Source organism: Somniosus microcephalus, unplaced genomic scaffold (genome assembly GCF_052327205.1).
Source record: "Somniosus microcephalus isolate GS21.2 unplaced genomic scaffold, FLI_Smic_1.0 unresolved_chr1, whole genome shotgun sequence".
NCBI lineage: Eukaryota > Metazoa > Chordata > Chondrichthyes > Squaliformes > Somniosidae > Somniosus > Somniosus microcephalus.
Genome location: NW_028225179.1, coordinates 29,657,406 through 29,728,985, shown reverse-complemented (window position 1 = coordinate 29,728,985; position 71,580 = coordinate 29,657,406). Strand labels below are relative to the sequence as shown.

Here is a 71,580-nt window from a genome sequence, read left to right as displayed (position 1 = left end):
TTCACTGTAGATCAGTATGAGGTGGCGTGTTAATGAATTTCACTATAGGTCAGTGTGAGGTGGTTTGTTAATTAATTTCACTATAAGTCAGTGTGAGGTGGTGTGTTAATGAATTTCACTGTAGGTCAGTGTGAGGTGGCGTGTTGATGAATTTCACTGTAGGTCAGTGTGAGGTGGCGTGTTGATGAATTTCACTATAGATCAGTGTGAGGTGGTGTGTTGATGAATTTCACAATAGATCAGTGTGAGGTGGTGTGTTAATGAATTTCACTAGATCAGTTTGAGGGGGTGTGTTGATGAATTTCACTATAGATCAGTGTGAGGCGGTGTGTTAATGAATTTCACTATAAGTCAGTGTGAGGTGGTGTGTTTTGGTGGGAAGAATAAGGAGGCCACACTCTACTTGGACAAGGGGGTGAAATTGGGTTGTTTTGCGCCTCCCGCGATATTCAGTGTGAGGTTAGCGGCGGCGGTAACCGGTAGCACCCCGCGGCACTGCACCGCCGGCAATGACGTCATCGCCACACGCAGCACCCCGGCTGCAACCTTGGGTTGTGACCCCTGACCTATCAACAGACGATATGTCCAATGGTCAGGGGTCGTTCTTGCAGCTGCGGCGACGCCACTTAAAGAGCAGGTGTCAGGCGGCAACTTTTTATTTTGGCTGACTGCCAGCACCTGCCCCCTTCCCCATTCTTCAGGGTGCCGGCCACGATCGCTCAGCCCGGCGCTCCTCTTGATCCGACACCCCGCTCCCCGGTGGACCAGCAGGGCCCCGGTGTGCACAGTGCTAGGCCCCTCCCCTTTAATCAGGGAGGGAGGTCTGCTATGACACGGTGCTATGTGCCGACGGGCGTGGCGCTGTTACATGAAGCACTGTGAAATTCACTGGTAGCGCCTCAAGAGGGAGGGGAGCGCTTCCAGTAGCACCCCGCCTCCTGCTTGGGGCGCTACCACTGAATTTAATGCGCAGGGTCGCTAACTTTTTCAGGGGGCTAAAATTAGCCCCGGTGACGTTAGCGACCCAAAGGAGGCGCCACCGAATTTCTCCCTAAGAATCTAAATGGGCTGGAGGAGCAGAGGGATCCAGGGATACAGATACACAAATCACTAAAAGTAACAACACAGGTTAATAAGGCCATTAAAAAAAAAGCACTGGGCTACATTCCTAAAGGAGCCTTCTGTACCGTGCCTCGGAGCTCTGAACCATGGCAGAGAGCGGCTGGGACATGTTTCTCACACGCCTCGAGATTAACCTGCACGGCAACTTTGCTGTCAGTGAAGAGAGACGAGAAAGACCAAAGTGCCGTTTGCCCCTCTCAGTGTGGCCCTGAAGGACTGTGTCCAGGCTGGAGTTCTGTTCCCGCCGTACGATCCTCCCCCAGATTGTCCTTTCTGAGCTCCAGCCAGGTGATGCTAAACACTCAGGTGGGAAAGACAAAAATCTACAACAATGTGTTTAAAACAAAGTTGATTTATTTGACATAGATCCAGAATATTAAACTCCAGCCCAGTTCCTGGAGTTATTAACATCAGCAGAAACAATCCCCACCTGTCAGAATGAACATGGTTCAGTCCTGGATGTGATTAACAGCAGCAACAACAACAGAATCCGACCCCTGCAGTCACTTGTGAACTCGTTGGTGTGTCAGGAGGTGGGATGACTGAGTGAATCCCTTCCCACACTCAGGGCAGGTGAACGGCCTCTCCCCAGTGTGAACTCGCTGGTGTGTCAGCAGGTTGGATGACTGAGTGAATCCCTTCCCACACTCAGGGCAGGTGAACGGCCTCTCCCCAGTGTGAACACGCTGGTGTCTCAGCAGGTGGGATGACTGAGTGAATCCCTTCCCACACTCAGGGCAGGTGAACGGCCTCTCCCCACTGTGACTGCGCAGGTGTACAGTGAGGTCAGATGACTGCCTAAACCCAGTCCCGCAGTGAGAGCACCTGAACGGTCTCTCATCAGTGTGAACACGTTGATGGTGTATTAGTTCCCCGGAACCTTTAAAGCACTTCCCACAGTCCGAGCATTTAAAAGGTCTCTCATCAGAGTGAACTCGCTGGTGTGTCAGCAGGGTGGATGAGCGAGTGAATCCCTTCCCACACACGGAGCAGGTGAACGCTCTCTCCCCAGTGTGAGTGCGCTGGTGGACAGTGAGGTCAGATGATTGCCTGAACCCAGTCCCGCAGTGAGAGCACCTGAACGGTCTCTCGTCAGTGTGAACACGTTGATGGTGTATTAGTTCCCCGGAACCTTTAAAGCACTTCCCACAGTCCGAGCATTTAAAAGGTCTCTCATCAGAGTGAACTCGCTGGTGTGTCAGCAGGGTGGATGAGCGAGTGAATCCCTTCCCACACATGGAACAGGTGAACGGTCTCTCTCCAATGTGAGTGCACTGGTGTACAGTGAGCTCAGATGACCGCCTGAACCCATTCCCGCAGTGAGAGCACCTGAACGGTCTCTCCCCAGTGTGAAAACGTTGATGGCGTATCATTTCCCCAGAACTTTTAAAGCACTTCCCACAGTCCGAGCAGTTAAAAGGTCTCTCATCAGTGTGAACTCGCCGGTGTGTCAGCAGGGTGGATGAGCGAGTGAATCCCTTCCCACACACGGAGCAGGTGAACGGTCTCTCCCCAGTGTGAATGCGCTGGTGGACAGTGAGGTCAGATGACTGCCTGAACCCAGTCGCACAGTGAGAGCACCTGAACGGTCTCTCATCAGTGTGAACACGTTGATGGTGTATCAGTTCCCCGGAACTTTTAAAGCACTTCCCACAGTCCGAGCAGTTAAAAGGTTTCTCATCAGTGTGAACTCGCTGGTGATTCAGCAGGTGGGATGAATGAGTGAATCCCTTCCCACACTCAGAGCAGGTGAACGGCCTCTCCCCAGAGTGAACTCGCTGGTGTGTCAGCAGGGTGGATGACTGAGTGAATCCCTTCCCACACTCAGAGCAGGTGAACGGCCTCTCCCCGGTGTGAACGGTGCTTTTTGCTTCCATATTCAAAGGCCGATGATATTCAGTTCCTGATGAATCGAGTGACTGTCAGATCTTGACGTGATGTGTGGTTTGAGTTTCCCGTCTGCAAATCCTTCCCTTCTAATACCCTGTAAAATGAATTTAAAACAGGGAGCGTGAGAGAGAACCCACTAAAGAGGCAGGTTGTGAAATTGAGCTCAATGAATCTGGTTATTTGTGGGGCCGGCACTAGAAAAAAGTGACCATGAAAGCTGCCGGATTGTCATAAAATCCCACTGGTTCACTAATGTCCCTCAGTGAAGGGAATCTGCCACCTGGTCTGGGCCTCTGGCCCCTATGGGAGGAGAGAGAGAGAGAGAGAGAGAGGTGGGAGTGGGAGGGGGCGAAGGAGATGGACTTTATACATCTGCAACTCGACCAGAACTTTGACAGAACCTCCAAAACCCGCAACCTCCAGCACCTAGAAGGACAAAGGCAGAAGGTGCATGGGAGCACCATCACCTCCAAGTTCCCCTCCCAGTCACACACCATCCTGACTTGGACATATATCGCCGTTGCTACATCATCACTGGGTGAAAATCCTGGAACTCCTTACACAACAGCATTGTGGGAGTACCTTCACCACACGGACTGCAGCAGTTCAAGAAGGTGACTCACCACCACCTTCTCAACGGGCAACTGGGGATTGGCAATATTTGCTGCTCTTGCGAGCGACGCCCACATCCCAAGAATGAATTAAAACAAATCTGTATATGTAAACTGGATTAAAAGCCTGTACAGAAATATTTGTTCCTAAAACAATACTCTTTTACATTGTAGGGACAGTGTCTAACAACCTAATCTCCCCTAGAATCCACCTCCCTTGACAGTCTCACATTGGAAATTGTTGGGTCCTCCTGGGCTCAGAAGTACTGGGGGTTAAACCCAGCAGCTTCTCCTCCATCTCCACTCCAGCTCAAACTGAAGCAACAAAAAGACCTACACAGGCGGCCAGGGACTGACTTCTGCATTCAGCGCCCGCCCTGATACAAGCCGGCTCTGGATTGGCGGCTCTGCTGTGTCGATCCAGTTGTGGTTTCTCCTGTCTGGGGGAGGCGCTGCACCCTGGGTTTCCTGGTGCTGGGACCCTGGCCGCACGTCCGCCGGGCCCAGCCGCTCTGATTCTGATTGAGTTTTTTGATGAGGTAACAGAGAGGGTTGATGAGGGCAATGCGGTTAACGTGGTGTACATGGATTTCCAAAAGGCGTTCAACAAAGTGCCACATAATAGGCTTGCCAGCAAAGTTGAAGCTCGTGGAATAAAAGGGACAGTGGCAGCATGGATACAAAATTGGCTAAGTGACAGAAAACAGAGAGTAGTGGTGAACGGTTGTTTTTTGGACTGGAGGAAGGTGCACAGTGGTGTTCCCCAGGGGTCGGTACTAGGACCACTGCTTTACTTGATATATATATATATTTTAATGACTTGGACTTGTGTGTACAGGGCACAGTTTCAAAATATGCAGATGACAAAAAACTTGGAAGTATAGTGAACAGTGAGGAGGATAGTGACAGACTTCAAGAGGACATAGACAGGCTGGTGGAATGGGCGGACACGTGGGAGATGAAATTTAATGCAGAAAAGTGCGAACTGATACATTTTGGTAGGAAGAATGAGGAGAGGCAATATAAACTAAAGGGTACAATTCTAAAATGTGTGCATGAACAGAGAGACCTGGGGGTATGTGTACACAAATCATTGAAGGTGGCAGGGCAGGTTGAGAAAGTGGTTAAAAAAGCTTACGGGAACCTGGGCTTTAGAGGCATAGAGTCCAAAAGCAAGGAGGTTATGATGAACCTTTATAAAACACTGGTTTGGCCACAACTGGTGAATTGTGTCCAATTCTGGGCACCGCACTTTATGAAGGATGTGAAGGCCTTAGAGAGGGTGCAGAAAAGATTTACAAGAATAGTTCCAGGGATAAGGGATGAGGGACTTCAGTTATGTGGATAGACTGGAGAAACTGGGGTGGTTCTCCTCAGAGCAGAGAAGGTTGAGAGGAGATTTGATAGAGGTGTTCAAAATCATGAGGGGACTGGACAGAGTAGAGAGAGAGAAACTGTTCCCATTGACAGAAGAGTCGAGAACCAGAGGACACAGATTTAAGGTGATTGGCAGAAGAACCAAAGGCGACATGAGGAAAAACTTTTTTATGCAGCGAGTGGTTAGGATCTGGAATGCACTGCCTGAAAGGGTGGTGGAGGCAGATTCAATCGCCGCTTTCAATTAGAAATTGGATAAGTACCTGAAGGAAAGAAATGTGCAGGGTTACGGGGAAAGGGCGGGGAGTGGGACTCGCTGAAGTGGTCTTGCAGAGAGCTGGCACGGGCTCGACGGGCCGAATGGCCTCCTTCTGTGCTGTAACCATTCTATGATTCTATAAAATATTAGAAAGTTTGTTCCACAGAAGCACGACGTTTATCTGCTTTTATTGATGAATTTAAAAAGTCTCTATTAAAACCTGAGCCAGTGTGTTGTGAGACAAAGAGCCTTGTGTCCAATGGGGGAATAAAGGCCCACAGCCTCCCCGGGCCCCGGGCCCTGAACAAAGGACTGGAGAAACTCGCTGCCCCGCGGATCAGACAATCAGCCGCCGCTGGCCCCGCCCCTCAGGCTTCCCGATTGGTTGGAGGACCCGCCGCCGGCTCGCTCCTCCAGCGCCACCCACTGGGTGCCGCTAGTCCCGCCCCTCGGGCTCCCCGATTGATTGGAGGACCCGCCGCCGGCTCGCTCCTCTAGCCCCGCCAACTGGGTGCCGCTAGTCCCACCCCTCGGGCTCCCCGATTGGTTGGAGGACCCGCCGCCGGCCCGCTCCTCCAGCCCCGCCCACTGGGTGCCGCTAGTCCCGCCCCACGGGCTCTCCGATTGGTTGGAGGACCCGCCGCCGGCTCGCTCCTGCAGCCCCGCCCCGCTCGCTCCCTATTGGTGGGAAGCTGCCGTCAATCAGGCCGCGGGCCCGGGTGACGTGTCCCCGAGGATATCACGTGCACCGTCCAAGTGCCGCCGCTCGGTCCGGGGCCTCGCGGACTCTGAGGTTTTTCTCTTTCTCTCGATTCTCTCCCGATCCACCCCGCGCCATTCTCCACCCAATCGGAGCGGAGAAAACTTACTTCCCGTCACCGATTACGACTCTGGAACCGACACCAAGGCCTTTCCCCGGAATGGCCCCGCGCCGACTCCGTCCGGCAGGATCCGAGTGCGCATGCGCAGCTCCGAGTGGGGGAGGGGGGTTGGTCTCCTCTGGGCATGCGCGGTCATTACTCTTGGTGACCGGGAGGGGTCGCTGTGCCGGACTCGGCCCTAACCGCCGCTGCCTGTGCGCATGCGCGGACTCTCGGCTGTCAATCAACCAACCGCCAGAAGAGGTCGCTGGTGAGACCAGTGAAGGAAGAAAGACTTGCATTTATATAGCGCCTTTCACCACCACCGGACGTCCTGCGCATGCGCACCTCCCTGGCGGCTGAGGCGAAACACCGACTCGCCCCCACCTGAGCCACGCACGCGTACCAGATGTTGCAGCTCCGCATGCACGCCCGATGTTCCAACCGCGGCGTTTTGTGTGCTGAGCATGGGTGTTGCGGACTGATCGGGACGGGCGATTGCAGAGCAGGAGGGAGAGCGCGGGGCCCATGAGCACATGCATGGGACTCAGAGTCAACAGAGCACTTTCTGCAGAGCCGGGGGCTTGTTGGTATTACAGCCGCCATTACTGCTGATCCTTTCAACCAACCTGTGCAGCAGCTGGGGCCTGAAAATCAGCTTCACTGCCCCTAGGTTCGGAAAGGGGAAAATTAAACAACAGTTTGCCTCTGATCCTTTTCTGATCTCAATTTACAGGGTTATAGAAGTGGAGCAGTTACAGGCGAGAAGCTCAGACCAAACATCACGTCAAGATCTGACAGAGTCGCTGGATTCATCAGGACCTGAATATCATCGGCCTTTGCACATGGAAGGAGAGAGCAGTGATCGCAGCGCAGACAAACCGCACACGTGTTCGGTGTGTGGACTCGGATTCAGCCGATCGCCTGACCTGGTGAGACACGTGCACCGTCACACCGAGGAGAAACCGGGTAAAGGTGGGGACGGCGGGAAGGGCTTCAGTTCCCCGTCTGCATTGAAAGTTCAACGGCGCTGTCACACCAGGGACAGTCTGTTCACCTGCTCCGTGTGTGGAAAGGGATTTGTTTGTTCATCCCACCTGCAAACACACCAGGGAGTTCACACTGGGGAGAGACCATTTCAATGTTCTGACTGTGGGAAGAGCTTTAAAAGCCCCAGGGAACTAAAGCAACACCAACTTGTCCACACTGATGAGAGACCATTTCAATGTTCTGACTGTGGGAAGAGCTTTAAAAGCGCTCAGTATCTGAAGGGACACCAGCTTGTTCACACTGATGAGAGACCATTTCAATGTTCTGACTGTGGTAAGAGCTTTAAAAGCCCCCGGGAGCTGAAGGGACACTGGCTCCTACACACTGGGGAGAGGCCGTTCATCTGCTCCGTGTGTGAGAAGGGATTCGCTCAGTCATCCTACCTGCTGGTACACCAGCGAGTTCACACTGACGAGAGGCCCTTTAAATGTCCTGACTGTGGGAAGAGCTTTAAAAGCTCCGGGGAGCTGAAGGGACACCAATACCTACACACTGGGGAGACGCTGTTCACCTGCTCCGTGTGTGGGAAGGGATTCGCTCGGACCTCCAACCTGCTGGTACATCAGCGAGTTCACACTGGGGAGAGACAGTTCACCTGCTCCGTGTGTGGGAAGGGATTCGCTCAGTCATCCAACCTGCTGACACATCAGCGAGTTCACACTGACGAGAGGCCCTTTAAATGTTCTGACTGTGGGAAGAGCTTTAAAAGCTCCGGGGTGCTGAAGGGACACCAATACCTACACAGTGGGGAGAGGCTGTTCACCTGCTCCGTGTGTGGGAAGGGATTCGCTCGGCCCTCCAACCTGCTGGTACACCAGCGAGTTCACACTGACGAGAGGCCCTTTAAATGTTCTGACTGTGGGAAGAGCTTTAAAAGCTCCCAGGAGCTCAAGAGACACCAACACCTACACACTGGGGAGAGACCGTTCACCTGCTCCGTGTGTGGGAAGGGATTCACTCAGTCATCCGACCTGCTGGTACATCAGCGAGTTCACACTGGGGAGTGACTGTTCACCTGCTCCGTGTGTGGGAAGGGCTTCACTCAGTCATCCCGCCTGTTGGTACATCAGCGAGTTCACACTGGGGAGAGGCCGTTCACCTGCTCCGTGTGTGGGAAGGGATTCACTCAGTCATCCCGCCTGCTGGTACATCAGCGAGTTCACACTGGGGAGGGTCCGTTCACCTGCTCCGTGTGTGGGAAGGGATTCACACAGTCATCCAACTTGCTGACACACCAGCGACTTCACACTGATCATAGAATCTAACAGCACAGAAGGAGGTGATTCGGCCCATCGTGTCTGTGCCCATCGTGTCTTTGAAAGAGCTGTCCAATTTAGTCCCAAACCCCAGCTTTATCCCCAGAACTCTGCAAACTAGTCCCCTTCAAGGACTCGTCCAATTACTGTTTGAAAGTTCCTGTGGAACCTGATTCCAGCATCCCTTCAGATGGTGCGTTCCAGATCTGAACAACCCTCTGTATGAAAACAATTCTCCTCACCTATAGTTCTTTTAGTAACTATTTTAAATCTGTGACCTTTGGTTACCAACCCACTTGCCAGAGTGAACAGTTTCTCCCTACTTGCTCGATCAAAACCCCTCATCATTTTGAACACCTCTATTAGGTCTCCTCTTAACCTTCTCTGCTCTAAGGGGAACAATCCCAGCTTCTCCAGTCTCTCCACATAACTGAAGTCCCTCATCCCTGGTACCATCCTGGTCAACCTCCTCTGCACCCTCTCCAAGGCCTTGACATCCTTCCTAAAGTGTGGTGCCCAGAACTGTACACAAGACTCCAGCTGAGGCCAAAACACTGCAGCTGTACAAAACCCTGGTTAGACCACACCTGGAGCACTGTGAGCAGTTCTGGGCACCACACCTTAGGAAGGATATATTGGCCTTGGAGGGAGTGCAGCGTAGGTTTACCAGAATGATACCTGGACTTCAAGGGTTAAGTTACGAGGAGGGATTACACAAATTAGGGTTGTATTCCCTGGAATTTAGAAAGTTAAGGGGCGGTCTGATCGAAGTTTTCAGGATATTAAGGGGAACAGATAGGGTAGATAGAGAGAAACTATTTCCGCTGGTTGGGGATTCTAGGACTGGGGGCATAGTCTAAAAATTAGAGCCAGACCTTTCAGGAGTGAAATTAGGAAACACTTCTACACACAAAGGGTGGTAGAAGTTTGGAACTCTCTTCCGCAAACAGCAATTGATGCTCGATCAATTGTTAATTTTCAATCTGAGATTGATAGGTTTTTGTTAACCAAAGGTATTAAGGGATTTGGGCCAAAGGCGGGTGTATGGAGTTAGGTCGCAGATCAGCCATGATCTCATTGAATGGCGGAACAGGCTCGAGGGGCTGAATGGCCTCCTTCTGTCCTATGTTACTAACTAGTGATTTGTAAAGGTTTAGTGTAACTTCCATGTTTTTGTATTCAATGGCACTATTTACAAAGCCAAGTATCCCATACGCTTTCTGAACCGCCTCACCAACTTGCCGTGGCACTTTCAAAGACTTGTGAATATGGACCCCAGGTCCCTCTGCTCTTGCACCCCCTCAAAATAGTCCCATTTAGATTATACGGCCTCTCCCTGTTGTTTCTCCCAAAGTGCATCACTTCACACTTATCCTCATTTAATTTCATCTGCCTTGTGTCTGCTCATTTCACAGTCTGTCTCTGTCCTTCTGAAGTCTGCTACTACTACACTCACAAAACTTGGCAACACAGTAAATAGTATCATCCGTAAACTTTGAAATTGTTCACCTATACCCAAGTCCAGGTCATTTATATATAACAAGAAAAGCAATGGTCCTAATTCTGACCCCTGGGGGAGCCCACTGCATACCTCCCTCCAGTCAGAAAAACATCCCTCAGCACTGCTCACTGCCTCCTCTCCCTTAGCCAATTATATAACTAAATTACCATCAGCCCTTTAATTCCCTCTGCTTCTATTTTCAGAGTAAGTCTCTTATGTGGTACTTTATCAAATGCCTTTTGAAAGTCCATATATACAACATCTGCTGCACTACCTTCATCAACCCTCTGTTACTTCATCAGAGAACTCAATCAGTTTAATCAGACACGATTTACCTTTAACAAATCCATACTGGCTGCCCCTTATTAATCCATGCTTCTCCAAGTGAGAATTAATTTTGTCCTTGACAATGGTCTCCAGTCGTTCACCCACCACTGTAGGGGTCGCAAAATCCCCTCAGCCCCCGAAGATCGGGAAATATTAATCCACATCGTAGACGAAGACTTGTATGATTTAAATTGTCTCTGGGTTGGACAATGTTTTAAAACATACCCAGAACCGCAAAAGGCTGCGTTAAAAAGCTCGTAAGCTAGGCAGCACTTGGACACTGGAATCAAAGAACTTTGTGAAAATCGCACACTTCAAGATTGTACATTTTATTAAAATATGTACTCTTGAGTTTTGGACTGTTTCAATTGCCCAGGGCATAAAAATGGCTGAACAGACCTCATGGAAACAGAATTTTAAAAGGCAGCAGAAAAGGACAGACAGGCTGTTAGCATATGAAAAGCTCAGCGCTGCCCTGTGGTAAGTTTGAATGGAGCCCGAGCTGTCAGTCACCCTGTGGTATTGGGTAGGTCCGGTAACCTACAAGCTGCTTGTTTACACTGGGGAGTAGCCCGTTTGAATCAGCCAATCATCGGACAGCAAGCACAATGGGTTGTTTACACACATCCATTCACTGAAATTGACTCTACTACGTGATGTCTCCATGTATGAATGGAGGAAGTTAAAAGCCCTTCTCTTGTGTATTGGACTTTTCGGCGCGAAATTGCGCATGGACCTTTTCGGCGTGAGAACAGCAGGGACTCCCAGGGTATAAAGATTAAGCCCAGGAAGTCCTCTGCCCCCTTTTTTGTCTCTTTTACTCTTTGGACTGCAGGTGAGCAAGGCTTCTGACCCACTAGCAAGACAATCTAGGGAGAAGTAAAGGGGTGGTAATTTAAGGGAAATGTTGCTTAGATTGTAAGGTTAACATTGTAGCCATTTATCCCTCATTTTTGCCATCTGCCTTCCCCTGTTAAGCAATTTTACCATGATTACTTTGATTGTGTGGTGTAGTTTCTTTAGTTTTAATAAAATTTGACTTCCTTGCATCCAGACTATTTGTCCGTTTTTAATATATCATTAATTATAAGTTCCTCCAGTCAGAACTGGAGTTTTTTTTTTAGCAATTTGAAACCGCTGATTGAAATTGGTCACAGTGCAGTGGCAAAGGCTGCCTGACCAGGTAAATTACCGTAAACCAGGTAAAGGATGCCCACCTACAAATTGGTGACCGCGGCAGGACTGGAGGAAGTTTTTGATAGGATAAGTGGTCTGGATCTGGAGAAAGCATCAGCTCTTGCTTTTCTTTCTTTCAGTCTGTGGGTAGCCCTGCAGAAGTTAGCGGCAGCGTGTAAGCTGACCTATTATAGTATAGGTGGCTGGGTTAAGAAGGGTGAGATGAGGGTGCGGGAGGAGGTTACAGAGGCCAAGAATCGGGAGTCAGAGTTTGAAAAATGCCAGGCGGAGGTAGAATGCCTCATAAGAGAGGTGAATGAGGCTAGAGATAGTGGGATGAGGGTGTGGGAACAAAATGCACGCCTCACACTAGAGGTCACAAAATGCCAGGCAGAGATAGAGCGCCTTGTGCAGGAACTCACAGAGGCTAGGGACAGTGAGATGAGGCTACAGGAGGAAAACGCACATCTCACCCAAGAAGCTAGTGAGGGCAAAAGCCACACAAGGCACAAGATAGAGTTCCTAAAGTGCCAAATTACAGAAGCAAAGAGTAACGAGATGAGACTGCGGGAAGAGAATGCCCGCCTCACCTCAGAAGTAACAGAGCAGGAGGAAAAGGTTAGGGAGGTAAAGGCAGCTTATAAGCTGGCCTGCGACCAAGGATTTAGTGGAGCAGATCATACCCCATGTAACAGACAGATATAGAGTTTGGGTATGCAGTTATTAGGGACGAAAGGGATGGTATGTCACATAAGTCCGAAGGGAAGTCCGTCGGACAGTACCAGCAGCCCAAATCAAACCACCCCACAGGCAGCACCCAGAACAGAGCTGGCTAGGGAATTAGAGATCCCAAGACCGCAGCCCACAGCTCCGAGTTTCCAGGAGCTCTGGCAGCAAGAAGGGGTGGACAATGGGGTGGTAGGAGAACGCAAGCAAGTCCCACTAGGCAGGCGGGGACCAGGACCAGTGTACCCCCTCCGACAACGGAGGTACGGTCCGCCCGTGAACGATAATGACCATGGGGCTGTTCAGCATATCTATCTGGTACCCTATGATACCCAACAGCTCAGAGGCCTGGTGAAACATATTCCCCTGCTCTCCGAAAAGGGAAACCCTCAATGCACTTCCAAGAGATAGAACAGGCAGCCTGTGTTAACGGCTGTGATGATGAGGAGAAAGCCAAAATGTTGCTTTTCTCTGTAGATAGTAAGCTCTATCAGACCCTTTCAGATGAGGCTAAGAGAGGGCAGAAGGGTTTTGAGGACCTAAAGGAGGAAACACTGGAGGCCATGGGTGCAAACGACGGCAGTCCGTTCGATCGCATAGGGAAAACTCTGCAGAAGGAAGGGGAGACCCCACAGGCATTTGCAGACAGGCTGTGGCCAGCCTACAACAGTGCGTGTACAGGGGGACAAGATAGGGCACACCTGAACCCGCAGCAGCGGACCCAATGGCTTTGTTGCCTGGTGTCCAATTGCCTGCCCCAGATAAAAGCAAAGGCTGATACTTGGTTTGACCACCGAGACCCCCGAGCAACTGAAGAGACTGTAATCCGGCAGCTCACAGTAGCATATAGGAATGGTAGGAATAGTGGGACCCCCCAGCAAAAGGGTAAGGTCCACGAGGTTAAACGTGGGGCTCAATACAAGAAAGAGTGGCACCAGGAGGGGAGCCGTCCCTCCCAGAACAAGGTCACTTGTTACAGGTGCGGGGAGGATGGCCACTGGCGCAGGGATTGTGAAAAGCCTGGGAGAGATGATAAAGCCAGGACCCCCGAGGCCCAACTCAGAAGGCAGAGACAGAAACTTCTCCCGATACAGTTGAGTCCGTCATGGAGTCGATAAAATCTTTCCTCAGGGCCAATCAGGGAATGGTAGCAGCCATCAGTGGTGCTGCAGCCCCTTCGCCCACCTCTGCCTCCCCACAATCACTGGAGCCCGCGCAGCCTGTCCGGCTGTGTAATCTCCGGTACGACGAATGGAAGAGACCGCTCGTACAGATGGAGGTAGAGAAGGTTACAGGGACTTATCTACTGGATACGGGGGCATCATGCACCGTGATCCATACGGATAATCCCACCACCTCACCTCTGTCTAACGGGGTTCCATACATACTATCAGAATTCACTGGTCAGGAGCAGGCGGGGGTAATTTATGGGCAGGCAGCAGACAGCATGGGGAAGCAGCATCGGAATAACCTGCTGCTGCTTGAGCCTAGCAAGAGCCACCAGTGGGAGATAGGAGACCTAGTGATGGTAAGAAACTGTGCCCAGGTGGGAAGTTTGGAGCCACTCTACATGGGACCCCATAGTATAGTTGATAGGGCAGCCCCATGGTCTGTGCAGTAAAACTACCCCGGTGCACAAAGTGGTTCCACGCCAACCAATGTAAATTGTATAAATCTGACCATACAAGTTCAAGTTCACAGGCTGTAAAGACAGGCGCTGTGGCTTGTTTCAAGGGAAAAGTTGTCCGGCCCACCAATTGGGACACTTCCCCGCCCCAGTGGGACCTAAGTTTTGGCCAAAGTTTAAATTTGAACCAGTTATTTAGTTCAGAAACAGAGAAACCGCAGCCTGAGAGTAGAAATCTGCAGGCTGCTGTGAGTTCATTCACAGAAAATCGCTTGGCGGGCTCCAGGGAGGAGCCGCCTTTTGAAGAGACTGCCTGCTCATGCGTAGTCGCCGGTCTGGAGACAGGAATTCCCCAGTCTTTTGAATGGCCTGTTCACACAGGTGCAGTTCCCCAGCCCGTGACCACAGCAGCTCCTCTTCAGTTTTCTCACGCAGGCGCAGTCGCCTGTTTAAAGGGACAAGCTTCCCAGCCCGCTTCTAGAGTGGTTCCCCCTATGGTGTGGGACTCTGGGAGGAAGGGATAGCAATTCCTCTTGCAGGGGACATATGGAAGGAGCTGGTAACATGTTTTGGACCTGGAGAGGAAGATTTTCAGCCACCAGCAGCGGGTTGTGAGGGGATACCTGCCCCCAGTACAGGAGTGGGTAGGGAAAAGGAGACAAACCCGGATTACTGGCAGGCTGCCAGGTATATTAAACAGTGCGGGCTGTTTGCATCAGGGGGAGAAGTTTCCCAGCCAGCTAGGGCTGTGACCCAGGCTCAGGGTCCGTCAGCCAAAGTTTCCCCCACAGAGACGCCCCTCAGAAGGTCTCAGCGGGTCCACAAGCCCAAGATAAGATGGTCAGCAGAGTACCCACCACAAAGAGCAATCTCCCGAGCCGGGGAGGAAACATCACAGAGGTCCCCAACTAGCAGCCATAAGCTGCCAGGGACACGAAGCAGGAGGCAGTCCAGCTTTGCTGCAGGCAGCAGTAATCTGCGACAGTGACACCAGAGATTAACCTGGCCATCCGGAGATGGGCGGCATTTGTATTATAGCTTTGTGTTAAGTTACCAATGTTTATAGCTTGCTTTTAAGGTGTTTAAATTTTAAGTTTAGAATGTAACTAGTAGTTTTAAGTTTAAGTTCAAGGTTTAAGTATATTAGTGTGCCAAATGCTTGTGTTTTGGTCCGAAGTTGAGGGACCTGACCATGTCTCCACCTAAGACAGCAGGTCAGTGAGAGACCTGGCTGCATGTCCTTTTAAGTTCTTTTGCAGGAGAGTGGACAAAGGAGCAGCCCTGTTCGCCCAGCCCGAGCTGAGCATTGAATGAAGATATGGTTATGCAGAATGTTGGGGATCACCTCGCCACTGGACGAATCCAGGAGGAGACCCCGCAGCGACCTTCGGGAGAAACCGGACAGGGTCCGGAGGAACCTGCCTATTCATCCTACGTGGAAGAGATGGCCCCAGCTGGGTGGGGCACGGCCCCAACCCAGCACTATCCTGACCGAATTTCACTTGCGGGAGTCATCGCTATTGAGGAGTCATGGTGGGGAAGTGCAGGCGCCTTGTCAGATAGGGACGCGTTCCCCGGGAGTGGGTGGTGGTGGCCAGGGAAAGATTGTAAAGGGGAGGGGTAGACCCAAGAATCGCGTGGGTGCGTTCGGGGAAAGGAGGAGCTCACCCGGGGCCAACGGGTAAAGTTAGAGTGTAAGTGTGGCTGGGAAGGATGAGTGGGTGGCCGGATCTGGGATCCAAGTTTGAGTGTGGGGCCAGTGAGAGCCGCCACACAGGCACCCATCATTTTCTGCAGCCAGTCGAGGGAAGATGGGAGGGGGAGGGACTGGGAGTCACAATCCCATACTCCCCGGTCTCGGTCTGTGAAACATGAGGGTTACCCAGCCTCCACAAAGGGACAAGGGAACGGCTCGGGGCTGGCGGCTCAGACTGTTCTGTAAAATCAATTCTGTATGTTTTAAAAGTTTAAGACCATTAAAGGGGGGGTGGAAGGAACATTTACTGCCCAGGTGGGAGGAGCAATACCCACTCGAATTTCGTGACCCATCATTGGCACGTGATGGTTGGGGTTTATTTCAGCGTTTTGTTTCAAATGTTTAATGAAGATATTTGTATTTTGTTTTACAGTTCCAAGTGGTGCAGAGGCATAGGACCCTCCCCATGCTTGGGGTCATTTTGATTACATTGTATAGCCAAGATTGCAACATTTTGTAATATGTTATAATATAACAAGTGGTGCAGGGGTATGACACCCCTTATTGTAACATTTTGTAATTGATGTATCTGTAGATGCCTACTGTACCATGGTTTTTCTCGGATTTGAGGGGAATAGATGGGTCGGGGAATCAGTGATAGGTAGCTATAGGTAAATACAGGGGATGATTGTTTGTGGGTGGTCAGAAAATTTTGCTCACTTCTTCAAGAGGATACTACAAGCAAGTTGGAAGTATCCAACGGGGGAATGTAGGGGTCACAAAATCCCCGCAGCCCCCGAAGATTGGGAAATATTAATCCACATCGTGGACGAAGACTTGTGTGATTTAAATTGTCTCTGGGTTGGACAATGTTTTAAAACATACCCAGAACCGCAAAAGGCTGCGTTAAAAAGCTCGTAAGCTAGGCAGCACTTGGACACTGGAATCAAAGAACTTTGTGAAAATCGCACACTTTAAGATTGTACATTTTATTAAAAGATGTACTCTTGAGTTTTGGACTGTTTAAATTGCCCAGGGCATAAAAATGGCTGAACAGACCTCATGGAAACAGAATTTTAAAAGGCAGCAGAAAAGGACAGACAGGCTGTTAGCATATGAAAAGCTCAGTGCTGCCCTGTAGTAAGTTTGAATGGAGCCCGAGCTGTCAGTCACCCTGTGGTATTGGGCGGGTCCGGTAACCTACAAGCTGCTTGTTTACACTGGGGAATGGCCCATTTGAATCAGCCAATCATCGGACGGCAAGCACAATGGGTTGTTTACACACATCCATTCACTGAAATTGACTCTACTACGTGATGTCTCCATGTATGAATGGAGGAAGTTAAAAGCCCTTCTCTTGTGCATTTGGACTTTTCGGTCTGAAATTGCGCACGGACCTTTTCGGCGTGAAAACAGCAGGGCCTCCCAGGGTATAAAGATTAAGCCCAGGAAGTCCTCTGCCCCCTTTTTTGTCTCTTTTACTCTTTGGACTGCAGGTGAGCAAGGCTTCTGACCCACTAGCAAGACAATCTAGGGAGAAGTAAAGGGGTGGTAATTTAAGGGAAATGTTGCTAAGATTGTAAGGTTAACATTGTAGCCATTTATCCCTCGTTTTTGCTGTCTGCCTTCCCCTGTTAAGCAATTTTACCATGATTACTTTGATCGTGTGGTGTAGTTTCTTTAGTTTCAATTAAATTTGACTTTCTTGCATCCAGACCATTTGTCCGTTTTTAATATATCATTAATTATAAGTTCCTCCAGTCAGAACTGGAGGGGGGGGGGGGTTAGCGATTCGAAACTGTTGATTGGAATTGGCCACAGTGCAGTGGCAAAGGCTGCCTGACCAGGTAAATTACCGTAAACCAGGTAAAGGATGCTCACCTACACCACTGACATTAGACTGATTGGCCTGTAGTTACCAGGTTTATCCCTCTTCCCCTTTTTTTAAACAGGGTGTAACATTTGCAATCCTCCAGTCCTCTGGCACCACTCCCATATATCTGAGGGAGATTGAAAGATTGTGGTCGGAGCTTCTGCTATCTCCACCCTAGCTTCCCTCTGGAATCTAGGATGCATCCACCTGGACTGGATGACTTGCTAACTTTGAGTGATGACAACCTATTTAGCACCTCCTTTCTATCCAGTTTTATCCAATTTCTCTACTCCCCTCGCCTCTAATGCGACATTAACTTCATCCTCTTCTTTTGTGAAGACAGATGCTAAGTACTCATTCAGTACCTCAGCCAAGCCCTCTGCCTCCGTATGATGAGCTCTTATTTGGTCCCTAATCGGCCCCACCATTCCTTTAACTATCCTTTTACTATTCATACGTTTGTAAAAGATTTTTGGGTTCCCTTTTACATTACCCACTAATCATTTCTTGTACTCTCTCCCTTGTGCCAGCTGTGGCTCAGTGGGTAGCACACTTGCTCTCTGCGTCAGAAGGTAGTGGGTTTTAGTCCCACTCCAGGGACTTGAGCACATAAAGCAAGGTTAACACTCCAGTGCAGTGCTGAGGGAGTACTCCACTGTTTCTGATGAGACTTTAAACTGAGGCCCCGTCTGCTCCCTCAGGTGGATGTAAAAGATCCCATGGCACTCTTTTGAAGAAGAGTAGGGGAGTTATCCCCAGTGTCCTGGCCAGTATTTATCCCTCAACCAACATAACAAAAACAGATTACCTGGTTATTATCACAATGCTGTTTGTGGGAGCTTGCTGTGCACAAACTGGCTGCTGTGTTCCCCACATTACAACAATGACTCCACTTCAAAAGTACTTCATTGGCTGTAAAGAGCTTTGAGATGTCTGGTGGTCGTGAAAGGCGCTATATCAATGCAAGTCTTTCTTTCATATATCCTTTTTCAATTTCCCCCCACTCTCTGTATTCTCCTGGTTTTTGACTGTATTCTGTACCTCACATTTGTCGTAAACCTCCTTTTTCTGTTTTATTCTAACGTCTACATCCTTTGTCATCCAGGGAGCTTGAGCTTTGGTCGCCCCACCTTTCCTCCTTATGGGAATATGCTTGGTTTGTACCTGGTGTCAAATTTTGTTTTATAATGCTCCCGTGAAGCACGTTGGGACATTTTACTACATTAAATACGTTCTATAAATACAAGTTGTTGTTATTGTCTGAAACTAACACATTCCACAGAGGAAAAATAACAGTATTTTTACTCCCAAATATTAAATATTTTGTTCCACGAGATTTATTTGCTTTTATTGATGAATTTAAAAAGTCTCTATTAAAACCTGAGTCAGTGTGTTGTGAGACAAAGAGCCTTGTGTCCAATGCGGGGAATAAAGGCCCACAGCCTCCCCGGGCCCTGAACAAGGGACTGGAGAAACTTGCTGCCCTGCGGATCAGACAATCAGCCGGCGCTAGTGCCGCCCCTCGGGCTCCTCGATTGGTTGGAGGACCCGCCGCCGGCTCGCTCCTCCAGCCCCGCCCCACTCACTCCCTATTGTTTGGAAGCTCCCGTCAATCACCCGGGCAGTGCGAGCTGAGCATGCGCGGACCTTGGCAGCTGCCGCTGACACATCAGGTGAGAGAGCTCAGGGAGCGGGTTAATGAACCCCAGGGGAGGCTGCGAGATTCTCAGCAGCTCAGCTCTGCTAGGTGCTGTGTGAACGGGCTGCTCCACACCCCGGCTGCTCACGGGGAATGTCAGTGCGGAGGGCCCAGTACAGAAGACCCAGGGTGGAAGACCCAGAGGAGAGCGTCCTAGGCGGGGGGCCCAGCACGGAGGACCCCAGGCAGGGGGCCCAGCACGGAGGACCCCAGGTGGGGGGCCCAGCACGGAGGACCCCAGGCAGGAGGCCCAGCACGGAGGACCCCAGGCGGGGGGCCCAGCATGGAGGACCCCAGGCGGGGGGCCCAGGGCGGAGTGGCTGGTCAACAGAAGCGGAGTCGGGAGATGCTGTGGGTGAGCATGCTGCACGGTTTGTAAAGTTGAAGAACGGTCTCCGGCCCGATTGAGTTCCAGCGGCCCCGCCTGTGCATCGTCTGGTGGCAGCTGTGAGGCTTTGTTTCGGTGATGGGATCGGGTTTGTGCGCTGCCATTTTGGTGGAGGAAAGACAGACTGGTCCTATCTATAGTCTGGTGCTTGAACAGCCATAAGATGGGAAAAGAGAACGGGATACAAGTGAAAAAGGAAAATAAAAGACAAAACAAGGTGTATCGGCAAGGAATAACCAATGTCTTGATGGCTGGGTCCTGTGAGTGACAACAGCAAGAAGAAGGAAATTTGAGTACTCGTTTTCCTCTTTTACGGGAGTTGAGAAAGTGGTCGGCTTCTTTTCTGTGGAAAGGTTGAAGACTGTGGATAAGGATTATGACATTATATGGTTGGATAACATCAAGTGAAGACTAGGAGTTATTAGAGTGCCAATAGGACTGGCGTTGAACTGGTATTACTTGTTTTTTGAAGAAGTTTCGGGTTCTGGTTAAAAGTAGTTTACTTGAAGTCTTAAGTGATTTTTTGATATGGTTGTAGGACTTTGTATATTGTGGTGTTATTTAGTGTTAAAGCCTTCCTTAATCGAACGAACGCTCTAGTGAACGCACGCATGCGGATACAAATATATGCACACACGCACGCACACACAATGGAACTTACGTTCGACCGAATGAAGGGCCCTCACTCCCCAGGATGAAGGCCCACTTGGTGAGCGTGAAGCCTGCCGGATGGATGAATGAACGCACGCAAGCATGCAGATAGAAATGGCACACATGTACACAGTCATGCACAATGGAACGTACACTTGAGCGAACGAACGGACGAATGGAGGAATGAATGATTGAACGATGCCAGTTGGACTGGTGTGTATGGATTCTTGGTTTATTAAATAGTTGTAGTTTGTACTGTAAATATTATTGATTTACCTGTAAAATTTATTGTTGTGTTTATATTGTTGACCACAATTGGTCAATGAATGTAATGGATTTACTATGTAACTGATGAGTTGTATAAGTACTGTTGTACTTGAATGTTAAAATTTTAAAAAGGACAACAGGTTATACCAAGCAAAAATAACGAGTTACTAGATTGCCAGTAGGACTGGGATGTATTGTTTTTTACTATGGGTACCTGTATTGTTGACATTGTTTTTGTCTGGAAAAATGTATTATTGTATTTGTACTGTTAATCTTAAAGCTGTTTTTTTTAAGGCTTAGCCTTATTGTGGTTAATGAATGTAATGGATTTATCATGTAATTGATGAGTTGTAACAAGTACTACCAGATTTAAATAAAAGAGAAAAAATAAACCCCGGGATCCCTGATAGCCAGCCAGGAATCTTGTGCTCAATGGACAATTAATGGATATGAGGTGCCTCTTTAGAGAGAGACAAAGAGAGAGAGAAAGGGGGGTGGGAAGGAGGGAGGCCGCAGGGGCTGGGTCTCCACTCAAGATGGTGGGTGGGTGCTCGCAGGGGTGCACTCTGTGAAAAATAAGTCTCTTTTGATGGTCTTCTTGTGGGGGGAGTAGATGTCTTCACCTGGGAAAATAAAGCTGGAGATGCCCAGGCTCAGTCCACTACCAGGTCTTAATGATGTGATAATTAAATGATGACTTCACCTGGGCAGCTCCAGCTGTCCCAGGTCAAGCAATAGGGAGGGGTGTTTGCTGGTGGTGTGTGTGGCCTAGTTTTTACAAGAGCCACACACTCACACACACCCCTAGATGTTTTCTTCTCCTTCTTCTTTCCTCCTCCCCACTTAAATACAAAGGCCTAGAATTTCACTATCGCCGCACCAGGTGTTTAGCGCCCGAAATTTAGCGCTCGCCCGGATTCCCGTAGCGCCCGCCTGAAATTCAGTTGCAGCGCCCCAAGAGGGAGGCGGGCGCTATTGCAGGGTTTGGCCGCCTCACTTGGGGCGCTGAAAGTCAGTTTCAGGCGTCCAGCTGCCGCTGCGCCACCCGATGCGGTGCGGCAGGCTGGGGTACTGCAGGCCTCCTCCTTCTCTTAAGGAGGAGCTGCCTGCAGCCGTGAGATCACCGCTGGATTCCCCCGGCAAATGAGCCCGGCACCACGGAGAAGTGCCGGGCTCGCGGGGGTCAGACACCAATGCCGCGGGGGGGGTGGCGTGGGAGTCCGGGGAGGAAGGAGCGGCCAAGCGGCCGCCGGTAAAGCGGACGGCCGCACCTCCACCTTTATGCCCCGGCCTCTCAGAGCTGCAAGGCCCCGTTTTACAAACGCTCCTTGCGCCCGCTACGGGTGAGGCGGCGGCAAGTGAATTTGGGCGTTGGGCCGGCATCGCGTTGAAACCGGGGCGCTGCGCACACCGATGACGTCATCGGTGCCGGCGCAGCGCTACCGGCTAATGCCACCATTTGCGCTACACTGAATTCCAGGCTACCAACAGCGCCGGCGCTAAAGACCTCTTTAGGCGCTAAGTGGGTGCTAACACCACTGAATTTCTAGGCCAATGTCTTTATGAGAGTGCACCATGAAACACCCACCTGTAGAAGTTTTCCAACGGCTCTCCCTCCTTCTGAACAGATGTAGGATGTTCGTTTTTCTCACCTCTCTCCCTCTCCTGTAATGGAGACCAGTTGGGGAAACAGTGATGGAATGGCTTCCCTTTGTTGTTAGCTCTGATCTGGTCTCCTGGTCTCTCCTCTCCTCTGGCACCCCAATAGTAGCTGCAGCAGCAACAGATATGGTCTCTCCTCCTGGACACAGAGTGAGAGACCTCACCTGTCCTGTCCTGTCCTCTCCTCTCTCCTCTCTTCTGGCACAGCAGCAGCACAAGATTCCTGGCTGGCTATCAGGGATCCCAAGGTTCATTTTTTCTCTTTTATTTAAATCTGGTAGTACTTGTTACAACTCATCAATTACATAATAAATCCATTACATTCATTAACCACAATAAGGCTAAGCCTTAAAAAAACAGCTTTAAGATTAACAGTACGAATACAATAATAAATTTTTCCAGACAAAACCAATGTCAACAATACAGGTACCCGTAGTTAAAAACAATACATACCAGTCCTACTGGCAATCTAGTAACTCGTCATTTTTGCTTGGTATAACCTGTTGTCCTTTTTAAAATTTTAACATTCAAGTACAACAGTACTTATACAACTCATCAGCTACACAGTCAATCCATTACATTCATTGACCAATTATGGTCAACAATATAAATACAACAATAAATTTTACAGGTAAATCAATAATGTTTACAGTACAAACTGCAACTATTTAATAAACCAAGAATCCGTACACACCAGTCCAACTGGCATCGTTCAATCATTCATTCCTCCATTCGTCCGTTCGTTCGCTCAAGCGTAAGTTCCATTGTGCATGACTTTGTACATGTGTACCATTTCTATCTGCGTGCATGCGTGCGTTTGTTCATCTGTCTGGCAGGCTTCACGCTCACGAAGCGGGCCTTCATCCTGGGGAGTGAGGGCCCTTCATTCGATCGAACGTAAGTTCCATTGTGTATGTGTGCGTATCATTTGTCTACCTGTGTGCATGCGTGCGTTCGTTTATCCGTCCGGCAGGCCTCACACTCACCGAGTGACTCCCGTCCTGGGAAGCGGGCCCTTCATTCAGTCGAATGTAAGTTCCATTGTGTATGCGTGCGTATCATTTGTCTACCTGTGTGCATGCGTGTGTTCGTTCATCCGTCCGGCAGGCCTCACACTCACCGAGTGACTCCCGTCCTGGGGAGCGGGCCCTTCATTCGTTCGAACGTAAGTTCCATTGTGTATGCGTGCATGTGTGCATATATTTGTATCCGCATGCGTGCGTTCACTAGAGCATTCATTCATTCGATTAAGGAAGGCTTTAACACTAAATAACACCACAATATACAAAGTCCTACAACCATATCAAAAAATCACTTAAGACTTCAAGTAAACTACTTTTAACCAGAACCCGAAGCTTCTTCAAAAAACAAGTAATACCAGTTCAACGCCAGTCCTATTGGCACTCTAATAACTCCTCGCCTTCACTTGATGTTATCCAACCATATAATGTCATAATCCTTATCCACAGTCTTCAACCTTTCCACAGAAAAGAAGCCGACCACTTTCTCAAATCCCGTAAAAGAGGAAAACGAGTACTCAAATTTCCTTCTTCTTGCTGTTGTCACTCACAGGACCCAGCCATCAAGACATTGGTTATTCCTTGCCGATATACCTTGTTTTGTCTTTTATTTTCCTTTTTTCCTTTCACTTGTATCCCGTTCTCTTTTCCCATCTTATGGCTGTTCAAGCACCAGACTATAGATAGGAACAGTCTGTCTTTCCTCCACCAAAATGGCAGCGCACAAACCCGATCCCATCACCGAAACAAAGCCTCACAGCTGCCACCAGACGAAGCACAGGCGGGGCCGCTGGAACTCATTCGGGCCGGAGACCATTCTTCAACTTTAGAAACCGTGCAGCATGCTCACCCACAGCATCTCCCGACTCCGCTTCTGTCGACCAGCCGCTCAGCCCTGGGCCCCCGCCTGGGGTCCTCCGCCCTGGGCCCCCCGCCTGGGGTCCTCCGTGCTGGGCCCCCCGCCTGGGGTCCTCCGTGCTGGGCCTCCCACCTGGGGTCCTCCGCCCTGGGCCCCCCGCCTGGGGCCCTCCATGCTGGGCCTCCCACCTGGGGTCCTCCGCCCTGGGCCTCTCGCCTGGGACACTCTCCTCTGGGTCCTCCGTACTGGGCCCCCCGCCTGGGGTCCTCCGTGCTGGGCCCCCCGCCTGGGGTCCTCCGTGCTGGGCCTCCCACCTGGGGTCCTCCGCCCTGGGCCTCTCGCCTGGGACACTCTCCTCTGGGTCCTCCGTACTGGGCCTCCTGCCTGGGGTCCTCCATGCTGGGCCTCCCGCCTAGGGTCCTCCGTGCTGGGCCCCCCACCTAGGGTCCTCCGTGCTGGGCCTGCCGCCTAGGACACTCTCCTCTGGTCCTTCCACCCTGGGCCTTCTACACTGGGCCCTCCGCACTGACATTCCCCGTGAGCAGCCGGGGTGTGGAGCAGCCCATTCACACAGCACCGAGCAGAGCTGAGCTGCTGAGAATCTTGCAGCCTCCCCTGGGGTTCATTAACCCGCTCCCTGAGCTCTCTCACCTGATGTGTCAGCGGCAGCTGCCAAGGTCCGCGCATGCTCAGCTCACACTGCCCGGGTGATTGACGGGAGCTTCCGACCAATAGGGAGTTAGCGGGGCAGGGCTGGAGGAATGAGCCAGCGGCGGGTCCTCCAAATAATCGGGGAGCCCGAGGGGCGGGACTAGCGGCACCCAGTGGGCGGGGCTGGAGGAGCGAGCCAGTGGCGGGCCCTCCAACCAATCGGGGAGCCTGAGGGGCGGGACTAGCGCCGGCTGATTGTCTTATCTGCAGAGCAGCGAGTTTCTCCAGTCCCTTGTTCAGGGCTCGGGGCCAGGGGAAGCTGTGGGCCTTTATTCCTCGCATTGGACACAAGTCTCTTTGTCTCACAACACACTGACTCAGGTTTTAGTGGAGACTTTTTAAATTCATCAATAAAAGCAGATAAATCTCGTGGAACAAAATATTTTATATTTGGGAGTAAAAAAACTGTTATTTTTCCTCTGTGGAATTTGTTAGTCTCAGACAATAACAACAACTTGTATTTATATAACGTATTTAAGGTAGTAAAATGTCCCAACATGCTTCACGGGAGTGTTATAAAACAAAATTTGACACCAGGTACAAACCAAGCATATTCCCATAAGGAGGAAAGATGGGGCGTCCAAAGCTCAAGCTCCCTGGATGACAACGGATATCGAGGTTAAAATAAAACAGAAAAAGGAGGTTTACGACAAATGTCAGGTACAGAATGCAGTCAAAAACCAGGAGAATACAGAGAGTGGGGGGAAATTGAAAAAGGATATATGAAAGAAAGACTTGCATTGATATAGCGCCTTTCATGACCACCAGACATCTCAAAGCTCTTTACAGCCAATGAAGTACTTTTGAAGTGGAGTCATTGTTGTAATGTGGGAAACACGGCAGCCAATTTGTGCTCAGCAAGCTCCCACAAACAGCATTGTGATAATAACCAGGTAATCTGTTTTTGTTATGTTGGTTGAGGAATAAATATTGGCCAGGACACCGGGGATAACTCCCCTACTCTTCTTCAAAAGAGTGCCGTGGGATCTTTTACATCCACCTGAGAGAGCAGACGGGGCCTCAGTTTAAAGTCTCATCAGAAACAGTGCAGCACTCCCTCAGCACTGCACTGTCAGCCTAGCTTTGATGGGCTCAATTCCCTGGAGTGGGACTAGAACTCACAACCTTCTGACTCAAGAGAGCAAGTGTGCTACCCACTGAGCCACAGCTGGCACAAGGGAGAGAATACAAGAAAAGATTAGTGGGTAATGTAAAAGGGAAACCAAAAATCTTTTATAAACATATGAAAAGTAAAAGGTAGTTAAAGGAATGGTGGGGCCGATTAGGGACCAAATAGGAGCTCATCATACGGAGGCAGAGGGCGTGGCTGAGGTACTGAATGAGTACTTAGCATCTGCCTTCACAAAAGAAGAGGATGAAGTTAATGTCGCAGTAGAGGATGGGGGAGTAGAGAAATTGGATAAAAATGGATAGAAAGGAGGTGCTAAATAGGTTGTCATCACTCAAAGTTAACAAGTCACCCAGTCCAGGTGGATGCATCCTAGATTGCAGAGGGAAGCTAGGGTGGAGATAGCAGAAGCTCCGACCACAATCTTTCAATCTCCCTCAGATATATGGGAGTGGTGCCAGAGGACTGGAGGATTGCAAATGTTACATCCTGTTTAAAAAAAGGGGAAGAGGGATAAACCTGGTAACTACAGGCCAATCAGTCTAATGTCAGTGGTGTAGGTGGGCATCCTTTACCTGGTTTACGGTAATTTACCTGGTCAGGCAGCCTTTGCCACTGCACTGTGGCCAATTCCAATCAGCGGTTTCAAATCGCTAAACCCCCCCCCCTCCAGTTCTGACTGGAGGAACTTATAATTAATGATATATTAAAAATGGACAAATGGTCTGGATGCAAGAAAGTCAAATTTAATTGAAACTAAAGAAACTACACCACACGATCAAAGTAACCATGGTAAAATTGCTTAACGGGGAAGGCAGACGGCAAAAACTAGGGATAAATGGCTACAATGTTAACCGCACAATCTTAGCAACATTTCCCTTAAATTACCACCCCTTTACTTCTCCCTAGATTATCTTGCTAGTGGGTCAGAAGCCTTGCTCACCTGCAGTCCAAAGAGTAAAAGAGACAAAAAAGGGGCAGAGTACTTCCTGGGCTTAATCTTTATACCCTGGGAGTCCCTGCTGTTTTCACGCCGAAAAGGTCCGTGCGCAATTTCGCGCCGAAAAGTCCGAATACACAAGAGAAGGGCTTTTAAGTTCCTCCATTCATACATGGAGACATCACGTAGTAGAGTCAACTTCAGTGAATGGATGTGTGTAAACAACCCATTGTGCTTGCTGTCCGATGATTGGCTGATTCAAACGAGCTACTCCCCAGTGTAGACAAGCAGCTTGTAGGTTACCGGACCCGCCCAATACCACAGGGTGACTGACAGCTCGGGCTCCATTCAAACTTACTACAGGGCAGCGCTGAGCTTTTCATATGCTAACAGCCTGTCTGTCCTTTTCTGCTGCCTTTTAAAATTCTGTTTCCATGAGGTCTTTCAGCCGTTTTTATGCCCTGGGCAATTTAAACAGTCCAAAACTCAAGAGTACATCTTTTAATAAAATGTACAATCTTAAAGTGTGCGATTTTCACAAAGTTCTTTGATTCCAGTGTCCAAGTGCTGCCTAGCTTACGAGCTTTTTAACGCAGCCTTTTGCGGTTCTGGGTATGTTTTAAAACATTGTCCAACCCAGAGACAATTTAAATCACACAAGTCTTCGTCCACGATGTGGATTAATATTTCCCAATCTTCGGGGGCTGAGGGGATTTTGTGACCCCTACATTCCTCCCTTGGATACTTACAACTTGCTTGTAGTATTCTCTTGAAGAAGTGAGCAAAATTTTCTGACCCCCCACAAACAGTCATCCCCTGTATTTACCTATAGCTAGCTATCACTTATTCCCCGACCCGTCTATTCCCCTCAAATCCGAGAAAAACCATGGTACGGTAGGCATCTACAGATACATCAATTACAAAATGTTACAATAAGGGGTGTCATACCCCTGCACCACTTGGTACATTATAACATATTACAAAATGTTGCATTCTTAGTTATACAATGTAATCAAAATGATCCCAAGCACGGAGAGGGTCCTACGCCTCTGCACCACTTGCAACTGTAAAACAAAATACAAAAATCTTCATTAAACATTTGAAACAAAACGCTGAAATAAACCCCAACCATCACGTGCCAATGATGGGTCGTGAAATTCGAGTGGGTATTGCTCCTCCCACCCGGGCAGTAAATGTTCCTTCCACCCCCCCTTTAATGGTCTTAAACTTTTAAAACATACAGAATGGATTTTACAGAACAGTCTGATCCACCAGCCCCGAGCCGTTCCCTTGTCCCTTTGTGGAGGCGGGGTACCCCTCATGTTTCACAGACCGAGACCGGGGAGTATAGGATTGTGACTCCCAGTCCCTCTCCCTCCCGTCTTCCCTCGACTGGCTGCAGAAAATGATGGGTGCCTGTGTGGCGGCTCTCACTGGCCCCACACTCAAACTTGGATCCCAGATCCGGCCACCCACTCATCCTTCCCAGCCACACTTACACTCCAACTTTACCCATGGGCCCTGGGTGAGTTCCTCCCTTCCCCGAACGCACCCACGTGACTCTTGGGTCTACCCCTCCCCTTTACAATCTTTCCCGGGCCACCACCACCCACTCCCGGGGAATGCGTCCCTATCTGACAAGGCGCCCGCACTTCCCCACCATGACTCCTCAATAGCGAGGTCTCCCGCAAGTGAAATTCGGTCAGGATAGTGCTGGGTTGGGGCCATGCCCCACCCAGCTGGGGCCATCTCTTCCACGTAGGATGAATAGGCAGGTTCCTCCGGACCCTGTCCGGTTTCTCCCAAAGGTCACTGCGGGATCTCCTCCTGGATTCGTCCAGTGGCGAGGTGATCCCTAACATGTATAACCACACCTTCATTCGATGCCCAGCTCGGGCTGAGCGAACAGGGCTGCTCCTTTGTCCACTCTCCTCCAAAAGAACTTAAAAGGACATGCAGCCAGTGTAGTGTATGTACTTTGAAGAAGGAACTATATTCTGCAGCCTTTATACTGCAGTACCAGTAGTGACCACCCCTGTATATAAGCCTTTGTAGTAACTTTGCATAGTTAGTTCCCATTTGTCTCCACTCAGTAAAGACCTGTTATAACCAACTCCTGCAGTCCGTGTCTCAATTACACACGGACATAATACTGGTGAGGAGCAGATCCGAACTTACCTACAGTCTGCACCACCTCATGGGGATCCATCCCTGAAGCGAAGTTGCCAGAGGTCGAGGCCAGAAGGAAGAAAGAGAAAAAAAACAAAGAGAAGAAACGGGCGTCGACCGTGGGCAACCGCCTCTGACAGGCTTGGTTATCCTGTCGATGGTGTTACAGCTAATCGGGCTGGTGGCAGGTAGTACACTGATCCTTCCTGGGCTGCGGCGGGCTAGAGCTCGATCGGGTGGCTTTTCAATGGGGCCGAGCAGCGTTGTCGGGAAGAGGAGAGAGGGTGGAGCACACAGGGCGTGGCTGGTACTACGAAGCCGGGCAGCGTACAGACCCGAGAAGAGGGAGGAAAGTGTCCTGTGGGTTGCTCCAACGACGGGGAAGATAAAAGAAATTAGAAGTGCAGAAAGCCGCGAGGAGCTGCAGTTTGCCACGGGAACCGCGGAGAGCGGCGTTAGCAGCAGCGCGGGGGGGAAGTGCACGAAGACCATAGGGCGTCACCATCAAGGCATAACATGCCAGCAACAGCGCTAGCAGCGGCGGAGAAGACGGAAAGCGCGGGAGGCGCCATTTTGTTAAATCGGGGAAGAAGGCAAAGCGCGGGAGGCGCCTTCTTAGATTTCCAAGATGCCGAAGACTGGCAATATCACTGCCTTCGATAATGCAATAGAAGACTGGACCACGTATGTGGAAAGAGTCACAGTATATTGCGAGGCAAACGAAGTAGCCGATGAGAAAAAGGCATCGGTACTACTAAACTTAATGGGCGCAAGAACGTACGGCCTATTGCGGAACCTGATTACTCCAGCCAAAGTGATGGCGAAGAGTTTTAACGAAATTGTTGATATCCTACAGGAACACCTAAATCGTACACTGCTGCTGATAGCAGAAAGATTTAAATTCCACAGGAGAAATCAGCATAAAGTTGAGAGCAATGCTGATTACCTTACGGAACTACGCAAGCTATCAAAGCACTGCCAGTTCGGAGCAGGACTGACAGATACTCTACGGGACAAATTTGTCTGTGGACTCCTCAGTGAAGGAACCCAGAAGAGGTTACTCTCAGAGAAAGAGCTGATGCTAGATAAGGCTTTCAGCGTGGCAGTATCGTACTGTGAGGACCGGGACTCGGTGAACCCAACTGCAGTAAGGCAAACTGAGGCAGAGGTTAGGTTGCAAAAACAAAGGTAAACTTTACTTGAAATAAACAAAATAACAACAGCACAGAATACAGGCTAGCAGGCCAGCAAGAGGTATCACAAGGCAGTGAAACTCAAGACTGAGCAATGAACATAAACTGAACACTGATGCACTATCAATTACTACAAAAGACTGGAAGTTGAGAGAGTAACAAACAGGCTTTTATTACCAAAGAACAGAGCATGCCTCTTGTGGTTGCCTGGTATCCAAAAGGGCCGGGGGCTGCCGAGCAGCCACCTTTATACCCAGCCATGAGGGTGGAGCCAGGGGCGGAGTCAGCTGAGGCATGCACAGACAAGTAAAACAATATGCAAGAGTGAACAACAGTACTAACAACCGTGGTTTACCACATTCACCCCTTGTTTAGAATTGAGTCCGGCGGGGTGAAGTGCACTAAAAATTCGTGTACTGAAGTCTATCAGGAGGCCTTGTAAGCCGTCCTGAGCGTCGCAGCAGCGGCGGTGATGGTACAGCATCCAACGTTGAACCCGGTATCTCGTTCAGAGGAGGTGTAGCCGGTGACGGGCCCTGGGGCTGCTGCATGCCGTCTACAGGGGTCAGAGCGCGGGTAATGGGAGGTAGCGATGGTGGTCTCTCAGAGGCACCCGAAGGTGCGAGGTCTCGTGCAGGGACTGTGTCCTGGGGGTAGGCATGAGTAGCGGTGGGTGGCGAAGAGGGTGTTTCAGGAGCACCCGCAGGCGCGAGGTCTCGAATGGAGACTGTGTCCTCCCGCCCGTCTGGGTACACCACGTAAGCATACTGTGGGTTGGCGTGGAGGAGGCTCACCCTCTCGACCAGGGGGTCCGCCTTATGGGTCCTCATGTGCTTCTGCAGTAGGACAGGTCCTGGAGAAGTCAGCCATGTTGGTAACGAAATCCCCGACGTGGACTTCCTGGGGAAGGAGAACAGTCTCTTGTGAGGAGTGGCATTGGTGGGTGTACAGAGCAGCGACCGAATGGAATGGAGTGCCGCAGGGAGGACCTCCTGCCAGCTGGAGGTCGGAAGGCCCTTAGATTTTAAGTTTAAAAGGACTGCCTTCCAGACTGTCGCATTATCCCTTTCCACCTGGCCGTTCCCCCGGGGGTTGTAGCTGGTGGTCCTGCTTGTAGCAATGCCTCTCACGAGCAGGTACTGCCGAAGTTCGTCGCTCATAAAAGATGAGCCCCTGTCGCTATGGATATAGCTAGGGAAACCGAACAATGCGAAGAGGTCATTCAGACATTTAATGACCGTGGTACTGGTCATGTCCGAGCAAGGGATGGCAAACGGGAAACGGGAGTACTCATCAATTATATTGAGGAAGTACACATTGCAGTCAGAGGAGGGGAGGGGCCCTTTAAAATCGATGCTCAGCCGCTCGAAGGGGCGCGTGGCTTTGATCAGGCTCGCTCTGTCTGGCCTATAAAAATGCGGCTTGCACTCGGCACAGATCTGGCAGTTCCTGGTCATGGTCCTGACCTCCTCGATGGAGTAGGGCAGGTTACGGGATTTGATAAAATGGAAGAACCTGGTGACCCCCGGGTGGCAGAGGTCATTGTGGAGGGTCTGTAGTCTATCAACCTGCGCGTTGGTGCACGTACCACGTGATAGGGCATCTGGGGGCTCATTGAGTTTCCCGGACCGGTACAAGATATCGTAATTGTAGGTGGAGAGTTCGATTCTCCACCTTAATATCTTGTCATTCTTGATTTTGCCCCGCTGCTTATTATGAAACATAAAAGCCACTGAACGCTGGTCAGTGAGCAGGGTAAACCGTTTTCCGGCCAGGTAATGCCGCCAATGTCGCACGGCTTCCACAATGGCCTGGGCCTCCTTTTCGACAGAGGAGTGTCGAATCTCGGGGCCCTGGAGGGTCCTTGAGAAAAAGGCCATGGGTCTCCCCGCCTGGTTAAGGGTTGCAGCCAGGGCAAAGTCGGATGCATCGCTCTCCACTTGAAAAGGGAGGGACTCATCCACAGCGTGCATTGTGGCCTTCGCAATATCGCTTTTTATGAGAGTGAAGGCTGCACAGGCCTCTGCTGTCAGGGGGAAGGAGGTGGACTTGATGAGGGGTCCGGCTTTATCCGCATAGTTGGGCACCCACTGAGCATAGTAAGAGAAAAACCCTAGGCATCTCTTCAGTGCTTTCTGGCAGTGGGGAAGGGGGAGCTCCATAAGAGGGTGCATTCTATCGGGGTCGGGGCCGATGACTCCGTTCTCCACTACGCAGCCAAGAATGGCGAGGCGCATGGTGCGAAACATACATTTGTATTTGTTGTATGTGAGATTCAGCCGCTGGGCCGTACGGAGGAATTTCTCTAGATTAACGTCGTGGTCCTGCTGGTCGTGGCCGCAGATGGTGACGTTATCTAGATATGGGAAAGTGGCCTGGAGCGCGTTCTGGTCAACCATCCGGTCCATCTCCTGTTGGAAGACAGAAACTCCATTGGTGACGCCGAAGGGAACTCTGAGAAAGTGATAGAGCCGACCGTCAGCTTCAAAAGCTGTGTACTGGCGGTCCTCAGCCCTGATGGGGAGCTGGTGGTATGCCGACTTCAGATCAATCGTTGAGAACACCCGGTATTGTGCTATCTAATTGACCATGTCAGATATGCGGGGGAGTGGGTACGCATCCAACTGGGTGTAGCGATTGATCGTCTGGCTGTAGTCAATAACTAGGCGCTGTTTTCCGCCAGTCTTCACCACCACCACTTGTGCTCGCCATGGGCTATTGCTGCTCTCGATAATCCCTTCCTTCAGGAGTCTCGCTACCTCGGATTTAATGAAACCCCTATCCCCGGCACTGTAACGCCTACTTTTGGTAGCGATGGGCTTACAGTCGCGGGTGAGGTTAGCAAACAAGGAGGGGTGGGAGACTTTAAGGGTGGAGAGGCGGCAAATGGCACGCGGCGGGCGATTTAAAAACTGCTGGCTGCAGACCGTGAGAGGGGGGAGGGGTCCACCGTACGCTAAAGTGACATTCTTAAGGTGGCACTGAAAATCCAACCCCAGTAGGACGGCAGCGCAGAGATCGGGCAGGGCCAGAAGTTTAAAATTTTTGTATTCAGTACCCCGCACTGAAAGAGTCACCATACAGTAGCCACCGACATCCGCTGACTGGGCTTTGGAAGCCATAGAGATGCGATGATGCGTCGGCAGGACCGGGAGAGAGTAACTGCACACCGTGTCGGGGTGTATAAAACTCTCCGTGCTCCCGCTGTCAAAAAGGCAGGTAGTGGCGCGGCCGTTTACCATAATGTCCATCATGGACCTGGACAGTTGATGCGTGAGAAATTGATCCAGCGTCACGGAAGCCAGTGTATGTTCAAGCGCGTCGATGCGGTCATCCGATGAGGCGGTGGTGGAGTCCGGGTCCCCCGTAACCGAAGTCGGAGGCGTCCAAGATGGCGGACAAAATGGCGGCGCCCATGGTCCAGATCCCCACATGGCTGGGGGAGCCCAAGATGGTGGACAAGATGGCTGCGCCCACGGTTCGCACGCGGCGCTGCTGGCGTTAATGGTCTTCCCTTTGCAGGCGCTAACGTAGTGACCTTTCTTCCCGCAGCCGGAGCAGGTAGCATTCTTCGCGGGGCAGCGTGCTCTAGGGTGTTTAGCTTGGCCACAAAAATAGCATTTTTGTGCCTTGGACATCGCTGCAGCAGTCGGAGGTGGCGGTCCCATGGCCCAAGATTGCGGCGTCCACGGCGCGGGGCGATTAGGGGAGAAAGCATCCATATTTCTGTGGGCCGCGTCGAGCGAGAGCGCGAGGGACACTGCCTTTGTCAGGTCTATTTCACCCTTCTCCAGCAGCCTCTGCCGGGAGTAGTCGGACCTTAGACCCGCAACGAAAGCGTCTCATATCAGTCCCTCCGCATGTGCCGCACCCGATACTTCCTTGCAGTCGCAGCCACGTCCGAGTACCCGCAGTGCCCGTAGGAAGGCCTCCACCGATTCCCCGGGCTGCTGTCTGCAAGATCTTAAAAGGTGCCTGGCATAGACCGTGTTAACCGGGCGTGCATACTGCCCTTTCAGTAGGTCGATAGCCGCCGCGTAGGTCATCGCATCTTGGATTAAAGTATAGACTTGGTGGCTCACCTTCGAGGCCAGGATTTTCAGTTTATTTTCATCGAGAGTCATGGTCGAGGCTTCCAGATACGCCTCAAAGCAACGCAGCCATTGTGCGAATTTAGTCGATGAACCCGCTTCTTGGGGGTCTAGGTCCAGGCATGTTGGTCTGAGGGCTCGTAGCAGCGCCTGCTGCTCAGTGTTTTGCGCCATCGGTTGATCAGCATTTGGAGCCAACATTTAACTTTGGTAATAAAATTGATGCACTATCAATTACTACAAAAGACTGGAAGTTGAGAGAGTAACAAACAGGCTTTTATTACCAAAGAACAGAGCATGCCTCTTGTGGTTGCCTGGTATCCAAAAGGGCCGGGGGCTGCTGAGCAGCCACCTTTATACCCAGCCATGAGGGTGGAGCCAGGGGCGGAGTCAGCTGAGGCATGCACAGACAAGTACAACAATATGCAAGAGTGAACAACAGGACTAACAACTGTGGTTTACCACAAACACCACTTAAATAGTAGGCATATAACAATGCACAGGTGAGTACAATTATGAATAAAGAAGGACACAATTAAGAGAGTTCATGGGGCCCTCTGGTGGCGAGGCGAGGCAGAATCTGGGTCATTCCTGATAGGACCGCCCCCCCTAGGAACGGCCCCTGACGTTCCCCCAGAAGGTCCATGGTGATGGCGAAGAAAGTTCCGCACTAAATCGCGATCCAGGATGTCCCGGTCCGGGACCCAGGAGCGTTCCTCCGGACCATATCCCTCCCAGTCCACCAGGAACTGGAGGCCCCCGCGAACCCGGCGAGAGTCCATCAGGCGACGGACCGTGTAAGCAGGCTGGCCGTCGATGATGCGGGGAGCAGGAGGAGGCCTCGTGGCGGGCGCCAGGGAACTGATGGCCACTGGCCGAAGCCAGGAGACATGGACGGTAGGATGAATCCGCATGGAGCGGGGCAGCTGGAGATGGTAGGACACCGGGTTGACCTTCCTCAACACCGTGAAGGGACCGATGTAACGGGGTGCCAGCTTGCGGGACTCCACTCACAGCGGGAGATCCTGCTTGGAAAGCCAGACCCTCTGACCAGGACGGAATGAAGGAGCCGGTCTGCGCCGCTTGATGGCCTGGATCTGTCGTTGCCGAGAAGCTCGTTGTAAGACCAGCCGCGCTCTCCTCCAGGTCCGCCGACAACGCTGGACAAACTTCTCCGCAGAAGGAACCCCCACCTCGAGCTCCTGCTCCTGGAACAGTGGAGGTTGAAAACCGAACTGGCACTCGAACGGCGACATTCCTGTGGGGGAGCAGCGCAAGGTGTTGTGCGCGTACTCAGCCCAGACGATGTGACGACTCCAGGTCGCAGGGTTAGCAGATACGAGACACCTCAGGGTCATCTCCAGGTCTTGGTTGATCCGTTCTGTTTGACCGTTAGACTGAGGGTGGAAACCCGTGGAAAGGCTGACAGTAGCTCCAATGAGCTTGTAGAAGGCTCTCCAAAACCGGGAGGCAAATTGTGGACCACGGTCAGAGACGATGTCAAGAGGCAAACCAAACAACCTGAAAACATGCTGGACCATGAGCTCGGCTGTCTCTTGGGCTGAGGGAAGCTTGGGCAAGGGCAGAAAGCGACAGGCTTTGGAGAAGCGATCTACGATGACCAGAATGACAGTGTTGCCTTGAGATGGTGGAAGGCCTGTGATGAAATCCACAGAGAGGTGTGACCAGGGGCGAGTGGGAATGGGGAGAGGATGCAGCAAACCCTGGGGGCGAGATCGAGGGTTCTTGTTTCGTGCACAAATGGCACAAGCTGCCACGAACGCCTTTACGTCCTTCTCCATGGTGGGCCACCAGAACCTTCTGCGAAGAAACTCCAGCATCCTGGATGTGCCTGGATGACCGGTGAGTCACGACGAATGCCCCCACTGCAGGACTTGTGAGCGAGTCGTGTTGGGGACAAAAAGGCGACCGGGTGGGCCATTGCCAGGGTCTGCCTCCCTCTGTTGTGCCTTTCTGACCAGCGTCTTGATCCCCCAGTGAACCGGTGCTACAATTCGAGAAGTAGAAAGAATAGGTTCTGGTTGTCTCTCCCGCTCGGGTGGATCAAATTGCCTGGAGAGAGCATCAGGCTTGAGATTCTTGGATCCTGGACGATATGACAGGACAAAGTCAAAATGATTAAAAAACAGTGCCCAGCGAGCTTGACAAGAGTTAAGTCGTTTGGCCTCCTGGATATAGGCCAGATTCTTATGGTCTGTCCAGACAATGAATGGGTGTTTAGACCCCTCCAACCAATGTCTCCACTCCTCCAGTGCCAACTTAACTGCTAGTAATTCCCTGTTTCCAATATCATAGTTTCGTTCAGCAGGAGTGAGTCGGCGAGAAAAAAAGGCGCAAGGGTGCAGTTTGTTGTCGTTAGACCACAGGGACAAAACGGCGCCCACTCCTATATCCGAGGCATCCACCTCGACAATGAAGGGGAGTGAGGGATCCGGAATCACGAGGACAGGAGCAGACGTGAAGCGCCGCTTGAGATCCTCGAAAGCCTGCGCAGCCTCAGCGGACCAACTGAACTGGGTAGAAGCGGTCTTGGTGAGGGCGTTGAGAGGGGCAGCAATGGTGCCAAAGTTCCTGATGAATCTCCGATAGAAATTAGCAAACCCCAAGAAATGTTGCACCTGTTTGAGAGAGGTGGGTGGTGGCCAATCTCGGACAGCTTGGGTCTTGCCAGGATCCATTTGGATGTTGCCGCTGGAGATGATGAAGCCCAGAAATGAAACCGTGGAAACATGAAACTCACACTTCTCAGCCTTGACAAACAAGAGGTTGTTAAGCAGATGTTGCAGGACTTGCCTTACATGCTGGATATGATCGTGAAGAGTTTTGGAGAAAATGAGAATGTCATCCAGGTAGACAAAGACAAAGTGATTCAGCATGTCTCGGAGGACGTCGTTGATGAGCGCCTGGAACACAGCAGGGGCGTTGGTCAATCCAAAGGGCATAACCAGGTTCTCATAGTGCCCAGTAGGTGTGTTGAATGCCGTCTTCCACTCGTCCCCTTCGCGGACGCGGATGAGGTTGTAGGCGTTGCGGAGATCCAATTTTGTGAAGACTGTGGCTCCCTGTAGTAGCGCGAAGGCCGTCGACATAAGCGGAAGAGGATAACGGTTTTTTATAGTAATCCGGTTAAGGCCATGGTAGTCGATGCAGGGGCGGAGACCTCCATCTTTCTTACTCACGAAGAAAAAACCGGCACCAGCAGGAGAGGTGGACGGACGGATGAAGCCAGTGGCGAGGGCATCACGGATGTACTCCTCCATGGCGGCGGTCTCTGGAGCAGAAAGGGAGAAGATCCTACCCATAGGTGGGCATGTCCCAGGCAGGAGGTCAACGGCACAGTCATATGGCCTATGAGGGGGAAGTGATGTGGCTCGAACCTTACTGAAGACCTCTTTTAGATCCTCATACTCGGGAGGCACTCGGGACAATTCAGAGTGCGATGGGGACTCCTGGGGCTGGGAAGGAGACTTGGAGCGAAGACAGGTTGTATGGCAGGCGGAGCCCCATTCTGTAAGCCGGCCGGTGGCCCAATCCAAGTGAGGATTATGGCAGGCCAACCAAGGGTACCCCAGAACCAATGGAAACTCAGGAGAGTGGATAAGGGAGAATTGGATGGTCTCGAAATGTTGTCCTTCCACGCCCAAACACAGGGGGGCAGTATGATGGTGAATGGTTCCAGAGCCCAGGGCTCTTCCATCCAGGGCAACAACAGTGAGGGGGTGATCAGGATGGGTCAGGGGAATCTTGAGCTGTTTAGCTAACCCCAGATCCATGAAGTTATCATCAGACCCCGAATCCAGCAGGGCCTTAAGATCATGTTGTTGATTGCCCCAGAAAAGGGAGGATGCCAGCAGGACCCTAGAAACAGTGGGGCCGGGAGGGATGGCTACGCTCATCTCAGGTCCCTCCGTCCTGGACGAGCCCTGGCTTTTCCCACCAACTCTGGACAAGAAGAGCGAAAGTGGCCCGATTCCCCACAATAGAGGCAAGACCCCTCTCTCATTCGGCGATCACGTTCAGGCTGCGAGAGACGGGTTACTCCCAACTGCATGGGCTCCTCTGGATCAGTCAAAGATGGGCTCGGGATGGCTCGGAGGTTCTCGGATGGCTTCGAAGCAGGAAAGGCTCTGGTCTCTGGAAGCGGGGTGAAAAAGGAGTGGCGTTCTCTTCGCCTCTCACGGAGACGATTATCCACCCGAATGGAGATATCAAAAAGAGACTCCAAATCACTCACTGGATCTCTGGAAGCCAGTTTGTCCTTGATTTCATCCGTGAGACCGTGGCGAAAAGTGGCAATGAGCGCCTCCGAATTCCATTGGCTTTCTGCAGCGAGAGTGCGAAACTCAATAGCGCAGTCCGCAATGCTACGAGCCCCCTGGCGAAGCCGAAGCAGTTTGTTAGATGCCTCTCTCCCACTAACAGGATGATCAAAGACCCTTCTCATTTCCTCCGAGAAAAGTTGGTAGTTTGAACATGCCGGAGTTTGCTGTTCCCAGACGGCCGTAGCCCAGGTAAGTGCTTTGCCAGTGAGTAGCGAAATGATGTAGGCCACTCGGGAACAGTCACTGGGAAATAATGAACCTTGCAGTTGGAAAGCCAGGGAACACTGGGTTAGAAAACCTCGACATCCTCTTGGGTTACCGTCGTAGCGCTCGGGTGCAGGTAATCGGGGTTCTTTCAGAGGGGGAGGCGAAACCGAAGGAGCGGGTAATGGTGCTGGAGCAGCTTGGATCACCTGACTCTGGTTCTGGCTCTGACGGAAAGCAATGATGAGGGCCTCCAGCTGTTTCTGGCTTCGGGAGAATGCCGTGGCGAGGCACTGCAGTTCGTCCAAGATCAGTTGTAGCTGCTCAGAAATTTATCTTAGCCATTGGTCCTTCTCTGCTGGGTCCATGTTTTGGCTCAGTCTTGCTGTGAGGACCGGAACTCGGTGAACCCAACTGCAGTAAGGCAAACTGAGGCAGAGGTTATGTTGCAAAAACAAAGGTAAACTTTACTTGAAATAAACAAAATAACAACAGCACAGAATACAGGCTAGCAGGCCAGCAAGAGGTATCACAAGGCAGTGAAACTCAAGACTGAGCAATGAACATAAACTGAACACCATTTAAATAGTAGGCATATAACAATGCACAGGTGAGTACAATTATGAATAAAGAAGGACACAATTAAGAGAGTTCATGGGGCCCTCTGGTGGCGAGGCGAGGCAGAATCTGGGTCATTCCTGACACGTACGAAGCAGCAGCAAGGGGAGCTGCGGAAATACAGCAAAAGCCACAGGAATACGGCACCCACGAAATGACACGGGGATTTGAAAAATGTTATCGCTGCGGCAGAACAACCCATGACCAGAAGGACTGCTGGTCCAAGGACAAAATATGCAGGCAATGCGGAAAGATGGGACACATTGCACGAATTTGCAGGTCTGGGAAGAAGACTAATGTTGTATCCGTGTGTTAATGGAGACACGGAATGCAGGAGTTGGTTTAACAGGTGTTTACTGAACAAAGTCTGGAGGTGAACTAAAAGATACAAGATGCTATACAGGCTTATATACCCGAGTGGTCACTACCAGTATTACAGTACACAGGGGCTCTTAAAGGTACATACACTACAATTCCACCCCTTTTAGATAATTAGTACATAACATTTTAAGTAATCATTAATTAACATGTTTACAAGAACAATAATCTACACATTTGCTGCAGTTAATCAATTATAAGTCAGTCTCTCTGGAGGCTTCCTGACTCGGTCCGGATAACGCCTTGGTGGTGTAGTAGTTTTCGGTGGTGTAGTAGGTTCTTTTGGCAAGGTCGATTCGGCTTGACTGCCAGTGTCGGGTTCATCTGGTTCCAGTATCACCGGATCGGAGGTAGATATTATGGTTATCTCTGCTTCATCATTAGGCGTATAGAGTTGTCCCTTTTCGGATGACTCTATGATCTGGTCAGTATGGTGCCTTATTATGCTTTCTCCAATGTCCACGGTATACATCAGCGGTCCTAGTCGTGTGCAAATAGTTCCAGGCTGCCATTTCTCGGTACGGTAGTCCCGGGACAAAACTTGTTGACCTATCTGGAAGGTTCTAGTTGGCCTTTCATTCATGCCTTGAAATTGTCGGTTCTCTACGTCCCTTCTGATGTTTGGCTTGATCAAATCCAGCCGGCATCTTAGTGTTCTATTGAAAAACATCATGGCGGGGGTTTGGTTTGTAACCACATGTGTTGCATTCCTGTGCGCAAACAAGAAGTTATCTACCGTATGTTGTAGATTTATGTCTTCATTACCCATGGCCTTTATGGCCTTCTTGAAGGTCTGGACAAACCTTTCAGCTAATCCATTGGTTGCGGGATGGTATGGGGCGGATGTGTAGTGCTTAACCCCATTGTTTTTTAAGAACTTCCTGAATTCCTCGGACACAAATTGTGGTCCATTATCAGAACAGATCTGTTCAGGCAGCCCATTCCTGGCAAATATGGTCCTTAATACTGTGATGGTTTTTTCCGTGGTGGTGGAGGACATTTTTATTACCTCCGGCCACTTGGAGTGTGCATCAACCGTGATTAAGAACATTGAGTCCATAAATGGACCAGCAAAGTCGATATGTACCCTTTGCCATGGAGATGAGGGCCACTCCCATGGATGTAGAGGGGCTTGTGGTGGGGCGTTTTGGACCTTCTGGCATCCTCGACAGCTCTTGGTCATATCTTCGATGTCTCCATCGATACCTGGCCACCACACAAATGCTCTGGCTAGGTTCTTCATTTTCACTCCACCCAGATGCCCCTCGTGAAGCTCCTTTAGCACTTTATCCTGGAGTTTGGGTGGAATCACCACTCTGGATCCACACATCAAGGTTCCTCGGCACACTGACAGCTGTTCTCTTCTTTGCGAGAATGCTGGCAACAGTGGTTCGCCATGTGCTGGCCATCCCTTCACCATTAAATCGTAGACTCGTGAGAGAGTCGGGTCATTTCTCATTTCCTTTTCAATGGTAGAATTTGTTACTGGTAGACATTCCACTATGGTTCAGTGGAACATCTCCACTGGGTCCACTGTAGGTGCCTCTTCTACCGTTGGCAACGGTCGGCGCGATAAACCGTCAGCATTCCCATGCTGTTTTGATCCTTTGTATTCTATGTCTATTGGTGTGCCCCTAGGAAAAGGGACCACCTCTGTAGCCTTTGCGCTGTCATAATGGGAACGCCCTTTTTAGGGTTGAATATGGAGACGAGGGGTTGATGGTCAGTCAACAAGATAAATTCTTGTCCGTGTAGGTAATGGTGGAATTTCTTCACTCCCCACACCAGGCTGAGTGCTTCCCTGTCGATCTGGGCATAGTTACGCTCAGCTGAGTTCAATGAGCGTGACGCAAAAGCTATCGGCCGCTCCGAGCCATCAGGGAATCTATGCGATAATACCGCTCCTACGCCATAAGGGGATGCATCGCATGCCAGTCTGATTGGCAGTGATGGGTTGCAATGAGCCAACACTTCCTTGGACGTGATCAAGCCTTTGCGATTATGGAAGGCACATTTACAGTCTTCGCTCCATTTCCAAATTACTCCCGTTTGTAGCAGTGCGTTAAGAGGGTGCAGAACAGTTGACAAGTTTTGTAAAAATTGATGATAGTAATTTATCAATCCCAGGAACGACGTTAATTGTGAGACATTTTCAGGTGCTGGGGCTTTTATGACTGCTTCAGTTTTTTCAGGTGACTTATGCAACCCTTCTTTGTTAATTATATGGCCACAATATGATAATTGTTTCTGGAAAAATTCGCACTTGGGGCGATTTGCTCGTAGGCCCCGTTCTCTCAGCCTAGTGAGCACCTGCTCCAAATTGGCACGGTGCTCATTGTCATTTTCTCCTGTTACAAGGATGTCGTCTAGGTAGCATTGAGTCCCTGGAATCCCTTGCAGGACTTGCTCCATAGCTCTTTGCCAGATAGCTGGAGCTGATGCTACTCCGAAAACCAGTCGATTGTACAGGTACAGGCCTTTGTGTGTGTTTATCGTGAGATACTTTTTAGAGGCCTCCTCAACCTCCATCTGTAGATATGCCTGTGCCAAGTCAATTTTGGTGAAACATTTCCCTCCGGATAGTGAGGCAAAAATAACTTCTATCCTCGGAAGAGGATACTGTACCATGTGAAGGACCGGGTTTACAGTCACCTTGAAGTTCCCACAGATGCGAATTTTTCTCTGTTCTTCAGATTTATCATTATTCAACGTTTTCTTCATGACCGGGACGATGGGTGTTGCCCACTCGCTCCAATCTACCTTGGATAACACGCCTGCCTTTTCCAAATTCTCCAGCTCTGCCTCGACTGCTGGACGAATTGCGTATGGCACCGACCTTGCCTTAAAAAACTTGGGAATTGCCGCATCTTCTACTTTTATTGAGGTGGTGACGCCTTTCAAGGTTCCTAGTTCCTGTAGAAGCACTTCTTTGGCATTGGCCAAGATGTCTTTTAATCGTTCAGGTGACGTCATCATCATTTTTTTTCTTACTGGTCACCGTCAGTGCCTGAATGGAGTGCCAGTCTAAATGTATCTTCCTGATCCATTCACGTCCCAACAGCGGTGGACCACCATCTTGCAGAACGTATAAATACAACTTCTGTATTTCCTTGCCGTTGTATACAACAGGCACCCATATTTTCCCTCTGGGGTATACTTTCTGCCCCATATATGTCTTCAAGATAATGGATGTGTCTTTCAAAGGTATATGCGGAAATAGCCGCTATCGTGAGGGTAACCCAAATGGTCTGGTAATCTTCTTTGGCAATTACATTATGTAATTTGAGACAGCTTAGTCTCTTGTTTCTGGAGTCGCTATCACTCTTCTGGTCTTCGGAGCTACTGTCCATCATCATTTGTACCTTTCTGTACTTTTCCTTATTGATTTTTTTTCTGTCAGTGGATTTTTTGTTTCCAGATCTGCATACACGTGCAATGTGTCCCATCTTTCTGCATTGCCTGCATGCTTTGTCCTTGAACCAGCAGTCCCTCTGGTCATGGGTGGATCAGCCACAGCGATAATATCTCTCGAAACCTCGTGTCATTTCATGGGTGCCGAAGTCCTGTGGCTTAAAGGCTTAAAAGGGAGCAGTCAGAGGCACCGAGGCCCACAGCCCCGAGAACGGAGAAGCAGCGGACCTGTGCGGGAGCAGCCCGAGGCGGCTGAGTATAAGAGGGAGCAGTCAGAGGCACACCAATCCAGGTTCCAGGAGAGAGGTAAAAAGTAATCCAAGTGTGACGTCACCAGGGAGCAGGTAAGTGATTGGTTGGTGAGTATTTCTCTCTTTTCAATACAAGCTTGAATTCTGTGGTGTTAAATTTCTGTGGTGTAGTGGGGATAGTTGGTAAATAAAGCGCCCTAGAGTATACCTGTAACTGGGGTATTGAATAAATGTTGAAATTAATTAAAGGAGTAAGTCATGGCAGGAGAGTTCAGACCCGTGTTCTCCTCCTCTTGCTCCATGTGGGAAGTCAGGGATGCTGCCAGTGTCCCTGACGACCATGTGTGCGGGAAATGCATCCAGCTGCAGCTACTTGTGGGCTGCATTGCGGCGCTCGAGCTGCGGGTGGATGAATTTTGGAGCATGCGCGATGCTGAGAGGCTCGTGGATAGCACGTTTAGCGAGTTGTTCATGCCTCAGGGTAGGGCAGCACAGGGGGTGACCATCAGGTGGAGCAACAAAGGCAGGCAGGTAGTGCAGGGAACCCCTGCGGACATCCCCCTTTCAAACAAGTATACCGCTTTGGATACTGTTGAGGGGGATGACTCACCAGGGGAAGGCAGCAGCAGCCAACTTCCTGGCACTGGGGGTGCTCCTGCTGCCCAGGAAGGGGGGAAAAAGAATGGGAGAGCAATTGTGATAGGGGATTCTATAGTAAGGGGAACAGATAGGCGTTTCTGTGGCCGTAGACGTGAATCCAGGATGGTTTGTTGCCTCCCTGGTGCCAGGGTCAAGGATGTCACTGAGCGGCTGCAGGGCATTCTGGAGGGGGAGGGTGAACAGCCAGTGGTCGTGGTCCACATTGGTACCAACGACATAGGTAAAAAGAGGGATGAGGTCCTGCAGCAAGAATTTAGGGAGCTAGGTGAAGGATTAAAGAGCAGGACCTCAAGGGTTGTAATCTCTGGATTACTCACGGTGCCACGTGCTAGTGAGTATAGGAATAGGAAGATAGAACAGATGAATGTGTGGCTAAAGGGATGGTGCAGGGGGGAGGGCTTTAGTTTCCTGGATCACTGGGTCTGCTTCTGGGAAAGGTGGGACTTGTACAAGTCGGACGGTTTACACCTGAACCAGAGGGGAACCAATATCCTTGCGGGGAGGTTTGCTAGCACTGCTGGGGGGGGGGTTTAAACTAACTTGGCAGGGGGATGGGGTACAGAGTGGAGCTATAGTAGGGGGTGATTTACAGCCAAATACAGAGGGAAAAACAAGTCAGCTGGGAAGGCAGAGCAAATATGTGAAGGCAAAAGAGAATATGGCAGGGCTGGAAGGCATTTATTTTAATGCAAGGAGTCTTGCAAATAAGGTGGATGAACTGAAGTTGTTGTTGAACACATGGGAGTACGATATTGTTGCTATCACGGAGACATGGTTGAGGGAGGGTCAGGACTGGCAGCTCAATATTCCGGGGTATAGAATCTTCAGGCGAGACAGAGGGGGGTGTAAAAGGGGAGGGGGTGTTGCAATATTAATTAAGGAGTCAATTACTGCTGTAAGGAGGGATGATATATTAGCGGGTTCCTCTAATGAGGCCATATGGGTAGAAGTTAAAAACAAAAAGGGGGCAAGCACTTTGCTGGGACTGTACTATAGGCCCCAAACAGTCAGGGGGAGATAGAGGAACAGATATGTAGGCAAATCTCAGAAAAGTGCGAAAATAATAGGGTAATAATAGTGGGGGATTTCAACTTCCCCAATATAAATTGGAATAGTCAGAGTGTGAAAGGCTTAGAGGGTGCAGAATTCTTAAAGTGCATCCAGGAGAGCTTTTTGAGCCAACATGTAGAAAGTCCTACAAGAGAGGGGGTGGTACTGGACCTAATTCTGGGGAATGTAGCCGGGCAAGTGGTGGAAGTGTCAGTAGGAGAGCATTTTGGCGACAGTGACCATAATTTGGTGAGATTTAAGGTGGTCATGGAAAAAGACAAAGATGGCCCGGAAATAAGGGTTCTAAATTGGGGGAGGGCCGATTTTAATAAGATAAGGCAGGATCTGGCCAAAGTGGACTGGGAGCAGCTACTTATAGGAAAATCCACATCAAAACAGTGGGAGACTTTCAGAAGGGAAATAGAGAGAGTACAACGCCAACATGTTCCTGTAAAGGTCAAGGGTGGGACCAACAAGCAAAGGGAACCTTGGATGACAAGGGATATACAAAAATGCATTAGAAATAAAAGGGGGGCTTTTGGCAGTTACAAAAGACTAAAGACGGAAGAAGCCCTAGAGGAGTATAAAAAGTGCAGGGGCATACTTAAAAAAGAAATTAGGAGGGCGAGGAGGGGCCATGAAATAACACTGGCGAGCAAAATAAAGGAAAATCCTAAGATGTTTTATAAGTATATTAAGGGCAAGAGGATAACCAGGGAAAGGGTAGGGCCCATTAGGGACCAAAGTGGCAATCTGTGTGTAGAGCCAGATGATGTAGGCAGGGTTTTAAATGAATTTTTTGCATCTGTGTTCACTATGGAGAAAGACGATGCAGACATAGAAATCGGGCAAGGGGACTGTGACATACTTGAACATATTAGCATCGAGAGGGAGGAGGTGCTAACGGTTTTAGCAGGCCAAAAAGTGGATAAATCCCCAGGCCCGGACGAGATGTATCCCAGGCTGCTGTGGGAGGCAAAGGAGGAAATTGCAGGGGCTCTGACACAAATTTTCAGAACCTCTCTGGCCACAGGGGATGTACCAGAGGACTGGAGAACAGCTAACGTAGTACCATTATTCAAGAAGGGTAGCAGGGATAAACCAGTGAATTACAGGCCAGTGAGCCTAACATCTGTGGTAGGGAAATTATTGGAAAAAATTCTGAAAGACAAAATTAGTCTCCACTTGGAGAGGCAAGGATTAATCGGGGATAGTCAGCATGGCTTTGTCAAGGGTAAATCATGTCTGACAAATCTGATTGAATTTTTCAAGGGGGTGACTAGGTGTGTGGATGAGGGAAATGCTGTGGATGTGGTTTACATGGACTTCAGTAAAGCTTTTGACAAAGTCCCGCATAGGAGACTGGTCAAGAAGGTAAGAGCCCATGGGATCCAGGGTGCCTTGGCGCGTTGGATCCTAAACTGGCTGAGTGGCAGGAGGCAGAGGGTGATGGTCGAAGGTTGCTTTTGTGACTGGAAACCTGTGTCCAGTGGGGTACCTCAGGGATCGGTGCTGGGTCCCTTGTTGTTTGTGATCTACATAAATGACTTGGATGAGAATGTAAAAGGTATGATCAGTAAGTTCGCAGATGACACGAAAATTGGTGGGGTGGTAAATTGCGAGGAGGAAAGCCTCAGGCTACAGGATGATATAAACGGGTTGGTCAGATGGGCGGAAAAGTGGCAAATGGAATTTAACCCTGAAAAGTGCGAGGTGATGCATTTTGGACGGTCAAATAAGGCAAGGGAATACACAATGAGTGGTAGGACCCTAGGAAGTACAGAGGGTCAGAGGGACCTTGGTGTACATGTACATAGATCCCTGAAGGCAGCGGAACAGGTAGATAAGGTGGTTAAAAAGGCATATGGGATACTTGCCTTCATTAGCTGAGGCATGGAATATAAGAGCAGGGAGGTTATGATGGAGCTGTACAAAACGCTGGTGAGGCCACAGCTGGAGTACTGTGTGCAGTTCTGGTCGCCTCACTATAGGAAGGATGTGATTGCTTTGGAGAGGGTGCAGAGAAGATTCACCAGGATGTTACCTGGGATGGAGCGCCTCAGCTATGAAGAGAGGCTGGACAGGCTGGGGTTGTTTTCCTTGGAGCAAAGAAGGCTGAGGGGGGACCTGATTGAGGTGTACAAAATGATGAGGGGCATAGATAGGGTAGATAAAGAGGAACTTTTCCCCTTAGTAGGGGGGTCAATAGCAAGGGGGCACAGATTCAGGGTAAGGGGCAGGAGATTTAGAGGGGATTTGAGGAGGAACTTTTTCACCCAGAGGGTGGTTGGAATGTGGAACTCAATGCCTGAAAGGGTGGTAGAGGCAGGAACCCTCACAACATTCAAGAAGCATTTGGATGAGCACTTGAAATGCCATTGCATCAAGGCTATGGACCAAATGCCGGAAAATGGGATTAGATTAGACAGGGCTTGATGGCCGGCGCAGACACGATGGGCCGAAGGGCCTCTTTCTGTGCTGTAAAACTCTATGACTCTATGACTATGACTTTTGCTGTATCTCTGCAGCTCCTCTTGCTGCTGCTTTGTATGATACAGACACACTGAAAGCCGTGTCCAGTGTCAAACCTTTCTCAGAAAGTAGTCTTTTCTGTGTTCCTTCATTTAGGAGACCGCAGACGAATTTGTCTCGTAGAGAATCTGCCAGTCCTGCCCCGAATTGGCAGTGCTTTGACAGCTTTCTTAATTCGGTGAGGTAATCAGCATTACTTTCATTCTTGTGCTGATTCCTCCTGCAGAATTTGAATCGTTCCGCTATCAGCAGCAGTGTTGGGTTTAAGTGCTCCTGTAGGGTATCAACAATCTCCTTAAAATTCTTGTCCATCGGTTTGGCTGGAGTGATTAAGTTTCGTAACAGCCCGTATGTCCTTGGACCCATCAGATTTAGAAGTACCGATGCCTTTTTATCATCCTCTACTTCATTCGCTGTGCAATATACCTCCACTCTTTCCACATATGTGGTCCAATCCTCTATATCACTATCGAAAGCAGTAATATTGCCAGTCTTAGGCATCCTGAAAATCAAAAATGGCGCCTCCCGCGCTTTCCTTTCTTCCCTGCCAAGAAAAAATGGCGCCTCCCGCGCTTTCCTGCCGCTGCCGCTGCTGACAACACTGTTCTTCGCGGTTTTTATTTACACAGATATTTTTAATAGTTGGAGACTCGTTCCCACCGGACTCTCTGGGACTTTTCCCTCCCTCTACTTGGTCCGAACGCCGACCTGCTTTGCAGCGCCGGCCATCTCCTGAGTGCTCCACCCTCCGTCTCTGTTTGCCTCTGCCTTCCGACTCGCTGCTTGGCCCCGCTGCAGAGCCACCCGATCGATCCCCAGCCCGCCGCCCAGGAAGGATTAGTGCAGTACCTGCCACCAGCCCGGCTAGCTGGTGAACTCAGCTTTTTTTTGGGTTTTTTTTTCTTCGACCTTCGTCTGAGGAATCAATCTCCTTGAGGTGCTGCCGAATTGCAGGTAAGTCCGTTTCCAATTCGTCGCCACTGTTGTATCCGTGTGTTAATGGAGACACGGAATGCAGGAGTTGGTTTAACAGGTGTTTAATGAACAAAGTCTGGAGGTGAACTAAAAGATACGGAACGCTATACAGGCTTATATACCCGAGTGGTCACTACCGGTATTACAGTACACAGGGGCTCTTAAAGGTACATACACTACAACTAACGACAACAAAAAAGCTACTAAGGAACAGTACAGGAAAGTACAAAAGCTGACAGACAGTAGTTCCGAAGACCAGATGAGCGATAGTGAATCCGGGAACAAGAGACTAAGCTGTCTCAAACTTCACAACGTAATCGCAAAAGAGGATCACCGAACCATTTGGGTCACCCTCACGATAGCAGGGTCCCAAGTCAAAATGGAATTGGATACAGGATCAGCTCTGACCGTCATGAATCGACAAGACTATGAGCGGCTATTCTCACACATACCCTTGAAAGAGACATCCATTGTCTTGAAGATGTATACGGGGCAGAAAGTACACCCCAGAGGGAAAATAAGGGTGCCTGTCGAATACAACGGCAAGGAAATACAGAAATTGTATCTGTACATACTGCAAGGTGGTGGACCACCGTTATTGGGACATGAATGGATCAGAAAGATAAATTTAGACTGGCACTCCATTCAGGCACTGACGGTGGCTGGTAAAAAGGATGACGACGGCACACCTGGATGATTGTCAAAAATCTTGGCTAACGCCAAAGAGGTATTTCAACAGGAACTGGGAACTCTTAAAGGCGTAACCGCCTCGATAAAAATAGAAGAGAATACAATTCCCAAGTTTTTCAAAGCAAGACCGGTACCATATGCAATTCGCCCAGCCGTCGAGGCAGAGCTGGAGAAACTGGAGAATGCAGGCGTGTTATCTAAGGTAGACTGGAGCGAGTGGGCGACATCCATCGTTCCTGTCATGAAGAAAACGTTAAACAATAAGTCTGAGGAGCCAAGGAAGGTTTGCATCTGTGGGGACTTCAAGGTGATGGTGAACCCAGTCCTTCACACAGTACAATATCCTCTCCTGAGGATAGAAGATATTTTCGCCTCACTATCGGGAGGGAAGCGTTTTACAAAAATTGACCTAGCACAAGCATATTTGCAGATGGAGGTTGAAGAATCCTCTAGGAAGTATCTCACGATAAACACTCACAAAGGTCTTTACCAGTATAATCGACTGGTATTCGGAGTAGCATCAGCTCCGGCGATATGGCAAAGAGTGATGGAACAAGTCCTGCAAGGGATTTCGGGGACTCAGTGTTACTTGGACGACATCCTAGTGACAGGTGAAGATGACAGTGAACACCTTGCCAACCTAGAGCAGGTGCTCACTAGACTAAGAGAACATGGGCTACGAGCCAATCGCCCCAAGTGCGAGTTTTTTAAGATATCGTATTGTGCCCACGTGATTGATGAAGAGGGGTTACATAAGTCCCCTGACAAAATTGAAGCGGTAGTTAAGGCTCCAGCGATTGAAAATGTGTCGCAACTGAGGTCATTCCTCGGATTGGTGAATTACTACCATAAGTTTTTGCCGAATTTGTCCACAATTCTGCACCCACTGAACGCCCTACTACAAACTGGAGTAGCATGGAAATGGAGTGATGAATGTAAGTGGGCCTTTCAGAAGAGTAAAGACCTAATCACTTCAAGAGAAGTATTGGCTCACTACAACCCATCACTACCGATAAGACTGGCGTGTGATGCATCTCCCTACGGCATTGGAGCGGTACTGTCACATAAATTCCTTGATGGTTCAGAGAGGCCGATAGCTTTTGCGTCACGCTCGTTAACTTCAGCCGAGCGTAACTACACCCAGATTGACAGAGAGGCCCTCAGCCTGGTGTGGGGGGTGAAGAAGTTCAATCACTACCTGCACGGTCAGAAATTTACTCTACTAACCGCTCATCAAACTCTTGTCTCCATTTTCAACCCTCAGAAGGGCATCCCGATAATGACAGCACAATGGCTACAGAGGTGGTCCCTTTTCCTAGGGGCACACCAATATGACATCGAGTACAAAGGAACTAAACAGCATGGGAATGCTGATGGGTTGTTGCGCCTACCATTGCCGATGGTGGAAGAAGCACCTGCAGTGGATCCAGTGGAGATATTCCACTCGACCTTAGTCGAATGTCTACCTGTGACGAATGCAAACATAGAAAAGGAAACACGAAATGACCCGACACTCTCCTGGGTCTATGATTTAACGGTGAATGGATGGCCAGCACATGGCGAACCACTGCTGCCAGCATTCTCGCCGAGAAGAGAACAGCTGTCAGTGTGCAGAGGAACCTTGATGTGTGGATCCAGAGTAGTAATTCCACCCAAATTGAAGGATAGAGTGCTCAATGAGCTTCATGAGGGTCATCTGGGAGGGGTAAAAATGAAGAACTTAGCCAGAGCATTTGTGTGGTGGCCGGGAATCGATAGAGAAATCGAAGAGATGACCAAGAGCTGTACAGGATGACAGAAGGTCCAAAACGCCCCACCACAAGCCCCTCTACATCCATGGGAGTGGCCCTCATCTCCATGGCAAAGGGTGCACATTGATTTTGCTGGTCCATTTATGGACTCGATGTTTTTAATTGCGGTGGATGCACATTCAAAGTGGCCAGAGGTAATAAAAATGTCCTCAACAACCACAGAAAAAACTATAACAGTCTTACGAACCATATTCGCCAGAAATGGGCTGCCTGAACAGATTTGCTCCGACAACGGACCACAGTTTGTGTCTGAAGAGTTCCGGAGGTTCTTAAAGAACAATGGTGTTAAGCATTACACATCCGCCCCATATCATCCAGCCACCAATGGATTGGCTGAGAGGTTCGTTCAAACATTCAAGAAGGCTATCAAGGCAATGTGTAATGAAGACATACCCCTACAACACAAGGTAGATAACTTATTGTTTGCCTACCGGAATGCGACACATGCGGTTACCAACCAAACTCCAGCCATGATGTTCTTCAATCGAAGACTACGATGCCGCTTGGATTTGGTTAAGCCAAACATCAGAAGAGATGTGGAGAACAGGCAGTTTCAGAATATGAATGAAAGGCCGACCAGGAGTTTTAAGATAGGTCAACCAGTTTTGGCCCGGGACTACCGCACAGAGAAATGGCAGCCAGGAATGATCTGCACATGGCAAGGACCTCTAATGTATACCGTGGACATTGGAGAGAGCATTGTAAGATGCCATGCTGACCAGATTCTAGAGTCACTGGAAAACATCAATTCCACACCACGATCCGATACACCTGGTGATGAAACCGAAGTACCAATTGCATCTACCTCAGAATCGGGAATATTGGAAGCAGACGAACCGAACAACGACGTTGATTCCGAATAAACTCTGCCAGAAGAACCTGATACCCCAAAGAGGCGTTATCCAGACAGAATCAGGAAGCCTCCTCAAAGACTGAACTTATAATTGCTTAACTTCAGCTAATGTATATGACAACTGTAATTGTAAATATGTTATTTAATTATTAATCGAATGTTATGTACTGTTTAGCTAAAAGGGGAGGAATTGTAGTGTATGTACTTTGCAGAAGGAACTGTATTCTGCAGCCCCTGTATACTGCAGTACCAGTAGTGACCACCCCTGTATATAAGCCTGTGTAGTGTATGTACTTTGCAGAAGGAACTATATTCTGCAGCCCCTGTATACTGCAGTACCAGTAGTGACCACCCCTGTATATAAGCCAGTGTCGTGTATGTACTTTGCAGAAGGAACTATATTCTGCAGCCTGTATACTGCAGTACCAGTAGTGACCACCCCTGTATATAAGCCTGTGTAGTAACTTTGCATAGTTAGTTCCCGTTTGTCTCTACTCAGTAAAGACCTGTTATAACCAACTCCTGCAGTCCGTGTCTCAATTACACACGGACATAATAGCCAGGTCTCTCACTGACCTGCTGTCTTAGGTGGAGACATGGTCAGGTCCCTCGCCCTCAGACCAAAATACAGGCATTTGGCACACTTATAAACTTAAACTCAAAACTATTAGTTACATTCTAAACTTAAAATTTAAACACCTTAAAAGCAAGCTATAAACATTGGTAACTTAACACAAAGCTATAATACAAATGCCGCCCATCTCCGGACGGCCAGGTTAATCTCTGGTGTCACCGTCGCAGATTACTGCTGCCTGCAGCAAAGCTGGACTGCCTGTTGCTTCCGGTCCCTGGCAGCTTATGGCTGCTAATTGGGGACCTCTGTGATCTGTTTCCTCCCGGGTTCGGGAGATTGCTCTTTGTGGCGGGTACTCTGGTGACCATCTTATCTTGGGCTTGTGGACCCACTGAGACCTTCTGAGGGGCATCTCTGTGGGGGAAACTTTGGCTGATGGACCCTGAGCCTGGGTCACAGCCCTAGCTGGCTGGGAACCTTCTCCCCCTGATGCAAACAGCCCGCACTGTTTAATATACCTGGCAGCCTGCCAGTAATCCGGGTTTGTCTCCTTTTCCCTACCCACTCCTGTACTGGGGGCAGGTATCCCCTCACCACCCGCTGCTGGTGGCTGAAAATCTTCCTCTCCAGGTCCAAAACCTGGTACCAGCTCCTTCCATATGTCCCCTGCAAGAGGAATTGCTATCCCTTCCTCCCAGAGTCCCACACCATAGGGGGAACCACTCTAGAAGCGGGCTGGGAAGCTTGTTCCTTTAAACAGGTGACTGCGCCTGCGCGAGAAAACTGAAGAGGAGCCGCTGTGGTCACGGGCTGGGGAACTGCACCTGTGTGAACAGGCCATTCAAAAGACTGGGGAATTCCTGTCTCCAGACCTGCGACTACGCATGAGCAGGCAGTCTCTTCAAAAGGCGGCTCCTCCCTGGAGCCCCCCAAGCGATTTTCTGTGAATGAACTCGCAGCAGCCTGCAGATTTCTACTCTCAGGCTGCGGTTTCTCTGTTTCTGAACTAAATAACTGGTTCAAATTTAAACTTTGGCCAAAACTTAGGTCCCACTGGGGCGGGTAAGTGTCCCAATTGGTGGGCCGGACAACTTTTCCCTTGAAACAAGCCACAGCACCTGTCTTTACAGCCTGTGAACTTGAACTTGTATGGTCAGATTAATACAATTTACATTGGTTGGCTTGGAACCACTTTGTGCACCGGGGTAGTTTTACTGCATAGACCATGGGGCTGGCCCTATCAACTATACTATAGGGTCCCATGTAGAGTGGCTCTAAACTTCCCACCTGGGAATAGTTTCTTACCATCACTAGGTCTCCTATCTCCCACTGGTGGCTCTTGCTAGGCTCAAGCAGCAGCCGGTTATTCCGATGCTGCTTCCCCATGCTGTCTGCTGCCCGCCCATAAATTACCCCCGCCTGTTCCTGACCGGTGAATCCCGATAGTATGTATGGAACCCCGTTAGACAGAGGTGAGGTGGTGGGATTATCCGTATGGATCACGGTGCATGATGCCCCCGTATCCAATAGATAAGTCCCTGTAACCTTCTCTACCTCCATCTGTACGAGCGGTCTCTTCCATTCATCGTACCGGAGATTACACAGACGGACAGGCTGCACGGGCTCCAGTCATTGTGGGGAGGCAGAGGTGGGCGAGTGGGCTGCAGCACCACTGATTGCTGCTACCTTTCCCTGATTGGCCCTGAGGAAAGATTTTATCGACTCCATGATGGACTCGACTGTATCGGGAGAAGTTTCTGTCTCTGCCTTCTGAGTTGGGCCTCGGGGGTCCTGGCTTTATCATCTCTCCCAGGCTTTTCACAATCCCTGCGCCAGTGGCCATCCTCCCCGCACCTGTAACAAGTGACCTTGTTCTGGGAGGGACGGCTCCCCTCCTGGCGCCATTCTTTCTTGTTTTGAGCCCCAGGTTTAACCTCGTGGACCTTACCCTTTTGCTGGGGGGTCCCACTATTCCTACCGTTCCTATATGCTACCATGAGCTGCCGGATTGCAGTCTCTTCGGTTGCTAGGGGGTCTCGGTGGTCAAACCAAGTATCAGCCTTTGCTTTTATCTGGGGCAGGCAATTGGACACCAGGCAACGAAGCCATTGGGTCCGCTGCCGCTGGTTCAGGTGTGCCTTATCTTGTCCCCCTGTACACGCGCTGTTGTAGACTGGCCACAGCCTGTCTGCAAATGCCTGTGGGGTCTCCCCTTCCTTCTGCAGAGCTTTCCCTATGCGATCGAACGGACCGCCGTCGTTCGCACCCATGGCTTCCAGTGTTTCCTCCTTTAGGTCCTCAAAACCCTTCTGCCCTCTCTTAGCCTCATCTGAAAGGGTCTGATAGAGCTTACTATCTACAGAGAAAAGCAACATTTTGGCTTTCTCTTCGTCATCACAGCCGTTAACACAGGCTGCCTGTTCTATCTCTTGGAAGTGCACTGAGGGGCCTCCCTTTTTGGAGAGCAGGGGAATATGTTTCACTAGGCCTCTGAGCTGTTGGGTATCATAGGGTACCAGATAGGTATGCTGTACAGCCCCTGGGTCATTATCGTTCACGGGCAGACCGTACCTCCGTTGTCGGAGGGGGTGCACTGGTCCTGGTCCCTGCCTGCCTAGTGGGACTTGCTGGCGTTCTCCTACCACCCCATTGTCCACCCCTTCTTGCTGCCAGAGCTCCTCAAAACTCGGAGCTGTGGGCTGCGGTCTTGGGATCTCTAATTCCCTAGCCAGCTGTGTTCTGGGTGCTGCCCGTGGGGCGGTTTGATTTCGGCTGCTGGTACTGTCCGACGGACTTCCCTTCGGACTTATGAGACATACCATCCCTTTAGTCCTTAATAACTCCATACCCAAATTCTCTATCTGTCTGTTACATGGGGTATGATCTGCTCCACTAAATCTTTGGTCGCAGGCCAGCTTATAAGCTGCCTTTACCTCCCTAACCTTTTCATCCTGCTCTGTTACTTCTGAGGTGAGGCGGGCATTCTCTTCCCGCCGACTCACCTCATTACTCTTTGCTTCTGTAATTTGGCACTTTAGGAATTCTATCTTGTGCCTCGTGTGGCTTTTGCCCTTGCTTGCTTCTTGGGTGAGATGTGCGTTTTCCTCCTGTAGCCTCATCTCACTGTCCCTAGCCTCTGTGACTCCCTGCACAAGACACTCTATCTCTGCCTGGCATTTTGTGACCTCTAGTGTGAGGCGTGCATTTTCTTCCCACACCCTCATCCCACTATCTCTGGCCTCATTCACCTTTCTTATGAGGCGTTCTACCTCCGCCTGGCATTTTTCAAACTCTGACTCCCGATTCTTGCCCTCTGTAACCTCTTCCCGCAGCCTCATCTCACCCTTCTTAACCCAGCCACCTATAGTATAATAGGTCAGCTTACATGCTGCCACTAACTTCTGCAGGGCTACCCACAGACTGAAAGCAAGAAAAGCAAGAGCTGATGCTTTCTCCAGATCCAGACCAATTATCCTATCAAAAACTGCCTCCAGTCCTGCCGCGGTCGCCAATTTGTAGGTGGGCATCCTTTACCTGGTTTACGGTAATTTACCTGGTCAGGCAGCCTTTGCCACTGCACTGTGACCAATTTCAATCAGCGGTTTCGAATCGCTAAAACCCCCCCCTCCAGTTCTGACTGGAGGAACTTATAATTAATGATATATTAAAAACAGACAAATGGTCTGGATGCAAGAAAGTCAAATTTTATTAAAACTAAAGAAACTACACCACACGATCAAGGTAATCACGGTAAAATTGCTTAACAGGGGAAGGCAGATGGCAAAAACGAGGGATAAATGGCTACAATGTTAACCGTACAATCTTAGCAACATTTCCCTTAAATTACCACCCCTTTACTTCTCCCTAGATTGTCTTGCTAGTGGGTCAGAAGCCTTGCTCACCTGCAGTCCAAAGAGTAAAAGAGACAAAAAAGGGGGCAGAGGACTTCCTGGGCTTAATCTTTATACCCTGGGAGTCCCTGCTGTTTTCGCGCCGAAAAGTCCGAATACACAAGAGAAGGGCTTTTAACTTCCTCCATTCATACATGGAGACATCACGTAGTAGAATCAATTTCAGTGAATGGATGTGTGTTAACAACCCATTGTGCTTGCCGTCCGATGATTGGCTGATTCAAATGGGCCACTCCCCAGTGTAAACAAGCAGCTTGTAGGTTACCGGACCCACCCAATACCCCAGGGTGACTGACAGCTCGGGCTCCATTCAAACTTACTACAGGGCAGCGCTGAGCTTTTCATATGCTAACAGCCTGTCTGTCCTTTTCTGCTGCCTTTTAAAATTCTGTTTCCATGAGGTCTGTTCAGCCATTTTTATGCCCTGGGCAATTTAAACAGTCCAAAACTCAAGAGTACATCTTTTAATAAAATGTACAATCTTAAAGTGTGTGATTTTCACAACGTTCTTTCATTCCAGTGTCCAAGTGCTGCCTAGCTTAAGAGCTTTTTAACGCAGCCTTTTGCGGTTCTGGGTATGTTTTAAAACATTGTCCAACCCAGAGACAATTTAAGTCACACAAGTCTTCGTCCACGATGTGGATTAATATTTCCCGATCTTCGGGGGCTGAGGGGATTTTGCGACCCCTACAGTGGTGGGTGAACGAGTAGAGACCATTGTCAAGGACAAAATTAATTCTCACTTGGAGAAGCATGGATTAATAAGGGGCAGCCAGTATGGATTTGTTAAAGGTAAATCGTGTCTGATTAACCTGATTGAGTTCTCTGATGAAGTAACAGAGGGTTGATGAAGGTAGTGCAGCAGATGTTGTATATATGGACTTTGAAAAGGCATTTGATAAAATACCACATAAGAGACTTACTCTGAAAATAGAAGCAGAGGGAATTAAAGGGCTGATGGTAATTTGGGTATATAATTGGCTAAGGGAGAGGAGGCAGTGAGCAGTGTTGAGGGATGTTTTTCTGACTGGAGGAAAGTATGCAGTGGGCTCCCCCAGGGGTCGGAATTAGGACCATTGCTTTTCTTGTTAGATATAAATGACCTGGACTTGGGAATAGGTGAACAATTTCAAAGTTTACGGATGATACTATTTACTGTGTTGCCAAGTTTTGTGAGTGTAGTAGTAGCAGACTTCAGAAGGACAGAGACAGACTGTGAAATGAGCAGACACAAGGCAGATGAAATTAAATGAGGATAAGTGTGAAGTGATGCACTTTGGGAGAAACAACAGGGAGAGGCCCTATAATCTAAATGGGACTATTTTGAGGGGGTGCAAGAGCAGAGGGACCTGGGGGTCCATATTCACAAGTCTTTGAAAGTGCCACGGCAAGTTGGTGAGGTGGTTCAGAAAGCGTATGGGATACTTGGCTTTGTAAACAGTGCCATTGAATACAAAAACAAGGAAGTTACACTAAACTTTTACAAATCACTAGTTAGGAACATAGGACAGGAGGAGGCCATTCAGCCCCTCGAGCCTGTTCCGCCATTCAATGAGATAAATGGTTCATTCTCAGACTGGCAATCAGTAACTAGTTGTGTTCCGCAGGGGTCAGTGCTGGGTCCCCAACTCTTTACAATCTATATTAACGATTTGGAGGAGGGGACCGAGTGTAACATACCAAAGTTTGCAGATGATACTAAAATGGGAGGGAAAGTAGTGAGTGAGGAGGACATAAAAAACCAGCAAGGGGACATAGACAGGCTAAGTAAGTGGGCAGAGATTTGGCAGATGGAATACAATACTGGAAAGTGTGAGGTTATGCACTTTGGCAGGAAAAATCGTAGAGCAATTTAATATCTTAATGGCAAGAAACTGGAAAGTACTGAAATACAAAGGGATCTGGGGGTCCTGGTGCACGAAACTCAAAAGGTTAGTATGCAGGTGCAGCAAGTGATTAAGAAGGCCAATGGAATGTTGGCTTTCATTGCTAGGAGGATAGAATATAAAAATAGGGAGGTATTGCTTCAGTTGTACAAGGTATTGGTGAGACCGCACCTGGAATACTGCGTACAGTTTTGGTCTCCATACTTAAGAAAAGACATACTTGCTCTCGAGTCAGTACAAAGAAGGTTCACTCGGTTAATCCTGGGGATGAGGGGATGGACATATGAGGAGAGGTTGAGTAGATTGGGACTCTACTCATTGGAGTTCAGAAGAATGAGAGGCGATCTTATTGAAACATATAAGATTGTGAAGGGGTTGGATCGGGCGGATACGGGGAGGATGTTCTCGATGATGGGTGAAACGAGAACTAGGGAGCATAGTCTTAGAATAAGGGGCTGCTCTTTCAAAACTGAGATGAGGAGGAACTACTTCACTCAGAGGGTGGTAGGTCCATGGAATATTCTGCCCCAAAAGCTGTAGAAGCTACATCATTACATAAATTTAAAACAGAAATAGACAGTTTCCTAGAAGTAAAGGGAATTAAGGGTTACGGGGAGCGGGCAGGAATTTGGACATGAGTCTGGGTTCGGATCGGTCGTGGCCCTGTGGGTAGCGGAGCGGGCCCAGGGGCCGTGTAGCCTGATCCTGCTCCTATTTTGTGTGTCTAATTCCGTTAGATTCAGGAGATGGTTCTGTGATAGTGGATTGGCGGTTAGGATCAGATCAGCCATGATCTTATTGAATGGCGGGGCAGGCTAGAGGGGCCGATTGGCCTACTCCTGCTCCTATTTCTTATGTTCTTATGTTCTTATGAGATCATGGCTGATCTGCGACCTAACTCTATACACCCACCTTTGGCCCATATCCCTTAATACCTTTGGTTAACAAAAACCTATCAATCTCAGATTTAAAATTAACAATTGATCGAGCATCAATTGCTGTTTGTGGAAGAGAGTTCCAAACTTCTACCACCCTTTGTGTGTAGAAGTGTTTCCTAATTTCACTCCTGAAAGGTCTGTCTCTAATTTTTAGACTCTGCCCCCTAGTCCTAGAATCCCCAACCAGCGGAAATAGTTTCTCTATCTACCCTATCTGTTCCCCTTAATATCCTGAAAACTTCGATCAGATCACCCCTTAACTTTCTAAATTCCAGGGAATACAACCCTAATTTGTGTAATCCCTCCTCGTAACTTAACCCTTGAAGTCCAGGTATCATTCTGGTAAACCTACGCTGCACTCCCTCCAAGGCCAATATATCCTTCCTAAGGTGTGATGCCCAGAACTGCTCACAGTGCTCCAGGTGTGGTCTAACCTGGGTTTTGTACAGCTGCAGGGTTTTGGCCTCAGCTGGAGTCTTGTGTACAGTTCTGGGCACCACACTTTAGGAAGGATGTCAAGGCCTTGGAGAGGATGCAGAGGAGGTTGACCAGGATGGTACCAGGGATGAGGGACTTCAGTTATGTGGAGAGACTGGAGAAGCTGGGATTGTTCCCTTAGAGCAGAGAAGATTAAGAGGAGACCTAATAGATGTGTTCAAAATGATGAGGGGATTTGATCGAGCAAGTAGGGAGAAACTGTTCACTCTGGCAAGTGGGTCGGTAACCAAAGGTCACAGATTTAAAATAGTTGCTAAAAGAACTAGAGGGGAAATGAGGGGAATTTTTTTCATAGAGGGTTGTTAAGATCTGGAACGCACCATCTGAAAGGATGCTGGAATCAGGTTCCACAGGAACTTTCAAACAGTAATTGGACGAGTCCTTAAAGAGGACTAGTTTGCAGAGTTCTGGGGATAAAGCTGGGGTGTGGGACTAAATTGGACAGCTCTTTCAAAGACACGATGGGCCGAATCACCTCCTTCTGTGCTGTTAGATTCTATGATCAGTGTGAAGTCGCTGGTGTCTCTTCAACTCCCCGGAGCTTTTAAAGCTCTTCCCACAGTCAGAACATTTAAAGGGCCTCTCGTCAGTGTGAACTCGCTGATGTGTCAGCAGGTTGGATGACTGAGTGAATCCCTTCCCACACACGGAGCAGGTGAACGGTCTCTCCCCAGTGTGAACTCGCCGATGTGCCAGCAGGTTGGATGAATCAGCGAATCCCTTCCCACACACAGAGCAGCTGAACGGCCTCTCCCCAGTGTGTAGGTGTTGGTGTTTCTTGAGATCCCCGGAGCTTTTAAAACTCTTCCCACACTCAGAACATTGCAAGAGTCTCTCCCCAGTGTGAACTCGCTGGTGTCCCTTCAGCTCCCCAGAGCTTTTAAAACTCTTCCCACAGTCAGAACATTTAAAGGGCCTCTCGTCAGTGTGAACTCGCTGATGTATCAGCAGGTTGGATGACTGAGTGAATCCCTTCCCACACACACAGCAAGTGAACTGTCTCTCCCCAGTGTGAACTCGCTGATGTGTCAGCAGGTTGGATGACTGAGTGAATCCCTTCCCACACACGGAGCAGGTTAACGGCCTCTCCCCAGTGTGTAGGTGTTGGTGTTTCTTGAGCTCCCCGGAGCTTTAAAAACTCTTCCCACACTCAGAACATAGCAAGAGTCTCTCCCCAGTGTGAACTCGCTGGTGTCCCTTCAGCTCCCCAGAGCTTTTAAAGCTCTTCCCACAGTCAGAACATTGAAAGGGTCTCTCGTCAGTGTGAACTCGCTGGTGCACCAGCACGCTGGAGGGCCGAGCGAATCCCTTCCCACACACGGAGCAGGTGAACGGCCTCTCCCCAGTGTGTAGGTGTTGGTGTATCTTCAAATACCTGGAGCTTTTAAAGCTCATCCCACAGTCAGAACATTTAAAGGGTCTCTCGTCAGTGTGAACTCGCTGATGTACCAGCAGGTAGGATGAATCAGTGAATCCCTTCCCACACACAGAGCAGGTGAACGACGTCTCCCCAGTGTGAACTCGCTGATGCACCAGCACGTGGGATGAATTAGTGAATCCCTTCCCACACATGGAGCAGGTGAATGGCCTCTCCCCAGTGTGTAGGAGCCAGTGTCTATTCAGCTCCTGGGGGCTTTTAAAGGTCTTCCCACAGTCAGAACATTTAAAGGGTCTCTCGTCAGTGTGAATAAGTTGGTGTCGCTTTAGTTCCCCAGGGCTTTTAAAGCTCTTCCCAAAGTTAGGACACTGAAATGGTCTCTCATCAGTGTGAACAAGCTGGTGTCCCTTCATTTCCCTGGGGCTTTTAAAGCTCGTCCCACAGTCAGAACATTGAAATGGTCTCTCATCAGTGTGAACAAGCTGGTGTCCCTTCAGATACCGAGCGCTTTTAAAGCTCTTCCCACAGTCAGAACATTGAAATGGTCTCTCATCAGTGTGGACAAGTTGGTGTAGCTTTAGTTCCCCGGGGCTTTTAAAGCTCTTCCCACAGTCAGAACATTGAAATGGTCTCTCCTCAGTGTGATCTCCCTGGTGTGCTTGCAGGTGGGATGAACAAACAAATCCCTTTCCACACACGGAGCAGGTGAACAGACTGTCCCTGGTGTGACTGCGCCATTGAACTTCCAATGCTGACGGGGAACTGAAGCCCTTCCCGCCATCCCCGCCTTTACCCGGTTTCTCCCCGGTGTGATGGTGCACGTGTCTCACCAGGTCAGGCGATCGGCTGAATCCACGTCCACACACTGAACACCTGTGCGGTTTGTCTGCGTTGCAATCGCTGCTCTCTCCTTCCATGTGCAAAGGCCGATGATATTCAGGTCCTGATGAATCCAGCGACTCTGTCAGACCTTGACGTGCTGTTTGGTCTGAGCTTCCCGCCTGTAACTGCTCCACTTCTATAACCCTGTAAATTGAGATCAGAAAAGGATCAGAGGCAAACTGTTGTTCAATTTTTCCCTTTCCGAACCGAGGGGCAGTGAAGCCAATTTTCAGGCCCCAGCTGCTGCACAAGTTGGTTGAAAGGATCAGCAGTAATGGCGGCTGTAATACCCACAAGGCCCCGGCTCTGCAGAAAGTGCTCTGTTGATTCTGAGTCCCGCGCATGTGCTCATGGCCCCCGCGCGCTCCCTCCTGCTCTACAATCGCCCGCCCCGATCGGCCCACAACACGCACGCTCAGCACACAAAACCCCGCGGTTGGAACATCGGGCGTGCATGCGGAGCCACAACATCTGGTACACGTGAGCGGCTCAGGTGGGGGCGAGTCGGTGTTCCGCCTCAGCCGCCAGGGAGGTGCGCATGCGCAAGAGGACCCAACATTCTTCCCATCAGCAATCACTCCCTCGTTTCTTTAATAAAAACAGAAAATGCTGGAAATACTCAGCAGGTCAGGCAGCACCTGTGGAGAGAGAAACAGATTTAACGTTTCAGGTCGATGACCATTCATCAGAACTGCTTGCTCTTTAGTGTCAGCCAGTGGCTCAGTGGGCAGCACTCGCACCTCTGAGTCAGAAAGTTGTGGGTTCATAGTCCCACTCCAGAGACTTGAGCACAAAAATCCAGGCTGACACTCCAGTGCAGTGCTGAGGGAGTGCTGCACTGTCGGAGGTGCCGTCTTTCGGATGAGATGTTAAATTGAGGCCCTGTTTGCTCTCTCAGGTGGATGTAAAAATCCCATGGCATTATTTCAGGAAAGAAAGACTTGCATTTATATAGTGCCACCAGATATCCTAAAGTGCTTTACAGCCAATGAAGTACTACAATGAAGTAGTTACTGTTGTAATGTGGGAAAGAGCAGGGGAATTATCCCCAGTGTCTGAGCCAATGTTTATCCCTCAATCAACATAAAAAATGATAGATTATCTGGTCATTATCACAGTGCTGTTTGTGGGAGCTTGCTGTGCGCTAACTGACTGCCGTATTTCCTACATTACAACAGTGACTACACTGCAAAAGTACTTCATTGGCTGTAAAGCACTTTGGGACGTCAGGTGCTGGTGAAAGGCACTATATAAATGCAAGTCTTTCTTCCTTCACTGGTCTCACCAGCGACCTCTTCTGGCAGTTGGTTGATGACAGCCGAGAGTCCACGCATGTGCACAGGGAGCGGCGGTTTGGGCCGAGTCCGGCACAGTCACCCCTCCCGGTCACCAAGGTTAATGACCGCGCATCCCCAGAGGAGACCAACCCCGCTCCCCCACTCGGAGCTGCGCCTGCGCACTCGGATCCTGCCGGACGGAGTCGGCGTGGAGCCATTCCGGGGAAAGGCCTTGGTGTCGGTTCCAGAGTCCCGATCGGTGACGCAAAGTGAGTTTTCTCCGCTCCGATTGGGTGGAGAATGGCGCGGGGTGGATCGGGAGAGAATCGAGAGAAATAGAAAAACCTCAGAGTCCGCGAGGCCCCGGACCGAGCGGCGGCACTTGGACGTTGAACGTGATCTCCTCGGGGACACGTCACCCGGGCCCGCGGCCTGATTGACGGCAGCTTCCCACCAATAGGGAGCGAGCGGGGCGGGGCTGGAGGAGCGAGCCGGCGGCGGGTCCTCCAACCAATCGGGCAGCCCGAGGGGCGGGACTAGCAGCACCCAGTGGGCGGGGCTGGAGGAGCGAGCCGGCGGCGGGTCCTCCAACCAATCGGGGAGCCCGAGTGGCGGGACTAGTGCCGGCTGATTGTCTGATCCGCAGGGCAGCGAGTTTCTCCAGTCCCTTGTTCAGGGCCCGGGGCCCGGGGAGGCTGTGGGCCTTTATTCCCCGCATTGGACACAAGGCTCTTTGTCTCAGGCATAGGGTGACGTCACACTGAAACTTTCCGCCCTCCTTTACAAAGATGGCTGCCATTAACCTGGGCCTGTAAGGGGAAGAAATCCCCGCAACTGCAAACATGGGATCTTCAAGTTATTATTCGGGGGCTTGCCTCCTGCACGAGTTGTTTATGAAGCCTCCCCACCCACCCATCACGCTCCCGGCTTCAGCTCCTTTCCATCTCCAGTAACGCACTGCGCATGCTCAATATACCGGTCCCTCCTGCGCCTGCGCGCTGGGCTCTTGTAGTCTGGGTGTGGCACGTGGTCCACCGCGGGGAATGCTGGGTAAAAGACCAGATTAGTGAATGGAACATGATTTACTGTGATCAGATTGAGGACTGAACCATGTTCATTCTAGTAGTCATGGTTTGTTTCTGCTGATCTTAATAACTCCTGTATCTGCGCTGGAGATTAATATTCTGTTTAAATAGTGAATAAATAAAGCTCGAGGAGCAGCACCTCATCTTTCGATTCAGCACTTTACAGCCTTCTGGACTCAACATTGAGTTCAACAATTTCAGACTTTAACCCTTACTCCCATTTTACATGCTGTATGATTTTGCCATCCCCATTTGCAACATTTTCCAAGACTCGGTTTCACAGCCACATTTCTTTCCTCAGCACCTGTCTCCGGTTCCAACTTATTCCACGTGGATTCCAACTGAACTTCCACCCTTCGTGTTTCAGATCCACCCAGGATAACTTTCCTGCCTCTTACCTTAGCAATATCTGTTACATCTCCAGCTTTTTCCAGTTCTGATGAAGGGTCCCAGACCTGAAACATTAACGCTGTTTCTCTCTCCACGGATCCTGCCTGGCCTGCTGAGTATTTCCAGCATTTTCTGTTGTTATTTCAGTGAATAAATAAGCTTTGTTTCAAACACACAGTGTGTCAAATATTTGATTTCTCCATGATAAGAGAAGACGAATTGATGTTCTGTTCCAGACTGTTTAATTTTCGGGCCTTTTCTTACTCGAGATTATTTCCGTTCTCATCTCGTTCGCCTTCTACCACATCAAACCCCAAGCTTGCTCCGTTTGAGTACACAACTTGTGGGTGTCATAGACTGAACTGTAGTGTCTCACTTACACTCAACTGCCATCAACTGGTCCAGGCAGCGGGCGGTCGAGGGGGTCGTTCGGCCCGACTGCCTGCCTCTCTTCCGGTGGCCCTGGAGATGGAGCACATGGTGTCCGCCGGCAGGCTCGAGGCCTTCCGCGACCAGTGGGCGCTGCGGGGACTGGAGTGTATCATCACCCCGGCCAACACAATTTTAATTTAATTTGTTAACTTTCATTTAATGGTTTTTTAAGTTACAGTTTATTTGTTTATGGTCCCTACAAAAGAGTAAACTCATCTGCACACCGCAGGGACTGGAGTGCTTATCACCACAGGTAATGAAATGTTAATTGAATTATTAAGTTTCCTTTAATGTTTTAAGTTAAGCTACAGTTTATTTGTTAACACAAAAGAGCACACTCAACTGCAATTCCTTTGAACCATAACTTTATAGAACTACTTGCATAAGTTTTGAAATCTGTTATTATCCGTATCATTTAACCCTTTGTGGATTCGATTTAGTAAAACTCCTCCACACGGACTGCACGTGATAACCTTTGAAAGGTTCTGATCTTTGTAGTAGTAATTTCTGAGCTTGATGGTCTAGTTGATTTAATCTCTTGTTACTAACATACATTGCACTATTTCTTTCATCGAGATAATTATTTCAAATACTTCCATTATCAGGTCTTTATTTCCTCCATTGATCCCTGTCAATGGTCCTTTGTTAGGGGCTGGGGTTAGGGTGTAGGCTTAGGGGTTAGTGGTTGTGGCTCTTGGTTATTGGTTAGGATTGGGGTTACTGGTTGGGGCCAGTGGTTATTGGTTAGGATTGGGGTTAGTGGTTGGGGCTAGTGGTTATTGGTTAGGATTGGGGTTAGTAGTTGGGGCCAGTGGTTATTGGTTAGGATTGGGGTTAGTGGTTGGGGCCAGTGGTTATTGGTTAGGATTGGGGTTAGTGGTTGGGGCTAGTGGTTATTGGTTAGGATTGGGGTTAGTGGTTGGTGTTAGTGGTTATTGGTTAGGATTGGGGTTAGTGGTTGTGGGTAGTGGTTATTGGTTAGGATTGGGGTTAGTGGCTGGGGTTAGTGGTTATTGGTTAGGATTGGGGTTAGTGGTTGGGGGTAGTGGTTATTGGTTAGGATTGGGGTTAGTGGTTGGGGTTAGTGGTTATTGGTTAGGATTGGGGTTAGTGGTTGGGGCCAGTGGTTATTGGTTAGGATTGGGGTTAGTGGTTGGGGTTAGTGGTTATTGGTTAGGATTGGGGTTAGTGGTTGGGGTTAGTGGTTATTGGTTAGGATTGGGGTTAGTGGTTGGGGCCAGTGGTTATTGGCTAGGATTGGGGTTAGTGGTTGCGGCCAGTGGTTATTGGTTAGGATTGGGGTTAGTTGTTGGGGCTAGTGGTTATTGGTTAGGATTGGGGTTAGTGGTTGGGGTTAGTGGTTATTGGTTAGGATTGGGGTTAGTGGTTGGGGCTAGTGGTTATTGGTTAGGATAGGGGTTATTGGTTGGGGTTAGTGGTTATTGGTTAGGATTGGGGTTAGTGGTTGGGGCCAGAGGTTATTGGTTAGGATTGGGGTTAGTGGTTGGGGCTAGTGGTTATTCGTTAGGATTGGGGTTAGTGGTTATTGGTTAGGATTGGGGTTAGTGGTTGGGGTTAGTGGTTATTGGTTAGGATTGGGGTTAGTTGTTGGGGCCAGTGGTTATTGGTTAGGATTGGGGTTAGTGGTTCGGGCTAGTGGTTATTGGTTAGGATTGGGGTTAGTGGTTGGGGTTAGTGGTTATTGGTTAGGATTGGGGTTAGTGGTTATTGGTTAGGATTGGGGTTAGTGGTTGGGGCCAGTGGTTATTGGTTGGATTGGGGTTAGTGGTTGGGGTTAGTGGTTATTGGTTAGGATTGGGGTTAGTGGTTGGGGCTAGTGGTCATTGGTTAGGATTGGGGTTAGTAGTTGGGGCTAGTGGTTATTGGTTAGGATAGGGGTTATTGGTTGGGGTTAGTGGTTATTGGTTAGGATTGGGGTTAGTGGTTGGGGCCAGAGGTTATTGGTTAGGATTGGGGTTAGTGGTTGGGGCTAGTGGTTATTCGTTAGGATTGGGGTTAGTGGTTATTGGTTAGGATTGGGGTTAGTGGTTGGGGTTAGTGGTTATTGGTTAGGATTGGGGTTAGTTGTTGGGGCCAGTGGTTATTGGTTAGGATTGGGGTTAGTGGTTCGGGCTAGTGGTTATTGGTTAGGATTGGGGTTAGTGGTTGGGGCTAGTGGTTATTGGTTAGGATTGGGGTTAGTGGTTGGGGCCAGTGGTTATTGGTTGGATTGGGGTTAGTGGTTGGGGTTAGTGGTTATTGGTTAGGATTGGGGTTAGTGGTTGGGGCTAGTGGTTATTGGTTAGGATTGGGGTTAGTGGTTGGGGCTAGTGGTTATTAGTTAGGATTGGGGTTAGTGGTTGGGGTTAGTGGTTATTGGTTAGGATTGGGGTTAGTGGTTGAGGCCAGTGGTTATTGGTTAGGATTGGGGTTAGTGGTTGGGGTTAGTGGTTATTGGTTAGGATTGGGGTTAGTGGTTGGGGCTAGTGGTTATTGGTTAGGATTGGGGTTAATGGTTGGGGCTAGTGGTTACTGGTTAGGATTGGGGTTAGTGGTTGGGGCTAGTGGTTATTGGTTAGGATTGGGGTTAGTTGTTGGGGCTAGTGGTTATTGGTTAGGATTGGGGTTAGTGGTTGGGGCCAGTGGTTATTGGTTAGGATTGGGTTTAGTGGTTGGGGCCAGTGGTTATTGGTTAGGATTGGGGTTAGTGGTTGGTGCCAGTGGTTATTGGTTAGGATTGGGGTTAGTGGTTGGGGCTAGTGGTTATTGGTTAGGATTGGGGTTAGTGGTTGGGGCTAGTGGTTATTGGTTAGGATTGGGGTTAGTGGTTATTGGTTAGGATTGGGGTTAGTGGTTGAGGCCAGTGGTTATTGGTTAGGACTGGGGTTAGTGGTTGGGGCTAGTGGTTATTGGTTAGGATTGGGGTTAGTGGTTGGGGCCAGTGGTTATTGTTTAGGATTGGGGTTAGTGGTTGGGGTTAGTGGTTATTGGTTAGGATTGGGGTTAGTGGTTGGGGTTAGTGGTTATTGGTTAGGATTGGGGTTAGTGGTTGGGGCTAGTGGTTATTGGTTAGGATTGGGGTTAATGGTTGGGGCTAGTGGTTACTGGTTAGGATTGGGGTTAGTGGTTGGGGCTAGTGGTTATTGGTTAGGATTGGGGTTAGTTGTTGGGGCTAGTGGTTATTGGTTAGGATTGGGGTTAGTGGTTGGGGCTAGTGGTTATTGGTTAGGATTGGGGTTAGTACTTGGGGTTAGTGGTTATTGGTTAGGATTGGGGTTAGTGGTTGGGGTTAGTGGTTATTGGTTAGGATTTGGGTTAGTTGTTGGGGCTAGTGGTTATTGGTTAGGATTGGGGTTAGGGTCTAATTGGAGCCTGAGCGGGCCAAGTGATATACGAGGTCGACGCGTTACCCAACTTAGACTTATGTGAATAAACTCACACAACCAAATAGTTTGAGAGAAGTAAAAATGCACAGTTTAATGTAGAGAGCGCTCTGGGAGAAGAAGAACAGTAGACCCCGCGGTCTCAGCTGCCAGCTTCTCGGTTTTACAATAGTAGCCGAGCTTCTTTTATACAGTTTAAAAACAGGAAAGGTACCAGATCAGCAGTTATTACATTAATTCCTTGGCCAATCTGGTACTTTAGCATCCTTCAACTTTGGCCAATCCGATACCTTAGCAACCCTTAATCACATTCTGTCAAAAACAAGTTAATTATATTATTATACCGTTAGCTAGCTTCTTTCACAAACAACTTAATTATATTAATGTTAGCTAGCTTCTTTCATGTGACATGTTGGTATTTCGCAACCCTATTCTCAGTGAGACCTATGTCCTGCCAGTTGCGTAACCCCGCCCTTCACAGAATCACAGAAACCCCACAGTGCAGATAGAGGCCATTTTGGCCCATCGAGCCTGCACCGACACATATTCCACCCGATCCCCGTAACCCCTACACCAACACATATCCCACCCTATCCCCGTAACCCCACGTATTTAATCCCCCTAACACTAAGGGTCAATTTATCATAGCCAATCAACCTAACCTGCACATCTTTGGACACCCTTTACCTCCCTTGTTCTTCCTAAACATAATTTTTCGCTCTTGCAGTTTTACCCCAACAGTTGACTAGCCGTTCCTGTCTTACGTCTGTACAAGTGATATCACAAGTTGGTGCAAGCAGATCAAGTCAGCTGTCTGTTATGCCAGTGTCTGCAAAATGTCAATAAATGTCAAGTATTTCAGCAGGCACTATGGTGCCATTTTAAATTTTCCTCCAACAGCTCCTCCTTTTGGTCCTGGAACACGATCCTCTTGCTCCCAGATGACCATCGTTCTTCGTTTCTTCACAGGGTTGGTTTACAACCACTGACTCATCTCGTGAGAACCGGCCGTTCCGGCCACGTCATCATACGTTTCTTCTTCTTCACCCGTATTTCTGGGCAGAAGGTCGGTGTATTCTTCGACAGAAGCTACTGGCAGCACAGCTTTCACAGCAGTTTGACAGCACATTTTAATGATACTCAATGCACAGCACAGCAGTATACATATCACAACCATGATCAATATCATTTGCATTAGCCAAGCACCCCAGCCTGATCCTCCCAGTAACCAATCAAACCATCCGCCTCCAATATTGGATTGATGGAGCAAAGCTACTTGTTTTTGAATATGGTCCGCTAGGTTGGTAATATTTTCAGAACTGTCTGGGATATATGTACAGCATTCTGCTCCGATCATGGCACGTGTACCTCCCTGTGCAGCTAGTAGGTAATCTAGTGCCATTCTATTTTGTAGGGCAACAGTTCTTAGGGCTACCATTTCGGCACTCATCTCTCTCAGGGATTCAGCCATGTCATTGGCTACTCCCTCAATTATGGTTGCCAATAACCATATTTCTTGAGAAATAAACACTATTCCAGCCATGGGGAACATAGCTCCTAGTACCACCTGCCAGGTGGGAAGTTCTCTTTTAGTACGACTATGCTTGTGGTGGTCTTTCAATTCCTTTATGTGGTGTATATATGGTACTACATACCCCAAATAGCATGATCCTGCCCAATTCTCTGGTAGCCAGGGGTATGCTCTGTGACCGCATATGAAGTATGTCCCATTATAGGCTGTCATTATCTGTCCCGGTTGTTCGGGGTTTATGTTGGCGCGGAAGACAGTAAAACCCATCTGGTTTTCAGTATCTGTTCAACTGGTCCCATTCCATGGTTTATTATTGGTCAAATTCATCAAATTGGTAGTATTGAACCACCAGCTTTCCATGGAATTTCCTGCATTATATGTGGTAAAATTTTGTATAAAATGACTTTTTCCCACATCAATTCTGATCCCTTCAGTCTGTTCTGTACCGCGCTCCCAACATATCTCCCCGATCGGCTGGCCCTTTCCTGACGTATTGTTAAGAACTAAAAAGGGGGGTTCTTTCGTATAATCATATGTTGGCTTATACCATTCTTTAAAATTTTCGAACGAATATCCTCCCCCCTGGAACACATTCCTTAGGCTAGTCCATTTCTGTTCCCATGTTTTTCCGAAGGTGGATAAGGTGGTATTTTTCTGTTTCGTATGATTTTTATTAATTATCCATTCTGCCATATCTGTGAGGTTCAAGGGTATCCCTCCTTTCGCATGAGTGGGAGTATGGCGACATACCCAACAGGCATCTATCCCACTCAGTTTGGATTACTTATATTACATTTATAAAAACGTATTTACATGCAGCTCCCTTTTCTTGCGGGAGTTAAGTATACCTTCCGTGACAATACCAATTAACGCAACTATACATAAAACACTTAACAGCCTCATGTTGTTTTGGGGCTGTCACCGTTTGCTTGCAGTATTCAATTTGTAGGTTTAAATTACATGGTTTTTTTCTCTCGGGAACAATTTATGGGTTATAGACTTTTAATTGGGTCCAATGTTTCCACTTTCCTACACCCCTTATGTCCAGACAGGCACAGGTGTCTCCACTGATTATAACCTCATAGGGTCCAGACCATTTTGGGGCAAATCCCGGTTTTCCAGGTAAGTTTTTTAACATTACCTTAGATCCAGCGGGTGGAACCTCGGGGAGCATTTGTAATTTCAGCTCCTCGTCCCTTTCCTGTTGACGGTTCCTAACCCCCGCCCTCATTTCTTTTAGTTGGTTACTTAGTTCCAACACATATCGTTTTAGCCTGTCTTTTAAGGGCCCCACATCTGCTCCACCTGTTATAATGCCTTCTGGTAATTGCATTGCTTGTCCTGTCATTAGTTCATAAGGGGTTAGTCCAGTGGTACGATTGGAAGTTGCTCTCAACTTCATTAATATTATGGGTAACACCTCCACCCATGTTTTTCCAGTTTCGGCTATAGCTTTGGCCAGAGCTAATTTCAAAGTTCTGTTCATTCTCTCTACCATCCCGGAGCTTTC

The 71,580-nt window shown here is 49.4% G+C and overlaps 1 protein-coding gene and 1 long non-coding RNA gene across 2 annotated transcripts; both read right to left on the bottom strand.

The window, feature by feature from the left end:
* Positions 1–1,458: 1,458 nt before the first annotated feature.
* Positions 1,459–6,215, bottom strand: LOC147094557 (uncharacterized). The gene is made up of 2 exons (XM_085973928.1): positions 6,129–6,215; positions 1,459–3,106 (listed from the first exon to the last, which is right to left on the bottom strand). The coding sequence occupies exon 2, from the start codon at positions 2,997–2,999 to the stop codon at positions 1,626–1,628; it is 1,374 nt and encodes a 457-aa protein (XP_085830054.1). The 5' UTR covers positions 3,000–3,106; positions 6,129–6,215; the 3' UTR covers positions 1,459–1,625.
* A 20,245-nt stretch (positions 6,216–26,460) lies between these two features.
* On the bottom strand, positions 26,461–62,130 carry LOC147094556 (uncharacterized). Its single transcript, XR_015074623.1, has 2 exons — positions 61,921–62,130; positions 26,461–27,740 (listed from the first exon to the last, which is right to left on the bottom strand). It is a non-coding gene; the product is annotated as an uncharacterized LOC147094556 (long non-coding RNA).
* Between the last annotated feature and the right edge of the window lie 9,450 nt (positions 62,131–71,580).

Coding starts and splice junctions, on each gene's coding strand:
- LOC147094557 (XM_085973928.1), bottom strand. CDS start 2,999: ATGGAAGCAAAAAGCACCGTTCACACCGGGGAGAGGCCGTTCACCTGC.